Source organism: Sciurus carolinensis, chromosome 11 (assembly GCF_902686445.1).
Source record: "Sciurus carolinensis chromosome 11, mSciCar1.2, whole genome shotgun sequence".
NCBI lineage: Eukaryota > Metazoa > Chordata > Mammalia > Rodentia > Sciuridae > Sciurus > Sciurus carolinensis.
The window spans coordinates 109,449,488-109,521,576 of NC_062223.1; positions in this window are offsets into that span (position 1 = coordinate 109,449,488).

The following is a 72,089-nucleotide window of genomic DNA, read 5'->3' on the forward strand; positions in this document are numbered from 1 at the left end:
ACACATCAAGGAAAGAAAATTTCAGACCAATATCCTTAATGAACATCGATGCAAAAATTCTCAACAAAATTTTAGCAAATCGCATACAAATATATATTAAAAAGATAGTGCACCACGATCAAGTGGGTTTTATCCCAGGGATGCAAGGTTGGTTCAACATTCGGAAGTCAATAAATGTCATTCACCATATCAACAGACTTAAAGTTAAGAATCACATGATTATTTCAATAGATGCAGAAAAAGCATTTGATAAAATACAGCATCCCTTCATGCTCAAAACACTAGAAAAAATTGGGGTAATGGGAACATTCCTAAACATTATAAAGGCCATCTACGCTAAGCCCATGGCTAATATCATTCTAAATGGTGAAAAACTGAAAGCGTTCCCCCTAAAAACTGGAACAAGGCAGGGATGCCCTCTTTCACCGCTTCTATTCAACATCGTCCTTGAGACTCTAGCCAGAGCAATCAGACAAACCAAAGAAATTAAAGGGATACGAATAGGAAAAGAAGAACTCAAACTATCCCTGTTCGCTGATGACATGATTATATATTTAGAGGAACCTGGAAAGTCCACCAGAAAACTTTTAGAACTCATAAGTGAATTCAGTAAAGTAGCAGGATACAAGATCAATGCTCATAAATCCAATGCATTTTTATACATAAGTGATGAATCTTCAGAAAGAGAAATTAGGAAAACTACCCCATTCACAATAGCATCGAAAAAAATAAAATACTTGGGAATCAATCTCACAAAAGAGGTGAAAGACCTCTACAATGAGAACTACAGAACACTAAAGAAAGAAATTCAAGAAAACCTTAGAAGATGGAAAGATCTCCCATGTTCCTGGATAGGCAGAATTAATATCGTCAAAATGGCTATACTACCTAAAGTTCTATACAGATTCAATGCAATTCCAATTAAAATCCCAATGATGTACCTCGCAGAAATAGAGCAAGCAATTATGAAATTCATCTGGAAGAATAAAAAACCTAGAATAGCTAAAGCAATCCTCAGTAGCAAGAGCGAAGCAGGGGGTATTGCAATACCAGATCTTCAACTCTACTACAAAGCAATAGTAACAAAAACGGCATGGTATTGGTACCAAAATAGACAGGTAGATCAATGGTACAGAATAGAGGACATGGACACAAACCCAAATAAATACAATTTTCTCATACTAGACAAAGGTTCCAACAATATGCAATGGAGAAAAGATAGCCTCTTCAACAAATGGTGCTGGGAAAACTGGAAAACTATATGCAATAGAATGAAACTAAACCCCTATCTCTCACCCTACACAAAACTCAACTCAAAATGGATCAAGGACCTCGGAATCAGACCAGAGACCCTGCATCTTATAGAAGAAAAAGTAGGTCCAAATCTTCAACTTGTTGGCTCAGGATCAGATTTCCTTAACAGGACTCCCATAGCACAAGAAATAAAAGCAAGAATCAACAACTGGGATAGATTCAAACTAAAAAGCTTTCTCTCAGCAAAGGAAACTATCAGAAATGTGAAGAGAGAGCCTACAGAGTGGGAGAATATCTTTGCCAACCATACCTCAGATAGAGCGCTAATTTCCAGAATCTATAAAGAACTCAAAAAACTCTACACGAAGAATACAAATAACCCAATCAACAAATGGGTTAAGGATATGAACAGACGCTTCACAGAATATCTACAAGCAATCAACAAACATATGAAAAAATGTTCACCATCATTAGTAATAAGAGAAATGCAAATCAAAACTACACTAAGATTCCATCTCACCCCAATTAGAATGGCGATTATCAAGAATACAAGCAACAATAGGTGTTGGCGAGGATGTGGTGAAAAAGGAACACTCATACATTGCTGGTGGGGTTGCAAATTAGTGCAACCACTCTGGAAACCAGTGTGGAGATTCCTCAGAAAGCTTGGAATGGAAACACCATTTGACCCAGCTATCCCACTCCTTGGCCTATACCCAAAGGACTTAAAATCAGCATACTACAGAGATACAGCCACATCAATGTTCATTGCTGCTCAATTCACCATAGCCAGATTGTGGAACCAACCTAGATGCCCTTCAGTTGATGAATGGATAAAGAAACTGTGGCATATTTATACAATGGAATATTACTCCGCAATGAAGAATGATAAAATTATGGCATTTGTAGGCAAATGGTCGAAATTGGAGAATATCATGCTAAGTGAGATAAGCCAATCTCAAAAAACTAAAGGACGAATGATCTCGCTGATAAGCGGATGAGGACATATAATGGGGGGTGGGACGGGCTAGCATTAGGTTTAGGGTTAGGTTTAGAGTTAGGCTATGGAGAGCGGTAAGAATGAAGGAAAGAAGAACTGTGTAGAGGGAAAAGAGGGGTGGGAGGGGTGGGAGGGGTGGGGGGGAGGGGAAAAAATATAATAAACATCATTACCCTATGTAAACGTAAAAAAAAATAAATAAATAAAAAAAATATATATATACAAAAAAAAAAAAAAAAGTATTGTTTTGTTATTTAGGGGGTAGAGTTGGGGGGCACTGCAATATTCTTGCATATAGTCTACCAAACAACTGAATCCCTGTGTTATAGTCTAGATTTGGGGTATCCCTCAAAATTTCATGTGTGAGACTGTAGGGGGGGTTCCTGCCATGTCCAGCCGGGGTGAGGGAAAGGGTTTCTGCCGGAAGAAGGTGCTGGCTGTAGATTAATCACTAAGAAACTCATTTAATTAAATAAAAAAGGAGACAATTATCTTTTTAAAATTGAAGGGGGTGTGATGGATTGACCATGCCAAGATCTGGCCTCTAACAAGATGAAGAAGCCCACCTTCCCTTTATTTATGGTCCTACAGGGAAAGGGGGAACCGGGAGGAGCTGCTTCTATGAGGAACAGGATGGGGTGGCGTTAGGGAAGTCACTTGCTTTAGCAGGTCATCCAGTAGAATGACCATTTCCTCAGTGGTGAGCCACTCTGCACAGAGTCCCCTCCCCCAGGCTCCCTGAAACAGTCTCATTACTGCCAGGTTCCTGGGAGTCAGACTTTGTGTCCCATGCCTCAGCCAAGCCTGATTCTGCTCGTCATGGATGGCTTCCCACATGAGATAGTACAAGAAAGTTTTAGAGGTGAAATTATTGGATTATAGGAGCTTTGGCCTTATCCATGCAATGATCCCCTCTAAAATTGTTCTTGTAAGATCTTTTGGTCACAGTAATGAAAAAGCTGACTAAAACACCCTGAGACTACACTATTTTTTTTTAATTTAATTATTTCTTTACTTATTAATTTTTCACAGACTGCATTTTGATTCATTGTACACAAATGGGGTCCATCATTTCATTTCTATGGTTGTACACAATGTAGAGTCATACCATTCATGTAATCATACATGTACATAGGGTAATGATCTCTGTGTTTAGATTATTTTTAATAATTGCTTATAATAGGCAAAAATATAGTTCTCATTTAATAAGTGAGGAAACTCATTTAAGTGACTTACCTAAGAACACAAACTTGTAAGGGTGAAATGAGATTTTTAACATAGATCTGCTTGATTACAACTTTATAACCATTATATGCTGTCCTTTGATTTTTTCCCATTCAAATATCTGGGATCCAGACAATTTTGTACTTCCAGTGATATTCCAAAAAGAGTATCACAACAATCTAAGGAACAAATAATTATCAGGAGTTAGTCAAGGATACAAGGCCAGCACATTACTTTATTTGCAGTTAACTTGGTGGTTGTATTGGTTTGGGGGTAACTAATGGGGCAAACCTATCTTTCTTTCTCTCTCTCTCCCCCACCCACCCTCTCTTTCTTTCTGTGGTAACCAAGGCAGTATGTGAGTACCTGACCCACTCCTCAGGTCTAAGAGTCTGAGGTAAATTCAGATTTTGTAATTGCTTTTGCAAATGACTCAGAGAGAATGAGCTCCAGTATGTGTCAAACCATCAAAGTGTGTTTAAATCAGTGCAGATTTACTAAGCATGTACTCTTTAACCCCATGGTACATCAGACAGCATCTAGAACAACATTAATTAAGTAGAAGGTCAAGGGTAGCTTCTGTGGTCTCATGAGTCAATTGCTAAATTTTTAGAAATTTTGTGAGTTGGTTAAACATAGCACTGTTAAAAATTTAAAAATTGTAATTCAATAAGTTATATTAAATAAAAAATTATATTATATTATATTAAACAATCATTTCCTAACCCTTTTCTTATATTTTACTCTTATCCAGGCTTTTGAAATTATTTTCATCCACTGAATCTCTGTAGTGGAAATAATGGTGTGCTGCTATACATCTTTTCCTAATTTTATACTGATGATATTATGTGATAGCTTCAGTCATGGTGGGAGTATTTACATCAGGGAAATTGGTACCACTACAAATCAGGGTGTGACTTTTGATCTTATTGTTGATTGCCTAGATTTAAGAAAATGATAGAGGAAATGTTATTTATGCCTATTAAACTTGAAAAGTATGTCATGTCTATAATTGTTACACTGTAAATGGTACAAAGGTTGAGGAAATATTTTTCCAGTATTCAAGATATTAACTAAATTAGCTAAGAAGTCATTCATTTATTTTTCTTTTTCTTTAAAAAAAACTTTTTTGATTCATTGTACACAAATGGGTCACAACTTTTCATTTCTCTGGTTGTACATGATATAGAGTCACACCATTTGTGTAATCATACATGTACATAGGGTAAGGATATTTGTCTCATTCCATTATCTTTCCTTCCCCCTGCCCCTCCCCATCCCTCATTTCTCTCTGCACAATCCAGTGTTCCTCCATTCTTCCCTCAGCCCCATTATGTATCAGCATCTATTTATCAGAGAAAACGTTTGGTTTTTTTTTTGGGGGGGGATTGGCTTATTTCACTTAGCATGATATTCTCCAACTCCATTCATTTACCTGCCAATGCCATAAATTCATTCTTCTTTATGGCTAAGTAATATTCCATTGTGTATATATGCCACAATTTCTTTATCCATTCATCTATTGAAGAGCATCTAGGTTGGTTCCACAATCTAGCTATTGTGAATTAAACTGCTATAAACATTAATGTGGCTGCATCATTCATAAAAATGAAAAATAAGTGAAGTTCAACTTGTCTATCATCTTACTTATTAACATAAACAAAATATCAACCAACAATTCTGTGAGAAGTACACTTGTTCTGAACCAGAAATCTCACTACCAGGTATTGATCTAAAGGAAACAGAATCAGTATGTCAAATAGATATCTGTACTTCCTTCTTCATTGCAACATTATTCACAATAGCCAAGATATGAATCAAGTGTCTATGAGACACTTAAGTGTATGAATAGATAAAGGAAATGCAGTCTTATACACAGTGAAATAACATTCAGCTCCTACAAAGAAGGGAATTCTGTCACTTGCAACAACATGGATGAACCTTTAGGATACTGTATTAAATGAAATAATCCAGGCACAGAGAGACAAATACCACATGATCTCACTTATATGTATAATATAAAAAGGTTGAACTCATAAAAGTAGGGAACAGAATGGTGGTTACCAAGGGTTGAGGTTGGGATTGGGGAAATGTTGTCAAAGAATAAAACATTTCAGTCAGATAGAAGGCATAAGTTCAAGGATCTGTTGTACAAATGGTGGTTGTAGTTCACAACAATATACTGTTACTTGAAATTTGCCAAAAGAGATTTTAAATATGTATCTCACAAAAAGAATTGTGGGGGAAAGCAAATACATCTGTTCATCAATTGCAAGCAAAATGTGTTGTTTTGCAAAAATAAGTATTTTCTGAGATTAACTGGCAATATGGAATTCATAAGGTTACATATTTTATTGCTGTTTGTAATTACATAATATACATCCTCTATCAGTAACTTTATAATACACTTGCAAATATATTCATATGGACTTATGAACTCTATTTATAGATATGTCTATCTTTGTATTAAATTAGATACATACATACATACACATGGGACCTGTCTCCTGGAAGGAGGCCTATGTGGCATTCTGTTGGGAGACAGACACACTGAATAGGTCACTCGGGGACTAGGGTTCTGCCCTGCCCTCTCAACAGAGGCCAACATGATAATCACCTTTCAGGTCACTCGGGGACTAGGGCCCCATACCCCTTTTCCTGTGCTCTGTGAACAGGATGTTCTTCTGTGGCTTGTGAGTCTGTCACCTCCTGGGTTAGCAGATTTGCTTGTTACTTTCTGTTACTGACCGATAACCTGCCAGAGAGGCTAGTAACTGCTTATGCAAGGCGTGACCTTTAAGGTGTATGGCTAGCTTAACTGCAAGCATATAAAAGACAGTGTTATATGCAGTTAAGGCAGAAGTAGCTTCTGATGTGACAAGTTCTCCATCTCTCCCAAATAAAGCTCTTCTCCTCAGACCTCAGGGCACAGAGACTGAGTCCCCTTTTTCCATCGTTGCCTGGTGTTGCAGACTCCGATAGTGCAACACATTAGGCCTACCTCCTATGTTGCAGACTGGGATAGTGCAACACATACATGCATACTTTCCCTCTCCCCAAAGAGTCAATTGTCCATCATTTCTCACCACACTCTTGAATACAATCCAATTTTTGCCCTTAAGACAGATATAAGATGAGGACATATTATTATAAGAATCACATTAAGGAAATCAAATGTTTTGGGACTCAAATGAGAGGGAGAAGGAGAGAAGAGGGAGAAGGGAGAAAGAATCTAGTTGGAAGGATTAAGATGAATGTGAACAAATGGAAATCATAGGCTTTTGATTGATTTTTGAAGATGCGTCAGAATTCATCAGAATTTAGGCAGCAGGGAATGGTCCAGAGAACTTGAGGAAAACCACCAGGGCAGGGAGTAGTAGGACTTTTCTACCCTCAGTGTTCTTTCGTTGGAGGAACAGAAACTAACTTGATCTGATTTGTGTAAAAAGATGTGGATCAGATAGAGAGTCTCTGGGATTAAGGAAGAATCAGACTTAGAGGTAACCTGAAACAATGCCCCAAATCACACTTTACAACAGTAACAGGTGGCATGGAAAAATGTATACTGTTGAAGCAGGCACCAATGCCACTGTGGCCCTTCAAACCAGGACTTGTGTAATCACAGCTGTTAGCGTTCTCTACAATTCTCCCCTTTTTTTGAAGTCCAAAGTGGGTCTCAGACTGGAGGAGCCTCACAGAGGCTGTTCTTTGGGATAAAGTGAACTAGGAAAGCAAGGCAGTGTCAACATCGGTAAAGGAAAATGGACTTTGTTTACTGCAAAGGTGGATCATGCATTCAGCATAGGAAGTATTTTGCAATACAAGCAATTGAAAAATAAAAAGTGTTCACTTGGTAATATTTTCAACTTGATGGAGCAAAGATTTACTGAGCTCTTTCTACTTGCTAGGAACTGGGGATTCCAATGACTGAGGCAGCCCATGGTCTTCACTTTTAGAAGTATCTATACTTCTAAAAGTATATATATATATACATATATATGATATATGTTATACATATATCAGCTTTGCAGATGGAGTGATAGGCTAAGTTGGGCTTTGAAAACAAATAGACAAAGGAGGTATGTAAAATAATGAGATGGAGATTTCTAATTTGCAAAACACAAAAGGACATTCTTGGCACATTCAAACTGTAACTTAGTTTTGGGAGAATATAGGATAGCAAGAGATAGACCAGAAATGCAGTGCAATGACATGGAGGAAGAAGGAAAAAGAGGCATCAGAGTTTTGGGGGTCAGATAGCACGTTATCAGTGTATATATCATGTGCTTTGGGAAGGTAACCCAAAAGTTGTGTCAAGATAGTTTAGAGTTAAGAACAGAGAGAGCAGTGTCAGGAACAGAGTTGTTTATCACATTTCAGATCAATATTGCAAAGGAAAGATAATGGGGTTTGATCTAGGGTGGTGGAAGAAAAATGAAAACAAAAGTATGAATATAAGAAACATCATGAATTTGAAAGAATTTGGGCACTTATTAACTCATTAGTTGAGACAAATTTAGTTCTGCTGCTTTTATACTAGGAGATCAAGTGCCTGCCTTAATGCCTAAATCTCTCCAGTACCTGTGTCTCCTTGTTTGCCCATGGGTTCTCCAGACCTCAACTGTTGTTTGATTTAAACAGAGCTCAGATGTTTGCTCCTTTTGCAAACACAGTGGCCCCATGAACTCCAGGGGGCTCATGATCAATTACGTTGCATTCTTTTTTTGAAGTACAATGATTGTTTCAGCTGCCAGGCTCACAAAGAGAAGTTCCTCTGTGTTTTTTGCAAGGTCACATTGATCTGGGTATAGCTGTGGTATACACCCAAGGATATCCTATGAAGATCTGAAATGGTTCTTCCGCCAAGAGGAGGTGACAAGTCTTTTGTGATGAACTTGTTTTATACTATATTTGATATTGGCTCATCTCTCCTAAAATCTAAATGGTATATCCTCTGAAAAATGAACTGAAATGGAATCCAATTTAATTAAAATTCAATGGGCAATCACTAACAGGCAGGTTAGGGGTTTTTAACTATTTGTTTTGCAAGTAGATAATAATTCTTCAAATGGCTAAGCTACTGCCTTCATGACAGGAAATGTTCTAAAGAGACAATATTCAATAGCTTATTGACCTTTTTGTTAAGATCAAGTGAAGAGAGTTTTCATTGACTTGGGTCCAGGAGAAAACACAATGAAGAAAAAACCCTTAACAAACCATATTTGCATAAGGGGCAAACATCTGAGCTCTGTTATAAATGAAACATTGGTTGTGCTATGGAATGAATGAGAATAAACCTTCATTGTAAGTCACTGAGAAAAAAATAGCTAAGTTACAGCTGTTTTGAATAAAAGCTTAATGTAAGCTTGGAAGGATAGAGGTTTTTTTCTCCCATAGAGGAAAACCAGTTAAATTTTCTTTTTTTCTTCTCTATAGATATTGAGGTCATGAAGTTTAAACATAAATACAATCTTTTTCATGTCTCACCAAGTCTCTAAATCAGAGGTCCTACCTTTTCTTTAATCACTGATTATTTTTTTTCTTTTCTTTAAATGTCTCAAAGGGCATCCTTTTCTAAAAAAAAACTGTGTGTTATTCTGATCAGAAGCCACAAATTTCCTGCAAACTCGTTCAAATAATTCTACCTGAGCTAAGATACCAGAACCTGTGATCTGAAGAGTGCTGTGTCACACAGATTCAGCCCAACGACAGCAAGAAGACCAACCAGGAACTACAGAATCATTGCAACAGAGGGAGAATTGTCTTAAACAGCACAATGGTTATTATATTCCCATGGGAATGCTGGTGAAAGCAAGTTCAGAACAGAAGGATTCCTTATTGAATATTTATCTGGGATAAGAAGAAAGTTCCAACAATGGTAACTACAGTAAGTGGTTCTCTAGCAACAATTGAATGGTTTGAAGAATGATTTTCTCACACAACTATTGGACTTATCTCTGAGTGTCAAAAACCTGTCTCTATCACAGAAATATAACCAAAACAGGTAACATAACAATGAGAATACCTGCCCTCAGAGAAAACTGTGAAACAACATTGTGTTTTAGTTGTGAGATTATTTTGCATTCTTTGCTTCATTCTGTTACTTCATGAGTTGGGTTCCTAGTTGTCACGGTGTATTTATTGAAGAGTTCATTATTTCTCTGTTGTTTTCCACTGGACATAATGTTACATATGAAATTCATATTTATGTGTATGATGTCCCTCTTTCTTAATATTTTTCCTGAAAGGGTTGCATAGGACTCAACTTTTCTCTGTTCTGAAATAGATGGAACATTGTGTTGTGTATGCCTGCACATGAGCATGTGTGTGTGTGTGTGTAAAGTTGGCTAGGTTTGGTCTTTGCTTGTTTGACAAATTAACAACTACCCATTCAATACCTGTAATCATCATAGATTTTTTTTAACTCTCATTTTTCTGTCTCATTGCATAATTTTTTATTAATTTTTAAATTTGCTCTAATTAGTTGTACATGACAGTAGAATGCATTTTGATAGATTGTACATAAATGGAGTGTAATTTCTCATTTTTCCAATTGTACATATTATAGGATTACATCAGTCATGCAGTCATATATGTACATGAGGTAATAGTGTCTGTTTCACTCTACTATCCTTCCTACCCCATGCCTCTTCCTCTCCCTTCACTCCCCTCTACATAATATAAAGTAACTCTATTCTTCCTTAGGCTCCCTTATTGTGAATTAGCATCCACATATCAGAGAAAACATTCGGCCTTTGGTTTTTGGGGTTTGATTTATTTTGCTTAGCATGATATTATCCAACTTCATCCATTTATCAGCAAATGCCATAATTTCATTCTTCTTTGAAGCTGATTAGTATTCCATCATATATGCATACCACATTTTCTTTATCCACTCATCTGTTAAGGGGCACCTAATTTGGTTCCATAGTTTAGCTATTGTGAGTTGAGCTGCTATAAACATTGCTGTGGTTGTGTCACTGCAGTATGCAGATTTTAAGTCCTTTGGGTATAAACTGAGGAGTTGGACTCAAAAAACTTAACCCAAAAAAACAAACAACACAATCAATGAATGGGCTAAGGAACTGAACAGACAGTTCACAGAAGAAGATCTACAATTGATCAACAAACATATGAAAAAATGCTCAACACACTGAATAATTTTTGATTCACATTTCTTTTCCAGTTCTTTGCCTCTGTCTTCAATTGTTTATCTTATTAGGACTATCCACTATGTTTTGTCATTTACAAAAACATATATTAAAGTATGACATACATGTAGAAAAGTGCAGTTCATAACTGTACAACTCCATGAGTCTTACAAACATGTGCATGCCAGTGTAACCCAGTCCAATCAAAAGAAAAAGAGCCCATGCTCCTAAGAAGCTTCCTTTCTGCCTCTTTCCAATCTCTGTCCTCCTCATCCAGAAAGACAAGTTATTGTCCTTACTTCACTGTAGATTGGTGCTACCTGCTATTAAACTTTATATAAATGAAACTTTATACAAAGACTTGCTTTATATACATGTAACTTGATTTCTTGTGTCTAGCTTCACTGACAATTAAAAAACGTATTTCATCATTTGATCTTTTCAAAGAATGAACTCACGTTTTCTGTGATTTCCTTTGTTTTCCCTTTGTCTGTTTCACTGATTTTCAGCTCTGGTATTCATTTCTTCATTCATCTTACTTTGAGTTTTATTTACCCTTATTTTTCTAGCTTCTACTATTGAAAATTAAATTACTGATTTTAGTCTATTTCATTCTGATACAACCATTTAGTTTAAATTTCTTTCTCATCAGTACTTTAGCTGTATAATGAAAAAATTTATAGACTCAATTTTAGATCACAAGTATTTCTAACTTCCCTTGTGATTTTTTTTCTCCGACCTAAGGATTATTTAGAAGTATGTCATGTAATCCTCCTAATATTTAAGACTTTATCAAATTTTACTGTGATATTAATTTCTAATTTGATTCACTTTTGATCAGAGAACAAACTTTGCATGAGTTTGATCCCTTTTGATTTGTGGAGATTTGGTTTTTGTCTTAGACTATTGCATATACTGAAGAATTTTCCAAATGTGCTTGGAAAGAATGTGTACTTCACTGTAGAAAAGTGATCTAGATATTAATTAGGTCATATTAGTTTATAGTACTTAATTCTATGTCCTTGCTGATTTTCAAATATACAACTATGATTGTCAAATTGTCTAATTCTTTCATATCTAATGTTTTGTTCCATATGTTTAGAGATTTCATCTTAGTTGGGTATTATTAACAATTGTTGTATCTTCCTCCCATAGAGAAGTTTTTTCTCATTATGTAATATTGTTCTTTGTCTTTACTAATGTTTCCTGCTTAAAGTCTTTTGCCTGATCTTAGCATAGCTACTCTAATTCTCTTATGCTTACTGTTTTGTGGTTTATCCTTACATTTACCATTTTTTTGGTGGAATTTAAAGGGTATATCTTGTAGAAAACATATAGATATATCTTCCTTTTTATCCAATCTGACAATATTTGCCTTTTGATTGGTTTACCTGTTTTATTACAAACTACTTTAGGTACATATTTACTCAATTCTAGTAAATTATTGCCACTTGGTTACCTTATAGCTCCACTTCCTTTCCTCTCTGCAACTGCGGTCATGCATATCACATCTATGTGTGTTATGAACCAAATGAGAAAGTTGTGTTTTTAAAGTCATAAAAGAAATAAAAAACTGTTTCCCCTCACCCTTAGTGTTGGTCATACTTTCGTTTGTCTCAAAAATTTTTGTCATTGTTGAAAACTGAACATTTTAGATAAAACATCATAGCAACTCTGGGTTCTCATATATATTTGCACATCTAGAATTTCTGGTGATTTTTATTTCTTGTCATAAACTTATTTTCCATCTGCTGTCTTTCTTCCTAAAGGAACTCTTTTAGTTGTTGAGGGGCAGATCTGCCAGCAATGATTTTTTTCCCATTAAAAAAAAAAAAATACTTGTAAATAACTGACTTTTGTTTTTTAACATGTTCCTATTAATTTATTAATTTTTTAGTTATACATGACAGTACAATCTATTTTGACATGATGTGGAGTTACATTGGTCATATATTCATATATGAACATAGCAAAGTTATGTCCAATTAATTCTCCCTTCCCCTCTTTCCCCACCATGTCCAATCAGGTAAACCTTGATTTATCCCTCCACCCTCCTCCTATTGTAAGTCAGCATCCACATACCACAGAGAACATTCAGTCTTTGCTTTTTTGGGATTGGCTTATTTCACTTAGCATGATAGCCTGCAGTTCCATCCATTTACTGGCAAATATCATAATTTCGTTCTTCTTTGTTCCTAAGTAATATTCCATTATGTTTATGTACCACATTTTCTTTATCCATTTATTTATTGAAGAACAACTAGGTTGGTTCTATAGTTTAGCTATATGAATTGGGCTGCTATTAACGTTGATGTGGCCACATCACTATATTATGCTGATTTTAAGTCCTTTGGGTATACATGGAGGAGTGGGAAAACTGGGGTCAAATGGTGATTCCATTCCAAGTTTTCTGAGGAATCTCCATACTGCTTTCCAGAGTGATTGCACCAATTTGCAGTCCTACCAGCAATGGATGAGTGTACCTTTTTCCCACATCCTCACCAACATATATTGTTACTTGTATTCTTTTTTGGAGGACATTGAACTTAGGGGCACTTGAAAACTGAACCACATCCCCAATCTAATTCTGTATTTTATTTAGACACTGGGTCTTGCTGAGTTGCTTAGCACCTTGCTAAATTGCTGAGGCTGGCTTCGAACTCTCCATCCTCCTGCCTCAGCCTCCAGAGCCACTGGGATTACAGATGTGCACCACTGTGCCTGGCTGTTACTTGTATTCTTGATAACTGCCATTCTGACTGGAATGAGATGAAATCTCAGTGTAGTTTTAATTTGTATTTCTCTAATTGCTAGTGATGTTGAACATTTATTCATATTTTGTTGACTGATCCTATTTATTCTGTGAAGTGTCTGTTCAGTTCCTTAGCCCATTTATTGATTGGGTTATACGTTTTTCTGATGATAAGTTTTTTGAGTTCTTTATATATTTTGGAGATTAATGCTCTATCTGAGGTACAGGTGGCAAAGATTTTCTCTCATTCTGTAGGTTCTCTCTTCATATTCTTGATTGTTTCTTTTGCTATGAAAAAGTTTTTTAGTCTGAATTCATCCCATTTATTGATTCTTGATTTTACTTCTTGTACTTTAGGAGTCTTGTTGAGAAATTTGGATCCTAAGCTGTCATGAAGGAGATTTGGGCCTACTTTTTCTTCTAGTAGGTATAGGATCTCTGGTCTAATGCCCAGGTCCTTGATCCATTTTGAGTTGAGTTTTGTGCAGGTTTTATTGTATATGGATTTCCAGTTTTCCCAGCACCATCTGTTGAAGAGGCTATCTTTTCTCCAATGTAAATTTATGGTGCCTTTGTCTAATATGGGATAACTATATTATTGTGGGTTTGTCTCTGTGTCTTCTACTTTATACTGTTGGTCTTCATGTCTGTTTTGGTGCCAATACCATGCCATTTTTGTTACTATAGCTCTGTAGTATAATTTAATGTCTGGTGTTGTGATGCCTCCTGCTTCACTTTCTTGTTGAGGATTGCTTTGACTATTCTGGGCCTCTTATTTTTCCAAATGAATTTCATAACTGCTTATTCTATTTCCATGAAGAACATCATTGGAATTTTAATAGGAATTACATTAAATCTGTATAGCAATTTTGGTAGTATGGTCATTTTGGCAATATTTCTTCTGACTATCCAAAAACATGGGAGATCTTTCCATCTTAATGTATTCTTCAGTTTCTTTCTTTAGTGTTCTGTAGTTTTCATTGTAGAGGTCTTTCACCTCTTGTGTTAGATTGAGTTCCAAATATTTTATTTTCTTTGAGGCTATTGTGAATGGGATAGTTTTCCCAATTTCTCTTTCAGTTGATTCATCACTGATGTACAGGAATACAGATTTATGTGTTAATTTTATGTTCTGTTACTTTGTTAAATTCATTTATGAGTTGTAGAAGCTCTCTGGTGGAGTTTTTTGGGAGTTCTAAATATAGAATCCTGTCATCAGCAAATAGGAATAGTTTGAATTTTTCTTTTCCTATTTGTATCCCTTTAATTTCTTTCTTCTGTCTAGTTGCTCTTACTAAAGTTTCCAGGACTATGTTAAATATAAGTGGTGAAAGAGGGCATTCCAGTCTTGTTCCAGATTTTAGAGGGAATGCTTTCAGTTTTTCTCTGTTTAGAATGATGTTGACCTTGGGTTTAGCATATATTGCTTTTACAATGTTGAGGTATGTTCCTACTATTCCTAGTTTCTCTAGTGTTTTGAGCATGATTGGATGCTGAATATTGTCAAATGCTTTTTTTGCATCTATTGAGATAATTGTAGGACTCTTTTCTTTAAGTCTATTGATGTGATGAATTACGTTTATTGATTTCCGTATCTTTAACCAACCTTGCATTCCTGGGATGAATCCTACTTGCTCATGGTGCACTATTTTTTTTTTTTTTTGTATATGATTTGCAGGTATTTTGTTAATAATTATTGCATCTCTGTTAATCAGGAATATTGGTCTGAAGTTTTCTCTCCTTGATGTGTCTTTGTCTGGTTTTGGTGGGTGATCCTAGCTTCACAAAATGAGTTTTGAAATGTTTTCTCCTTCTCTATTTCATAGAATAATATGAGGAGGATTAGTTTTTCTTTGAAGTTCTAATATGAGACTCTGGTCCTGGGCCTTACTTTCTTGGTAGACTTTTGATGGCATCTTCAATTTCATTGCTTAAAATTGATCTGTTTATATTTTCTATGTCCTTCTGATTCAATTTGGGTGGGTCATGTGTTTCCAGAAATCTTTCAAGGTCTTAAAAATTTTCTATTCTATTAGAGTACAAATTTTCAAAATACTTCTGATTATCATCTGTATTTCAGTCTTGTTTGTTGTGATATTTTCTTTTTCATTGTGAAATTTTGTAATTTGTGTTTTTTCTCTCTTTCTCTTTGTTGGCTTGGATAAGGGTTTGTCAATTTTGTTGATTTTTTTAAAGAACCAACTTTTTGTTTGTCAAGTTTTTGGAATGTTTCTTTTGTTTCAATTTCATTGATTTCAACTCTGATTTTAATTATTTCCTGTTTTCTACTGCTTTTAGTGTTGATTAGTTCTTTTTTCTAGGGCTTTGAGATGTAATGTAGGTTATTTATCTGTTGACATTTTATTGTTTCAATGAATGAACTCAATGTAATGAACTTCCCTCTTAGCACTGCCTTCATAGTGTCTCAGAGTTTTAATATGTTGTATTGCTATTCTCATTTACCTCTAAGTATTTTTAAATTTTATCTCTTATTTCTTCTGCTTTCCATTCATTTTTCAATAGCATGTTATTTAGTCTTCAGGTGTTAGGGTAGCTTTTAATTTTCATTTTATTGTTGAATTCTAATTTCATTCCGTTATGATCTGACAGGATGCAAGTTATTACCTCTCTTTTTTTGTATTTGCTAAGAGTTGCTTTGTGGCATAAGATATGGTCTGTTTTAGAGAAGGATGCATGTACTCCTGAGAAAAAAGTGTATTTAGTCATTGATGGATGAAATATTCGATATATGTCTGTTATGTCTAAATTATTACTTGTATTTTTTAGTTCTGTAGCTTCTTTACTTAGCTTTTGTTTGTAGGATCTGTTCAGTGGTGAGAGAAGTGTGTTACAGTCACCCAGTATTTTTGGGTTGTGGTCTATTTGCTTCTTGAAATTGAGAAGGGTTTGTTTGATGTATATAGATGCTTCATTGTTTGGGGCATAATTATTTACAATTATTACATATTGTTGACGTACAATTCCCTTAAGCAATACAAAATGTCATTTTTTGTCCCTTTTGATTAACTTTGGCTTGAACTCCACTTTATCTGATTTGAAAAGAGAAACCCCTGCTTGCTTACAAAATCCTCATGAATGATATGGTTTTTATTCCATCTTTTAACCTTCAGTCTATGGATGTCTTTGCCTATGAGGTGAGTCTCTTGAAGACAGCATATTGTTGGGTCTTGTTTTAATCTAATCTTTCAGTCTATGTCTTTTGATTGATAAATTTAGGCCATTTCTATTCAGTGGTGTTATTAAGATATGATTTTTATTCCCTGTCATTTTGATTTATTTATGGTTTTTAATTTGAATTGGTTTATCCATTGATTCTTTTAATGTGGTTCCTCCCTTTACTGGTTTTCACTTTTATTTTCATTTCTTCTTCATGAAATATTTTATTGAGTATGTTTTGTAGTGCAGGCTTTCTAGTTATGAATTCTTTTAACTTTCGGTTTGGAAGGTTTTTATTTTATCACCAATTCTGAAGCTTAATTTTGTTGGGTATAGTATTCTTGACTGGCATCCATTTTCTTGCAGAGCTTGATATACATTATTCCAAACCTCCTAGCTTTGAGCTTCTGGGTTGAGAGATCAGCTGAGATCTGCATTGGTTTTCCTCTAAATCTGGCATTTTAATTTTCTCTGGCAGCCTTTTAAATTCTATCTTTGTTCTGTATGTTAGGCATTTTCATAATAATATGCCTTGGTGTGGGTTTGTTTTAATTTTGTATATCCAGGGTCTTGTAAGCCTCCTGTATTTGAATTTTCATTTCATTCTTTAGATTTGGGAAAATTTCTGATATTATTTCATTGAAAAGATTGTGCATTCCATTTGTTTGTATTTCCAAGCCTTCATCTATGCCAATAAATCTTAAATTTGGTCTTTTCAGGTTATCCCATATTCTTGGAAGTTCCGTTCATCGTATCTTAACATCTTTTCTCCATGGTTTACTTTGTTTTCAAAATTATATATTCTGTCTTCATTGCCTGAAACTGTCTTCCAAGTGATCCAGTCTGTTGGTGATGCTTTCCATTGAATTTTTAATTTGGTCGATTGATTCTTGTATTTCGAGTATTTCCTTTTCTGTTTTGTTTTGTTTTTCAGACTCTCTGCCTCTTTGTTGAAGTCATCTTTCACTTCTTGTATTTTGTCTCTGGTTTCACTCCTTATACTGTCCTTTATTTTGCAGATCAGTTTAAATATGTGCATTGTAAACTCTTTCTCTGACATTCTTTCACTTTTGTGTCAATGGGATTCTGTTATTGAAGTATCTTGGTTTGTTTGGGGTGATTTGTTCCCCTGTTTTTTTTCATGTTGTTTGTGTGTCTACCCATCTAGCAGTATGGATCTGAGGCAGTTGAGTTTCTCCTCTGTGGACTTATAGAGTTCCTAAAGTTTTCAAGTACCTCGCTTAATGAGAAGCTCCTGTTTGTTTTCTTGGTTTCGTACCATGGAGCAGCCAGGAAAGTGACCTCTATTGTGCCATCTTGAAAACTCCCCTTTGACTTTCATTTTTGAAGACACTTTTAATAGATATACAATTCTTGCATTACCCCCATGCATACTGCCCTACTCAGCACTCTGTCATTACACTGCCTTCTACATTTCATTATTTCTGATAAGAAGTCTACTATTTTTAACTACATGGCACTTCAGCATGAGATGTTCCATTTTTCTTTTTGCTTTCAGAAATTTTGTCTTTTGTGAATTTGATTATAATGTTTTTTATTGGTGGTTATTATCATATTTCTCCTACTTGGTGCTTAGTGAACTACTTGAATCAAATTTAGAAAGTTTCCCATCATTGTTTTTCTTTTTTTTTTCTGTGACTTTCTCTTTCCCCTTGCCTCATCTTCTGTGACTACCATCACATAGATATTGGTATGATTAACATTGTCTCATAGGCCTGTAAAATTCTTTTTATTTTTATCCCAGATTTTTTCTTTGCCCTCTTAATTTTTTTATTGAATTCATCAAGGTTATTTTTACTTCAGCTAATGTATTTATCAACTTTAGAATTTCCATCTTCATGGTTTCTATTTCTCATTTGAGATAATCTGTAAGTCTTGGTTATAATATTTTCCTTTAAGCTTTATAATATTTTCTTTGAGCTTATTTGTGATAGTATTTTTGAGTTCTTTGACTGCCAGAGCCAACAATTATATCCACTTTACATCAGTTTCTAATAACTGCCTTCCCTTTTCCTTCCTTGAGTATGGGTCATGATTTCTTATTTCTTCATATGTTTCATAGTATATATTTTAGTTTTACATATTGCTAAAATTGAAACAAGTTACAGTATATCAGCTCTAAATTATGATGTATTTTTTGATAAATTTTAAGAGATGAACTTTATATTTTAGAGCAATTTGAAGTTCACAACAAAATTGATTGGAAGGTACAGAAAATTTCCAAAAACCTCTACTTCCAAACATGTATAGCTGCCCCATCCATTATGAACAGCCCCCTCCAGAGTGGTATTTTTGTTACAATTGATGAAGTAAATTGATACATATTTATAACCAGAGTTCTTAGTTTACATTAGGATTCAGTCTTGTTTTTGTACATTCTGTGCATTTGGACAAATGTCTAATGACATGTATCCACCATTATAGCATCAGACAGATACTATACAGAAGGTTTAAAAAATTTTTTTATGAAACCAGCTTGGACTCAAACTGTAAAATATACCTACACTGCAGTGTGTGGTTGGTGTTTCTGTTCAGGTTTTAATTTCTAATTTTAGTCAATGATTCAGGCAGAATTTGTAGTCTAATACCACAAGCTCATAAGACTTGTAACCTCTGTTCATTGAATTTCATGTAGGCTAATTGGTGCATTCAAATTCACTATTTTTGAGGCTCTCTGGGTTTCTTCTGTCTCATAGACTCTTTCCACTATCTATTTACACTTGCATATATTTTCTCACTCAATAAAGGGGTGGTCTTTCCATGGCTCTTTCATTTTCAGGGTCTCCTGGTTAAATTTCTGGCTGACCTGCTCATTTCCCCAACCATGACCACAAACTAAGGATAGTAAAGATGAAAATTTCCTACTTTTGTCTGTGAAATTTACTACTTTTAGATGCTAAATCTGTCACCCACCAATTCTATCCTTAAATCAAGTAGGGCAAATCCAGCAATGTTTATGGATTTCCAAGACATCCACTTGCTGTACAATTATTGCTTCTTTTGACTGTGTTATAGAGAGTGGGAGTGTTAAGAATGGCCACACCAAGAGGGCCAGATTCTCACTGTGTTTATCTGAAGTTATAGCTGTTTTTCAAAGGAAAATGCCTCCCAACTTGTGGTTTGCTTTTTGCTGGTGTCTAGAGTCCTAAATTTGTTGTTTGCCAAAAAATTGTATACCATTATATTGCCTTTTTTAAAAATTTATTTTTATAGTAAACAAATGGGATACATGTTTTTCTGTTTGTACATGCAGTAACAGCATACCATTTGCGTAATCATGCATTTACATAGGGTAATCATTTTTGATTCATTCTGTTATTTTTTTTCCTTCCTCCCACCCCTCCAACCCCCCGCCCCCTCTTTTCCCTCTATACAGTCCTTCCTTCCTCCATTCTTGCCCCTCTCCCTAACCCTAACTCTAACCCTAACTAACCCCTCCCACCCCCCATTATGTGTCATCATCCACTTATTAGCGATATCATTCGTCCTTTGGTTTTTTGAGATTGGCTTATCTCACTTAGCATGATATTCTCCAATTTCATCCATTTGCCTGCAAATGCCATAATTTTATCATTCTTTATAGCTGAGTAATATTCCATTGTATATATATACCACAGTTTCTTTATCCATTCATCAATTGAAGGACATCTAGGTTGGTTCCACAATTTGGCTATTGTGAATTCAGCAGCTATGAACATTGATGTGCCTGTATCTCTGTAGTATGCTGAGTTTAAGTCCTTTGGGTATAGGCCAAGGAGTGGGATAGCTGGGTCAAATGGTGGGTCCATTCCAAGTTTTCTGAGGAATCTCCATATTGCTTTCCAGAGTGGCTGCACTAATTTGCAGCCCCACCAGCAATATATGAGTTCACCTTTTCCCACATCCTCTCCAACACCTATTGTTGCTTGTATTCTTGATAATCACCATTCTAATTGGGGTGAGATGGAATCTTAGTGTAGTTTTGATTTGCATTTCTCTTATTACTAATGATGGTGAACATTTTTTCATATGTTTGTTGATTGCTTGTAGATATTCTGTGAAGCGTCTGTTCATATCCTTAACCCATTTGTTGATTGGGTTATTTGTATTCTTCGTGTAGAGTTTTTTGAGTTCTTTATAGATTCTGGAAATTAGTGCTCTATCTGAAGCATGAGTGGCAAAGGTATTCTCCCACTCTGTAGGCTCTCTCTTCGCATTGCTGATAGTTTCCTTTGCTGAGAGAAAGCTTTTTAGTGTGAATCTGTCCCAGTTATTGATTCTTGCTTTTATTTCTTGTGCTATTGGAGTCCTGTTAAGGAAGTCTGATCCTAAGCCAACAAGTTGAAGATTTGGACCTACTTTTTCTTCTATAAGATGCAGGGTCTCTGGTTTGATTTCAAGATCCTTGATCCATTGTGAGTTGATTTTTGTGCAGTGTGAGAGATAGGGGTTTAGTTTCATTCTGTTGCATATGGATTTTCAGTTTTCCCAGCATGATTTGTTGAAGATGCTATCTTTTCTCCATTGCATATTTTTGGCACCTTTGTCAAGTATGAAAAAATTGTATTTATTTGGGTTTGTGTCCATGTCCTCTATTCTGTACCATTGATCTACCTGTATATTTTGGTACCAATACCATGCCGTTTTTCTTACTATTGCTTTGTAGTATAGTTGAAGTTCTGGTATTATGATACCCCCTGTTTCATTCTTCCTGCTAAGGATTGCTTTAGCTATTTTGGGTTTCTTATCTTCCAGATGAATTTCATGATTGCTTGCTTTATTTCTGTAAGGTACGTCATTGGGATTTTAATTGGAATTGCATTGAATCTGTATAGCACTTTTGGTAGTATGGCCATTTTGCCAATATTAGTTTTGCCTATCCAAGAACATGGGAGATCTTTCCATCTTCTAAGGTCTTCCTCAATTTCTTTCTTTCGTGTTTTGTAGTTTTCATTGTAGAGATCTTTTACATCTTTGGTTAGATTGATTCCGAAGTATTTCATTTTTTTTGAGGCTATCGCAAATGGAGTTGTTTTCCTTATTTCCCTTTCAGATGTTTCGTCACTTGTGTATAAAAATGCTTTAGATTTATGTGTGTTGATTTTATAACCTGCAATTTTGCTGAATTCATTGATGAGCCTAGAAGTTTTCTGGAGGAGTTTTTTGGATCCTCTAAATATATAATCATGCCATCAGCAAATACTGACAGCTTAAGTTCCTCTTTTCCTATTCATATCCCTTTAATTTCTTTAGTCTGCCTAATTGCTCTGGCTAGAGTTTTGAGGACAATGTTAAATAGAAGTGGTGAAAGAGGACATCCCTGTCTTGTTTCCGTTTTTAAAGGGAATGGTTTCAGTTTTTCTCCATTAAGAATGATGTTGGCCATGGGCTTAGGATAAATAGCCTTTACAATATTCAGGTATGTTTCTACTATCCCTATTTTTTCTAGTGTTTTGAGCATAAAGGGGTGTTGTACTTTGTCAAACACTTTTTCTGCGTCAATTGATATAACCATATGATTCTTATCCTTAAGTCTATTGACATGATGGATTATGTTTATTGATTTACGAATGTTAAACCATCCTTACATTCCAGGGATGAACCCCACTTGATCGTGGTGCACAATTTTCTTAATATTTTTTTGGATACGGTTTGCCAATATTTTGTTAAGGATTTTTGCATCTATATTCATCAAGGATATTGGTCTAAAATTTTCTTTCCTTGCAGAGAGATGTAGAATGTGGCTGTTAATGGGATAATAAAAGAATATACAGAAGTTCTAGATAATAGAAAGGGTGAGAGTGTAATCAAAAGAAATTGGATGTTAGCATGCAAAAAAGGGAGAAAGAGACTCTGAGGAAACAGGTAAACAAAAGGAAAAGAGAGCAAGAAAAGTAAAGAAATAAAAACTTAAAAATTTTCAATAAGGAGAAAAAAGAAAATCTACTGTATAACAGTCATATAGTAATGAAACCTCCAAGTGTTCAGTAGCCTGATGCATGAGAGGTACCTGACATTGAGCTTCAAGTCTCCAGCAGGCATCTCAGGATGGGATTTGCCCCCCCTAAAGATCGGAGCTAAGGCTTCCAGGATTATCCAAGACGGCTGCTCTGGCTTCCAAATGTGTTGGCAAATGGGGAGCTGCAGCTCAGGGTGTGGACGTGGTCAGCTGGAGGTCCTGGAGGCGGGGTGTGGTTGGTCAGGCAGGGGTCCTGGAATTCGGGTGTGTTTGGTGTGGTTGCGGGATCCTGGCGGCAGGGAGCAGTCAGTCGATGTGAGGGCCCCAGAGGCAGGGAGTGATCGGTTGGGCTGAGGGTTCCTGCAGATGGTGCTCAGTCAGTCTGGCCAGGGGTCCGATGGGGCCTGGCTGTTGTCTCAAAATGGTGACAGCCACATGTAATCAAACCTGCAGGTACTGTAGCAGTGAACTTCCAGGCAACAGCAGGCAACTGGTGCTCCACTGGCGGTCGGCGATCAGTTTCCTGACTGTTGTTGAACGATTGGGAGGTGAACCTCGTGGGTTGGGTGATTGATAGGTGTAAGGCAGGCGATGGACTTCTTTTTTTTTTTTTTTTAAGTGAATTCTTTTACATGTCTCTAAGTTCTGTTTCTTTAGGACAATCACAATTTCAAAGCCAACCTCAGCAATTTAGAAAGGCCCTCAGGAACTTAGCAAGAATTCTCAAAATAAAAAATAAAAAGGGCTGGGGATGTGGCTCAGTGGTGAAGCACCTCTGGATTCAATCCCCATTATCCCAAAAAGAAAAAGAAAAGAAACTGTTGCATGACAGTTTTTATGAATAGTTCCCCTTTAGATTAATTGCACATCTTCTCTGTCTTCACTTGTTTCTTCAATGCTAAGATTTTTCAGTGGTCTATGCTCAACATTTTTTCTTCTCAAAAACCTCAAATTCTCTGAGTTTTTTTTGAAAGGAGAACTGGAGTAGAGCCTTTCAGCCACAGCAGGCTGAAGCAGGTGCAGAATATACAGTGTAAGACAAAACAAATCAGAAAGATGTGTTGGCATAGGAAGGAGACCCAGACTGGTATGTACTTTGTGCTCTAAGCTATAGCATCAGTGACAAAGTGTGGCTTAGCATGATGAGCTTCAATGAGTCTGAGAAGGAAATTATAAAAATACATGGCAGAGAAATACAGTCTATGAGTTTTTCTGAAGAAAGATCTATACAATCCCATTCAATTGAGTTGAAAGCATCTATTTTTTCTTTTCCTCTGCTAGAGTATCACTAAACCTATAATTCAACCTTTTAGCTTCTCAGAATTTATGTATAGCAACCATCTAAGTAAGAGGAGAAATACTTAATTGCAACTCTGATAATTAGACTTGGGAGAAGACCTACATATGTTTAGATTTCATAGGGCTGTAGTGTTAAAAAATATCTGAAGAAACTGAGCAATAAAAAGGAAAAGGGAACTATTAACTGAGACACAAGGGAATATAAGTAGGAGTAATAAGATGATAAGTAGAAGGGAGTTGATGGGAACAGGCCATAATAGAAATGAGAAAAAAGTCACTAAAACCTAGAAGCTCCAAGTAAAATCAAGACTGTTTCCCCGAGATGAATATTTCACAAGTTTGTGGGATCTAAAGCCATACACACCAGAGAGAAAAAAATTAAGCATGACTTTATGAATGTGGTAGTATCTTGGTGAATATGTCACACTATATTTTGTATTTTTATGTGAACAAACAAAAAAAAAAACCTGCAGTGTTGACTGAAAAGTTCTAGTTTAACCTACTCAATTACTCATCCCTCCAAGATGTCAGGTCTACATATTGTACTGTGTGTTGCTACCCAGAAAATACCTAAGGTCTGTTCTCCACTACCAGTTTGGAGAGCCTTGTAAAGGGAGACAGAGACCTACTGAACTTGAATTACCTGTCTTCATGAGCTACACAGTGATTCAGGATGTGCCAAGTTGTGTTAAACGTTTTACTACATTTATTTAGTCCTTTAAACAATCTTGCAAAGTATGTTTCCTTGCGTAGTAGATTAGGTTGATTAACTGTTCTCAATTATTTTTTTGTTCTCCATGAAAGAGAATACCCATTGACATTGAGCTTGGCCATTTGACTTTCTCCATTGTTTGTTTCTATGCTATGAACATAGTATTTTCCAGTTATTGAATGGTCTTTTAGCCTGTATCTCAGAAATAAAAATTCATTTATACATAAGCACACATGAAACAGCTAATATGCAACGTGAGCAAGACATAAACTTTGCTGTCTGGAGCCGCTGTGATTTGCAGGTTATTTATTACACAATATAACTCAGTGGGAAATGACTAAAACATTTCATTATCTTCATTTTATAGATGATAAAAATGGGTCACATAAAGTTATAAAAGGCATATAATTGCCTGGAAATGTACAATTAAGGAGTGGTAGACATGAGAGTCTAATCAATAGAGTCACTATAGTCCCTGAAATCTCCTATATATTATTTGGATTTGACATATCTTGTGTAGATCTGATTCTGTCCTATTATTATTCTGTCCTATTATTACTCAGACCCAGCCCTTTGAATTCCCACATAACTAATTGCTGGGGACTTGAAAAATCAGCCCTAGATTTAACTATTTAACTATGTGGAAAGCTGCAATGAGAAAAGATAATTTGTAAAAAGAATTACCCTATATGATCATTTTCTTCATTGAAAATATAAAAGCTATGTCTACAGAAAGGTTCCCAGAAACAGACTAACTTTACCACCATCTTATATTCTTTTATCTGTATATGCAATTTCGTGGTGGGAACAAAGACATTAATGGACTCCACTTGGTCACAGTTAAGGTTCCTGAGAAAGGAAAGCCCAAGCCAAGAATTTGAGTGTAAATACTTTATTTAGGAGAGAGGAGGGAGTGAGGTAATAAGATAGGTGTGGAGAGAAACTAGTACAGATATGTTAATAATGAGATAAACACTGTAAACAGTGAGGGCTCAAGCCCTCCTGAGAACCTCTTGGAAATTGTGCAGGATGTATTTCACGGGGGCATACAAGGAATAAATTAGCTCATGCATTTGTCCTTCAACTGTCATCTTTCATTGACTACATTCTCCTTAGAGAATCAACTTACTTATAGTCTTTCCTATTTCACATGGATACACCATATCAGAAAAAATTCTTAAGACAAAATGAAGCAGTTACCTGAGATATAAGTTGGGACATCCTTAATAATTGTGAATGCCAAGGCGTTATGGGTGGGGCATTCAACCTCTTATCAGTAGTTAAAAGAAAACTAAAAATGTTTTTCTCATGAACGCTACCTCACAAATTAGCAGTAGTCTATTCAGTGACATCCTCGCTCCAGGACTGTGCTGATTGAAAATTGACAATCCTTGTGCAGAAGGAAACAGAGCTCTGTGAGATGAGACACAAATCATTAAATTCTTCTGCCTAAAAACAACACACACCATTTTTTCCCAATAACTCATTCACTGGAAATTGTCACTTGACCTTTCTTAAAAACAAGGGAGTCAGAAATTCAGATTTTCATGTTTATGGGGTGGGGGAATGAATACACATTAATGAACGACATATTTACCAGTTCTTCTGGTCACCAAATATTTGGTTAATTCTCCTTCTTATATGCAAAATATATTCTCCTTCTCCCTAAAGAAGTCCACCCAAATTTCCCTCAGGGAAATTTCCCTTAGGTTATCCACCTTCTTCCTTTTGCACCCAGAAGATAATGGTGGGACAGGGGTGGGGTGATTGCAACAAACACTCCATTGGGAAATTGGAACAATAGAACATGCAAACCAATGGTCATCTGGGCAATTCTCATTTTGTACTGGGCAGAGACTTTAAGGGCCACTTACAGGAGAAGGAAATATTCCCTTATTAGATTCCAATTCAGTTCCCAAGAAGACTCTTTTTCTGCTTCTACATGAACTAAACTCTATATTATAGGCTCTCATTCATTTTCCATTATCCTTTCTGGTCACATTTAAAGAGGACACTCAGGATATGTGCTCCACGAAGACTGAGTAGATTTCTTAGCCTACTTTTTTCTCCAACTTCTTTGGAAGACTGAGAACCTTCGAGTTCTTTTAAATCTTCAGCAAGCACAATTTCCTTTAGTCTAGACCAATCATTCTTTTGCCGAAGAACTCTCTCAGAAACTTAGAAAGTTACTTATACTTGATTCTGTGCTGTTCTGTTCTTCAATAATTATATGTGAAATTCTTTTCAAGACCTATCCTCATGTCTTTTTCTTTCTCTTACTCCACATTTTTGCCTTTCCATTTAAAGTGTTTTGAACCAATGAGGTTTTGGAGGGAGAGTTATACCATTAGTCTTCTAAAAAATTCTCTTCATTCCAGTCCTTTTGTCTGATTGAAAGGATTTGCAGGGTACTATTTCCATTCACATGTTTGCGAGCAGTTGGTCTAATAGCCACACCCTTGATTCTTGCTGCAAATCTGAGTTTTGTACTTTTTTCATTCAAAAGTTTTCTTAGTTTTATCATTTCTTTTTTGAGGCCAACGAGTAGTCATTTCCACTATACTTACAAGTTTCTGAATTTGTGGGCCCTTGGCATTATCTTTTGCTTCTTCTCAAAACTTGGCTAATTGTTTTTCTCTGATAGTTTCTTTTTTCTGACACCCTTGATGAACACAGCTACTAGAAACCAATACATACCAATACAATCTGTTTTTCTATCTCCTCTTTTGCTAAAATTACATTAAATTCATGATCTACTTTCCAAGTCATCGTGGATATCAGTTCTACCAAATTCTGCCAGTGTACAATATGAAAAGCTGCCATCTAACCTCACAGAATAGTTTCTTTGCCACCCACCACCTAATTCCTAAGCTAATGGAACATACTGTAGGTTAGTTTTTTTGTGGTGACACCTCACTTCTGGGTATACATTTCTGTGTCAGTCAAGATAGTACAAATCACACTGTGACAAGGAACAACCTCAAAAATATTAGAGGCTTAAAATAACAAAGTATTATTTATTAATCTTGCTTTTATATATTCATCATGGTTTTTTTGGGAGTTTTTCTTGGTTTCTTCTTGCTCTAATAATGTGCTGATGGAGAAGCCATCTGTATGGATTCAGCTTGACCTGACTACAGCCATCTTGAGCCATGGCCACCACAATTGCCCCCTAGTAATCCTAGTCAGTCTTCCCTGCATAGTTTCCCAGGATACTATAAATGAAAAAACCTGTTTATTCATAGTACATGACACAGATTCAATCATAGGCCTCCTCCTTAACTGCTTGGAAATGTAGGCTATAAAGACCTTTGCAGTTTCAGAGGCACAAGATGTTAGTGTTGTGGAAGCTTTTGATATCATATACTCAAATTTCTTATTTTTTAGAGATAATAAAATCATATTTATTACTATTAACCATTGGTGATTTATATCCCTAATAAAGACCACTTACAGAGTATCTCTTATGTTCCAGGAAGGATGTTAAACAGTTTGCATGTGTTTTCTCATGATCTACTTTCCAAGTCATCGTGGATATCTGTTCTACCAAATTCTGCCAGTGTACAATATGAAAAGCTGCCATCTAACCTCACAGAATAGTTTCTTTGCCACCCACCACCTAATTCCTAAGCTAATGGAACATACTGTAGGTTAGTTTTTTGTGGTGACACCACATTTTTGTAGATCTATTATCAGGACTTTGGTGCTCTGTGTTTTATAATGTCATCTTCCAAACAATGAAGAGGTATTTTCATTGCTGTGAGGCACATTTTACCTAATAAAAAAACCCAAATAAACAAACAATCAATGACAACAACAACAAAAACAAAAACAAAAAACCTGAGGCTGAAAGAAGTTCAGTGAGTTCCCTAAGATAATACAGACAGAAATGGCTAGGTCTTGGATTCCCTTGCATTCAATGTTCCTGTTGTCAAACATTGCATGACACATTCTCACATGTTTACTATTTCATTTATTGTTATTAGATTTTCATTCTCAGCACCTTCTATTTTAATACAATAATATATCATCAAAATCCATCTTTTCCTCTTGATATTAAAAGCAGTATAACTGAGTTATGTGATAAGCATAAAGAAATACTTTTGCTGAACTAATGCCAGTACAGACTGAATCTCCAAATCCCAGGGTGTTTAATTATTGTGTCCAGATGCTGAGATGACAAGTTTTATTTACATGTCCCTCATTTATTTCCATGCTTGGTCTGGTTCCTCTTTGCTCTGCAACTGTCCTTGGGGGCATTTCTGCTTAATGGAACAACAAGATCAATAAGCAGGACTGTTTTATTAGCCTCAACAAATGGCAGAATAACTGTCCTGATGGCCACATTTTTGTAGATCTATTATCAGGACTTTGGTGCTCTGTGTTTTATAATAGGCTGTTGTCAAGCCAAGCAGATTGAAAGATGAAAAGACAGTCCCAGTGAAATTATGAAGGCCCCTGGATCCAGCCAGGCTTGAAGTCAGGCAACTTTCTCTTCTTCCTGATAAAATCTTTTTTGTTTTTTCTTGGAAGGTAGTTTGAGTATAGTTATAGTGAACTGTATTACCGTTATTATTGATTCATTTCCTGGTGGTTAAGGTCTTTTAGTAATATTTTCTATTTTTCATTTAATTTCATTTGAATGAATATTTTACTTTACTCTAAATCTTTAGGAAGAAGGGATATTCCAAAACACAAATTAATTCTCATGTCTAGGGTATGTGACCTATGTTTGAATTTCTTTTTGCAATTTGTCAATATCATTTAATCTTCTCTGAAGTGATGTTCACTTCAAACTTACACACAATGTTCCCCTTTGATATTGTTTTTTTTTATGTCATTAAAATAAAGAACCTGTATTAGTTTCCTATGGCTGATGTAACAAAATCAACACAAACTTAGGGGTTTAAGTCCATAAAATGTATCCTCTTAAAGTCCTAGAGGTCTGGAATCAGTATCTCTGACTGAAGTCACAGTGTGGGCAGGGCTGTGCACCCTGCCAGTGTCCAGCATTAGGTGCTCCAGGGGAGGTTCCTTCTCCTTGTTTTTCCAGCTTCTTGAACTACATTCCCTGCATTATTGGATTATGATCACTTCCTCCATCTCCAAAGCTATCTACTCTTTCTTCTGACACATCATCTTGTCCTCTGGAGCAGTAACTCTATTTCCCCCTTAAAAGAACTCTTGTGAGTACAGTTAGGGCCTGCCAAGATAATCCAGGATAGTCTCCCCATCACAAAGTCCTTTGTGTAATGACGTATTTGGCATATAAGGTAATATTAATCTTTTTGCATAATAGGGAAACAATCATGGTTTCCAGAGATTGGGAGGTAGATATCTTTGGGGGACATTATTTATCCTACCACAGAGTATTTTAGAAACTGCTTGTGTATTTGCTATAAACACTAATTTGAGAATAATGTATCCCTATATATGAGGTTTTGAATTGCAACTTAGAAAAAAATTCTCTTATACAATTTGATACATTTTATGTAAATTTTTAGAATTCCATTTTCTTTGTCCTGAATTCCAAGAAGCTCATAATCTAATTTGCTGCCTAAGAATAGAAGTATACTAACTTTATTGATACCATATTTGCCTACCCTTCCTCTCTGGTTTTGATTTCAAATTGTAACATTTTTAAGCACAAATTACCTATATGGGTGAGTATGTAGGAATGTCTATTAGTATAAATCATTTCAGAATTTCTAAGAAAGAAGCAGGGTACCAGGTAGTATGCTAGAGATGCTTGTTTCTTATAGGCCATACAAGAAAACTTACCTATGAACAGGGTAAAATAGAACACACATTGACCAGTAATATAAGCAATGTTTTCTTAGGGTAAGGTAAGGATTCCTGGAAGAGGTAGCATTTGAATAGGGTTTTTCAGGTAAAATTCTGAATAGATGAAGGTAAGGCAGGAAAACTAATGAATTTCACATTGAAATGATCATTTACTTATTATTTAAGAAAGATTCTTTGAACTTTTAGTGTGTGACAAACACTGTTCTATGTTCTGAGGATGTTATAAGGAACAAGAATGCTAAGACCCTATCTACTATAGTGTATCTGCCTTCAGGAAAGGAGATAAAGAACAACACAAACACATACATGTGGAGTCAATGGTAAAAAATATGAGAAAGAAGACTATCACATTCTAGGAACTCAGAGATGGCCCATATAGCTGCAACAGTGATTTGAAGCAGGAGTGAGCTTCTCCCTCATGGGACATTGAGCAATATATGGAGACAGTCTTGAATGTCAAATCTGGGGAGCTGTGATTGGCATTTAGTGGTAGAAGCCTGAGAAGCCACCAGGTATCCTACAGTGCATGGGACAGACTCTCAGGATAAAGAGTTATCAACATATCAGTGTTGACGTTGAGAAACTCTGGGATGAAACTTAGAGGACAAGAGTGAAATTGGTAGAAACTGAAGTCACTGAGATTGGTAGAAACCAATTCCTAAGAACCTGCTGGCATTGGTAACCACTTGTATTTCATTCTAAGTGTAATGGAAAGCTACTGGAAAGCTTTGTCTTCAGAAGCTAAATGATCTGATTTACATTTTAAATACCTGCTTTAGCTGTTGGGTATAGAATGGATGATAGCTGATTCCACAAGAATCAGAACGTACAATAAGAAAGTGAGCTAATCATGATGATCTCAGTGTGTTTAAACTATGTTCTCAAATGCTTTGATGCTTCCTCACTCCTCCAAGAGGTGGGATGTTTTTTTCCCTTGCTATGATTGTGAGCCAGATTTAGTAACTTGAATCTAATTTAATAAAATATAATGAAAGTAAAGTGTGACTTAGGATATTAAGTCATAAAAGGACTGTGTCTGCCTGCATGTTCAATCTCATAGGACAGAAAACATGGCATAAGAGCACACAATCTTTATGTGGGGGTTCCACCTGGTGAGGAGCTGAAGTCTCTGTACAACATCATGTGAGGGACTAAGGTTTCCCTTAAAACCACGTGAAGAAGCCACGTAAAATCAGTGCTCAGCCCAAGTCAAGCCTTCATATTACTGTGATCCTGGCTGAAATCTTGACAGCAACCTCATGAGATCTTGCACTAGAACCACCCAGCTGGGTCACTTTCAGATTTATGGTTCAAAAACTTTGAGATCATGAATATTTATTGCACTTTTAAGATATTTTGTTATGCTGGAATAGATACTCAATATAGGCAAAGCAACCAGAATGAGCTGAGGTGCTTGCTGAGGGAAATAGAAAATGGGTAGTAGAGAAAGGTAGTTATAAATACCAGCTACAACAATGTAACCAAATACAGAAAGTGAGACTGTAATATTTATGACTATTTTTTCCTTAGCTTGATATGTTTATGTGCATATTAGCAAATATTTTTGTTTTCTTCCTCTCTCCCAATCTGCTACCATCTAATATATGTTAATAATAATTAACTTCATATGCAAGGTTTAAGTTACAGGAATGAACAACTAGAAGAATGAACGTCACCTAAAGACAAAAAGGGGACATTTCATCTTTAGGGGGAAAGAGGTTTCGTTTATTTTTATTGGTATTTGAGGTAGCTGTCTCATATTAGGCAGAAACATAATTTTGTTATTGTCTTTATTTGGAAATTAGTAATGTTTTTAAGAACTGTGTATAAGTGCCAAATTAACAAAATGCTTGCTGTGTTGTCTTAATAATGAATCATCTTGCCTGAACTGGGCTAAGTTTCCCAGAATTATTATCCTAATATGTTTCAGAGATATTTTATAAGTGTGAGATTTAGAAGTGGCATCACAGTTATTTTGTATTTTTACACTCAGTAGCTTGAAGCAGATTCTTTTGCAGTCCACATGTACTGATTATCTGCTGAATCATCTGGTTGGTGTGGGACAGGGGACAGGATACCTAACCATAGGAGGCAGTGGGAATAGAGATGGGTTCAGTTCATCCTCATGGGTTTCTCATGCTTCCCTACTTTACACCTACATTCCATTCCTGACCACAGCCCATAGTGTAAGCTTCAAGCTACAGGAACAGATACAAAGACAATAGCTTTGGAGAGATCCTTTAATTAGCTCCCTCTCAAATCCCTACAGTAGGTTACATGAATACACATGCTGTATCCTCCTTAAAGAAAAGGGGGATAATAAAATACCAATAAAATACAATGTCCCTGAATTCCCCATTACTGTTCATACTACCTAAAGTAAGGGAATAATGAAATAAAGGTTGAACCAACATGTTCAGATACATACTATCTTGAAGAACACTGCCTTTCTCATGCATACTAGGAACTAGGGAAGTAATTGTTTTGTATAGAAAGCTACTTTTTTTTGCATGTACATCAGGATAGTTGCTCCTTGGGATGCTGTCAGACAAGAAAACTAAAGCTTAGGCTAATGACATCACTGCTTCTGTAATCAAAAGTGTGAAACCCTGCTCGCAGTAGTGACTGCTGCAGTGACTGAGGGCACTGTGGAAGGATATGTATCACTCATTTAACTGGCCACCACCAGACAAAATGTATTGCAGGAAGGTGGTACCTCTTGGCAAAGCAGTGAGGGACAGGGTGCTCTATGTTCAGCCTGTTGCCACTGAACTCCTCTTGAAGCAGTCATTGATCTCTTGTAACTTTCCTCAATAAAGCATATGCCTCACGTGCTCTCTGGACACTTTCATTGACTTTTCAGCAAATTTTCTCATTTCCCTGGCACAGCTGGGCTGCGGACATGGCTCACACACATACACACACACGCACATATACACGCGCCGGTGCACGCTGATATCTTACTGGATCATCTCTGATTGAATAGTTTGGTGGGGTGGTGGTGAGAAGTGGTTGAATTTGATTAAAGATGAACCCAATCATACTTTCTGGTAGTTTTGATCTGTGGATTGAAAGAGAAGAATCAAGATCAACCTTTCGGTTCTTGATCTGAATGACAAGGTGAAATTAGAAACTTGGGACAGGGGAGAAAGGGTAAATAGAAAGTTTTGCTTTAAACAATTGATATTCTTAGACACTAAAGTGAAGGTATCAAATAAAGAAAAGATATCAAAATGTAGCTCAAAAATGAAGTCCACATTGGCAATAAAGAATAAGGAATCATAAGCCTGTACCTGATATTTAAGACAGTGGAACTGGACACTTCTCTGACAAGGTAGTGTAGATGGAGAACAGAAGAAGGATCTGTGTAGAACCCTAGAACGTTCAGAGGTAAATCAGAAGTGATGCTAACAAGGCAACTAGCAAAGAACAATCAGTGAGGTGGAAGTAAAACATTCAAAAGAACCAAGAGTGGAGGATATACCAACAAGGGAAGAGAAACATGCCCCAGAGCTTCTGAGGTTCTTTGAATAAAAGGGGGTCCCCATGCTCTAGGTCTTCTGGATAAAATCACAGTTCCTTTGCTTCCGGGTTTCAGTGGTCTGGAGTTCAGAGTAGATCTAAAGACCTTTATATTTCTCACCTTCCCTTCCATCCAACAACATACCTGGTTGCCACTGTGAGTTCCATTATGCTATTTATCCCATTTGCTGACTTAACGACAAATCTTGAGAGGCCCAGATCCCCGGCCACTCCTGCTTCCATCCCCTGACATCTCCCTTCCTTAATGTTCATTACCTCTCATCATCCCCATCAATTTCACACATCAACTCTTCTCCCAGAAGCTCCTGGAAGATTCCCATCATGCCCTCCAGCATTCATTGTCACTAAGTGTAAGCAAAGCTTACATCATGAGTAGCCACATTCTTCTGTTTGGTCCATTTCTTATGACTTCTTTCATTCATAGGGATGAACTCACCCATCTTTTAGTTAAAACAAACCCTTCTACTATTAACTAATATACCAGGTCTTATTCCCTCTCACTTACTCCAGGACATATTCATGGTAATTCCCTCTTGTCTCATGAATCATTGATTTTCCCTTCTCTACTTGATCATAATCTTAGATTACAAACAGGTTATTTTTCTTCTCTGAAATAAAGTTTTTGTTGACCCTTGTATCTCTTCCTCATTTACTCCTTTATTTTTCTGCTCCCTTTTATAGCAAACATTTCCAAATATTTGCCTATATTTGCTATCTCTCCTTACTCTTCTTCCATTTTCTCTTGAACTCATTTAGGTTATTATCATTGAACCTTACTCGTAAGTTTTTATCGACCTCCTCGATGCTACACCCAATGTTCAATTCCTAGTCCACATTGGACTGGATCTATCAGTCTGCCTTTTACCTAGTCATCTTTCATATTGTCCATTCTTGGCCTCTAAAACTCTAGATAAAATCTAATCTACAGTTTTTTTTTTCTTCTAGTTTGTTGCTGACTCTTTTTCATTGTTCTAACTTCACAACTTCAGAATTAGATAGAGTTTAGTTTTTTTGTGTGTGTGTATTTTGTTTTTAATCCAAGTGTCATGAGACCATTAATGTTTGGGTTCCATGAATGAACAACAAGCATGAATATTTTTCAAATAGCTCCCCAAGTACATTATGTAAAAATCTGTACTTGTTGGATAACTTGCTCATCTTAAGTTACCCAATATATTAACATCTTTTTTACCTTCTCCTATCTGCCTAAGCAATACCTTAAATTGCTTATTAGAGCAGTTATACATTCAGAATATTGATGAGGTCTCACATGCCTATCTGTTAAATTACAATGACATGTTAAAATTCTGGAATTTGGTGTTGTCTTTATTTTGGAACTTGAGTCACTAATAAAGAAGACACAGAGTCAAGGTGATTTTCAGATCATTTTAACAGGGTAACTAATGTAAAAGGATAAGAATTTCTATCCTGGACTGCTTTCCATTTCAAAGTTGATGAGGACACTGTTGAGCTGGCAATAAAGATAGAAAATTTATAAGGGTATGCAAGGCAGATTATGGTGCGACCTAGCTGTTGAATTTTTCATCTGTACCATAAACAAAGAAGGATGAGAAACATTTACTCTGCATTTCAAAGAACTATACATGAAAAGAGACTGTGGAGTGGGAAGCCAGCACAATTAAATTTCAGTCTTTAAAATGTCACTGCATTTTAGACATTTCTATATATGGTTTCTTACTCTTAATTTTAGATTTTTTATTAAACCTTATAAAACCCTTATCTCATTTTGAGAACAAGTCACTGAAGAGTAACAACCAAGAGATTATAGATCCCAATTACATTATAGGTTTTGAACTAAATGTCATCCCAGTATTTCATTGCAGCACTGATTCAAATGAGGAGATTTTCTTATCTTTATAACCTGCTTGTATTATAATACAAAGCTTGATAACAACTCTAAGCCTGTGTAAAATGAATTACCATCATGAATGTTGGCAGAAAGTTAAATTAGAAATGCAAAATTAATTGTCTGAAATTGCATATAGTATTACTATAGTGGATAGTCCACAGATTACATAAATGCATTCTACCATCATGTACAACAAATTAAGACAAATAAAAAAATTTAAAAGAAAAGATGGTGATCAAGAAGAAACCAATGTCTCTGAGGAGGACATCAAGGGATCTTTAAAATATAGGATGTTTATCTCTTCTGATGTAAAATTCTCTGACATCAACTGAGCCCAGCAGTGTCCTTACTTTAATATTGGGTCAGCAGTTGGTAATTTCATCTGATTCAGGTAAAACTGGCTAACATGTTTCATCTTTTGGTATTACCTTACTGATAATACATAGGGTCATTCCACTTTCTAGGTTTGTTTCTTATTTCTTTATTTGTATGTATGCCTCTGTGTGCGTGTGTGTGTGTGTGTGTGTGTGTGTGTGTGTGTGTGTGTATACTGATGTGTGTTATTTTTAGTGTGAGGGAAATAGCTTTATCTATGAATTACTTTGGTTTAACAAAGGGAATTTTCCTTCATTCAGTCTTAAAATGCACTTTTTAATGCACAATAACTTCTTAGCACGATAAATGTTTGTGCATGTTCAAGGATGTTTAAGAAACAATCTGTGATAAAGCTAATTATTAAGAAATTAACAAATGTGTTCGATTTAATCAGGTTTTTTTTTTTGCCATTTTGTTGCTCAATGTTTATAGCTATAAATTAGAGACCTGAAGCCATAAACAAGGATATGACACATAGGCATAAGGTAAAGGTTGCCAACAGATGGACTGTGATAATGTTTTATTTTGCCAACATGGTATTTTAGTATTTTTTGATTTGCCAGTATTTGAAAATTGAGGATTCACAAAGACATATGAATTTCTTCTTCTTTCAAAATATCAGGGTAGCTGAGAAAACTTGACCCCAATTCAGTGATATGCTAGGAGATGTTTATCATCCAGATTTAAAGAAAAACGGTCCTGATGAATAGCAGTTGCCAATTTCTGTGGTGTAACTACTACTATCATAACTGATTTCAGCTATTAATGTGACATTACTGAAGTGGAGATGGGAAGAGGTACATAGTCCGTCCTTGAAAATTGGTGTTAGCCAGCTCCAGCACATCATTGTCTATATTATTTCTCAACAAAGTCAACCAAAGTTATTAGTTCCCTCTTTTAGACAAGGCAAAATCTCTCTGGTTCCTTATATTCCCTACCTCTTCCGTGTCATATATTTAGATGACCTGGTAATTTGCATAGCAACTTTGTGTTTGTGACCTCTGGCATGAGGAAAGTTAGTTACTCTGAGAATTAAGACCTGGAATCTTGGAAATTTAAGTTCAAGGTCATTTAAGTGGGCACTACATAGTTAGGTTGAAAAGACCTAACCCTAACGTGAGACATGAGAACATGATAAACAGGGGAAAGGAAGGGCAGATACAAATGCATTATTCCAGGATTCATGCATCAGTAGGATGTAGTTCCTGTCTATTTCGGGAGAACTAGGCCTTTGCAATTATTTGTAGATGAAGTTTGGAGCAGGAATGGTGGTGATGCTAGGATTATAAGTGTTGGGTCTAAGGAAACAGCTGGTTTGCCAGGGAAGAAACTCCCTACACTATCTGTGTTGGGCTGGTATCTTAGGTCGGGCCTCTAATAACAAATTATCATAGACTGGGTGGCTTGACAATAAACACTTATTTCTTAGAGTTCTAGAGTGTGAGAAGTTCATGAAATAAGGTACTGGCCAGTCTGGTATTAGGCAAGGATCCACTTTCTGGAATGTAGATGGTCATTCTCTTTTTGTGTTTTTCACATGGTGGAGAGCAGAGAGAGAGAGAAGAAGCAGAACTTTCCGTGTCTTTTTGTAAGGGCACTCATTCTATTCAAGTGGGCTCCACATTCATGACCTAATTACCTCCCCAAAGCCCCATCTATTTCTTTCTTTTTTTTTTGGTACCAGGGATTGAACCCAGGAACACTTAACCACAGAACCACATTCCCAACCTTTTTCCTTTAAAAAAAATTATTTAGAGGCAGGATCTCTCTAAGTTGCTGAGGCTGGCTTTGAACTCACAATCCTCCTGTCTCAGTCTCCCATACTGCTGGGATTACAGGTATGCTCCATTGTGCCTGGCCCCAGTTTTTAATATCATTTCATTGAGAGTTAGGATTTCAATATATGAAGTCTGGGGAATATAAACATTCTGTACACTGCAGCTAGTAATCTGAGCAAGCATCTAGGGATTTAAAGTCATCTTGTACCTCTGTTGTACCTCTGGGAAGGTGGGGCCAGCTAGCTGCTTGGTCTATGAGAGAAGGAGTCACCTTGTGTGCTCCACTGCTTGCTTTCGTGAACCAAGGCTGATCCAGCCCAGAATTAATACTACATGTGCTTGTGCAGGCTTTACACCACTAACTCTAGGGAGCAGCTTTTCTGTAGATGATAATTTGGATGGTCCCTTAAGCCACTGAGTACAATACCTGTGCAACATTCCTGTGTAGAAATAAACAAGTACCAACCCAACAAGAACATACAGGGGCTGTTTATTCACAGCTTGCTACATCAAGGGAGACTATTGTAGCTTGTATTTTGGCAGAGACGCCAAGGCACGTAGAGGAGTGATAAAGCTTTTTAGTAGGAAAAATGGGAAGACTTCAGGTTTGCTACATTTGAAGACTGTTGGTATGGGGAAGCTGGGGGCAGGATGGCTAGAAGCAGGGCATCCTCTGGAGTAGGTTAGGGGTATGTGTTTAGCTTTCTCTGGTTGGTCTTAAGGAGGAAGCAGAGCCAACAATTAGGGAAACTGTTAATTATTAATCAAGTCTTGACCATTTGGAGGCCAATTGTTACAGAGTCATTCTATGTGTTACTAAAGATAGCAGTCTGACTTTCTAAAAGTCAGATTTATAGCATGCCTGCTTCTTGAGCTGTCTATTGTAGGTAATGGATTAGTTTCCTCAGCAGGTTACTGTAGACTGTGGGTCAGGTTTCTATTTTAATGTATGTTTTGACCATTATTGATTTACATATTGAATCTTTTCATCTTGGTGGCCTGGCTGTTCTTCTGGTAAGACCACTTTTTCTCTATTATAGATTTTTATTTCTGAGTTATCTATAAACTGAATTTTGTCAATACCAGGTCATCCAACAGTTAAAACAATGGTTGGAAAGGCATGTCTTCAGTGGTGTGGGATGATGGTGGAGCTATAGTAGAATGCTCCATCTCTCACAGCTGCAAAGGAAAAATAGGAATAAAGAGAGGAGACCAAGTTCCCAACAATTTTTCGATGTTGGCTCACTGCATTTTGGAGTTGTCCAAGTTTTAACCTATGCCTTTTGGGAGGAGTATCTACCTAAAATGATAAGTGACTTTACCTATCCATCCTGAAATATACATACAAACCAGTGAAGGGGTTAGATACATCTTACTATTGCACTTCTAGGATTGCAAAAGGAAAAGCTAAAGAGTCTATTGTAAAAGAATAAATGATCCTGATAGGAAAGTAAATAGAATAATAGAATACAACAAAGGTTCTGGTTCGTTATTCTTCCCTGCAGATGACACGTTCCTATGCATACATTTCCTTTTAGGACTTATTTATCTTTGGAGTGTAATTACTCACAGAACAGATTGGGTGCCTTCAACATGTTCCTGGCTGTTCAGCCAAGTTGTGCAGTTTTTGCAAGGAAAAGAGTTGTACAAGATACGGCCCAACCACCAAGTTGAATCATGCACATTGCCAATGACTTTAACTTTTTAGAAATAGCTACTGACCTCTGATGAGGCCTGGATTGGAATCTAGTGTCTGTGTCCTCTAATAGATTCAGTCCTTGTCCTCATCCAGGCTGGCTCACATGGTACACATATCTACTCAGTTTCCTAATATACTTAAATGGAAAGTAGAGAACTGCACTTCCAAATTCCTGTGGTTTCATATTAAAGATAAACTTTGAAAGTTTGCGTTTCCTGGATTCTGCTTTTCATTGTATTCCCAACCCTGATGCTCTCTATTCCTTCAATATATTCCTTTTTCCAACCCTCAGACATACCAACCATAATATACCTTTGCATCTAACATTCTACTTCTTAAAGATAATTTCTTTGCCAACTAGAGGCAAAGACATAATTTCTCTCTATTTTTGCTTGTCTTTCAGTGTGAAGACCTTTTCTACCTTTATCCTTTCTTTCCTTCTATCTCTCTCTTTACTTCTCCGGCTCCTTTCCTTTAGCTTGCTTGTGTGTCCTTTGCCTTACCTGTGCCTGAGTCTTTGGTTAATGTGATTAAGAGTTCCGGCCTGGGGGCTATATTTCTTGTATTTGCTTTGCACTGCATCTGACATCACATGATATCCATCTGTATTTTCTGACTTGACGGTGATGTTGTAAGAAACTATATTCTTTCCCTCAGGTGACACTTTGAACTTTTCAACTTTAAACTTTCCATGCCATATCTCCAGGAGGAAAAATGTCACTTCACATTGCATTCTTTGTGGTGGTGTCTGTTTAAATACATCAACAGGTATAGAAAACAAAGGAAATAGATTTAGAATCACAAAGTCTTTACTACTTTGTTCTAAGACTTTAAGGACACTGGGAAGTGACTGACATTTTTTCCCTTCAAGTGTATAATATAAATTAAGCTTTTCATAAATGAACAATGCTTTGGGTTAAGGTTGTAATGGTTATGTGTTCTTATGCTAATTGTATTTAGGCAGACAAATTAAAAGAAAATGAAAAGCCCTTCTCTTCCCCCCTGTAGGATGTATACTCCCTTTGAGCAAAAAGTATGTATACTCCCTTTATTTTCAAAGCAAATAAATATTAATATGTGTAATTTTATAAAATATATTTGCATAATATATACATTTATATATTATGTATTAGATTTGTAAGTTTATGTACACACTGAGTTGACATTGCCTGTGTGCTGGAAACCATGCTTTATGATCACTAATTTTTTTTTTTATTTGCTTCCTTTAGGGAACATAGGAAGATAGCATTATATTAAGTTGGACCATATACCTAGATTTGACCAGAGCCTAGAGGCAGATTTGATATGTGCCATTTAAGGGCCAAAGCACAGAATGGCAAGAACAGTGATGCCTACATCTTCTCTCTCTCTTCCTATGGCTACCTGGAAGATGTAGATGGTCCAAATGCTGTGGATGCTCTAGGTGGTGCAGTTGCAGGATGCTGGAACCACACAGATCCCTGTGAGCCTGCTTAATAGGGGACTGCTGTGGAAGCCTCTGAACCTGCAGGGAATTTTTATGAGCAGGAATTAAACCTTTGCATTCTATGCCCCTGAGATTTGGAGGTTCATTTGTTACTAACCTGAAATACATACATCTTTTTTCCTCTCTAGTAAAAGGTAAGAGTGCAGCTACAAAGGTTTAATTTTTCTTCCCATCCCCTACCCTGTTTTTAAAGGTACAATTGCTGACCATCTCCTATATGCAGACACTGACAGTAATTGTCTGAACCCACCATGCATTTTATACTTGTCTGCTAATTCTTACCGTGTTTTCTCAGTCTAGAAAGTCTTAAGTTGAACTTACAAGCATGCAGTTTTAGGTCATGTCCCAGTTCTTTTATGTGAACTAGATTGCTTGGGTTCTTCATCAATAAAACAGTGATAATGATACCTAGTCAACGTGTGTGTGTGTGTGTGTGTGTGTGTGTGTATTTAGGATTAAATAAAATAAGATACATAAAAGCCTTTGGTGCTAGCCCTGATTCGGAAGTTAAAATGCCTAGCAGGAATTCAATAATGGTTTTGTTGCCTTTTTCTTTCATTTCCCCTTATTAAAATCCTAGACATCCTTCAAGGCTTAGCTCAAACATGATCTCTTCGTGGTTAAATATTTTTCTTTCTTCCTTTGCAGTCACTTAGTATAATGTATGTTCCTTTGTTTAGCCTTTTTTTTTTTTCACTTTGCCTTGCATTGGAGTTATTTGTTCACAAGTCTTATGGCTTCCTAGAAGATTTTTAACTTTTCAGGGAGAGAGAGACCTGTCTCATTTACCTTTGTATTTTTTCTTCCTCTTCAGAGCACTCTGTGAGTACCTGGCAAATAAGAGTTACTTAACAATGTTTATTAAAATAGAATTAAATGAAACCTAACAGATGTTGCAAATTAAATGGGCTTGCCTATTCCCAGAACCATAAAAGAATTTTTGAAGAGGAGGGCAAAATAAGAAGAATGTACCCAGTGTACATTTTCTAAGTCATTAGCAAGGTTAAAACTCAAGGTGTGTGTTGTCTTGAAGTTGTTTACAAGGAATGCTTGCAGTTAACCACGTATCAGGAGGAAGTCCCCCTGTGTGGATTTTGCATAGCTCTGTGGATAACAAAGATGTGCCACAGAGAGGTTTGACATTTTTCTTTTCAGAGCTCAGTCCACACATGGCTCTAGACTTGAAACTTAACTTAGCTTGCATAATGCCTGTCAGAGGAAGGAAGAAGGCTACAACTTCAAAGTCAAAGAAAACACTGAAGGAGAGAATAAGACACACTAAGGCAATCTGGTTTCTATTGTCTTTTCAAAGCTTTGACCACAAGGCTGAAAAATAATTGCCATGGCAAAGATTTCACTATGTAGGGGAAAACAGAAGTAGTCTCCGTGTGTGTGTGTGTGTGTGTGTGTGTGTGTGTGTGTGTGTGTGTTTTATGATTGCTGTTCTTTTCAAATATGTCACAATTTATGATCAGGATAGTTCATTGGATTACAGTTAGGATAACTTTCAAAATTAGATCATAATAGAAGAATGGTGATATATATTATAATCAATTAATATGAAATAATATAATGCGATATTTTTAAAAATCATATTTTTGCAGGATATTTTCTGAGAAAGAGTAACAAAAAAGCAGGTTATCAAAAAGAAACAACTTGGGCTGGGGTTGTAGCTCAAAGATAGAGTGCTTGCCTAGCATGGGTGAGGCACTGGGTTCGATTGTCAGCACCACATAAAAATAAATAAGTCCAAATAAAAATTCATCCACAACTAAAAAAAAAAAATTACATATTTTAAAAAAGAAGCAACTCATATATATCTCAAAAGTATGCATATGCAAATACATAGAGAAAGCCTGGAAAGAAATACATCAAAACATATGTATTCTTTTAAGTTTTTGGTTAATGATATTATGGATAATTTTGATTTTTATGCGTAACATTTTTATATCTCACTCTAAATCCTATAGGATTTCATCTCTCCTTTATTTCTACTGTAACAACAGAAGAAATCAGAAAACAAATGACAGCTTAACTTTACTTAATGTAATAGCTAACAGGTAGTAGGTAGGTGCTTATGGTGTTTGAGATATGCTCCTAAGCATTTTTCATAAGTGAACTCATCTTTTTCTTTGTCACAATCCTGCTACAATTTATATTCATTCATCAGATGAGAGAATCAAAGAATGAAAAGTTAAGGAAAATGTTTGCAAAATCCAGTAGTAAGTGCCAGAGCAAGCTTTGGATTTACATCTGCTAAGTTGCTGCAGAGATTGTGCTCATAACATGAAACTCTCAGCAACACCTAGGACACAGGGAGAGAAGGTCTGAAGTGACACATGCTTTTATTATTTTCTGGAAACCATATTCCCAGGCTTAGACCAGGAGAGCAGTTATAGGGAGTAGGGGCTGATTCTGTAATGAAGGAAAAAAGATCTTTGAAGTAAGAGGGCAATCAAGTTGCCTAGAAAAACCAGTCAAAACTTCAAATTTTAGTTTCATGTAGAACAACCTCCCAGTTTTTGAAGGCCTGACCGTCTCCGAGGGGTTTTGATGAAACAGTGACAGTCATCTGTTCTATTCAGTAGTTATTACTTGAGAATACATTATAGGATGAGACTTGATGAAGGTCGAACTGGAGTGCTGGGAGGCATAAGGCTGTCCTGACATACTGAGATAAGGTGCTGGAGCTCAGGAGTGTGGTTAGGTCAGGTTAGCATACAGAGTAGAACGGTGGCTTCTATTTGCATGCTGCTTGCCAGTTTCCAAAACGATTTCTTAAAGCTTTTTTGTTTTCCCCCACTTTGTCCACCTAAGAACCTTATAAAATAGGAATACAAGCAGCATTTACAAGTACTTACTACATTATAAGCTCTGTGATAGAACTTTTGCTCAGGCTGGCTCATCTTACTCCTTAAAAAGCTCCTTACATATTAGGCAACTAAAGCTTAGAAGAGTAAACTAATTTCTACATGGTCACATGTGAGCTGTGGAGCCTCCAGTCCTGATTCCACGTGTAGACCTCCGTCCACTGCACCGTGAGGCACAGGCTCTGGATCACAGAGGTTTGAAGATATTGGGATAGATACATTTCTGTAAGAGATGTTCTTAACCAACTTGAGACCTCTTTAGACTCCTTTCCACCTCTAAAAAGAGTTCAACACTCCTGTTTGTCAGATTCTCAGAAAATCTCTCCAATTCTACCCACCTTTCATCACCTGGGTCAATATCCACTTCAGGCACTTGTGGCTTCTGCCTGCAGGTCTTATACTTCAGATTTAATTTTTCTCCTCATTTAGCCTCTATTTGGATTCAGAGGTCAGCAAGTTCAGTGCACCGTCTTTTACTTGTTTTATGAATAAGGTTTTATTAGAGTAACCATTCCAGTTTGCTTATTTATTGATGGCTGCTTTTATGCTACAGTAGCATAGTTGAATGATTGCAACAGAGATTAGTCTGCAAGGCATAAAATACTTACGTATGGCCTTTGGAGAGAAAAACACCAAGTTAATCCTTATGTGCTTTGTCAGATTGTCTACTTGGATCCTGTGTTGCTTTTCCTCCTCAGTATGGTCAGTATAAAGCCAACCCTCTGCTCCTTACTCCTATCTCACACTTGCTTTGATATGAATTTGAGGAAGCAGAGGGTTAGCCTTGGCCTTGGTAAATATCTACAATTACAAGAAAAGAGGAAAAACAAAATTGCCAGAAAAGGAAATATAATAGCCTAATTAGAAACCAGTGGACAGAGTTCAAAAAAGAGCAGGTACTTGGGTGTGTTTAGAGTTGCAAAAAAGTTGAGGAAGATGAGGAATGGGAAAAGCTACTAAATTTGACTAATAGAATGTCACTGGTGACCTTTGGAATGGTAGCATCAGTTGAGTGACAAGGGTGGAAACAAAATTTCAGGCAGTGAAGGAGATAATGATTTGGAGTTCCAGAATGGACAACATTACTGGCTAAGGAGTTTAGCATTTCCTGCCTGACTAATTTCTCATGGGCAATTTTTGGATTCAGTTTCCTTATTTAACCTCTCTAAACATTGAGAAGAGTTAGTTACGCTCATCATTTGTAATCAAGCAGCTGTTGCATCTGGAGGCTCTCTTGATAGCCACAACCCACATGCTTCACAGTATCTCTAATTGAGTATTTGGTTTTACTTCTTTTTTTTTCTTCTTCTTCTTCTTCTTTTTTTTTTTTTTTTTGGATATAGAGATAAAACTTTTGCTCTGGTCTGTGCTCCTTGAATCCTTGAGAGCAGAGGCTATAGAATATTAATGAGGCCATGTCTTTGCTGCTAGACTGAGAAATCAATGGTTCTCAGGTGTTAATGAGATGGCCTCAAAATTTATGTCCATTGTTAGAAAGCTGATGGCTCCCTGCTGGACTGTCAGACTTTGCTTAAATGGACAACCAAAGGCATTTTCCAGCCCTGCATAAATTTCAGTCGTCAGGCCTGGATATTCTGTAAATGTGGCAAAAAATCAAGTCATCTCAATCATCAACTTTTTCCCCTCCACCTTCAAACTTTCATGTCTCCAACCACAAAGAGAATTCTTCCTTTTCCTTCTCAAGTTTGATCCTTGTGCTTCTGGTCACAATTCTTATCATCTCCTCCAGACATTCATCCATCATTTACTTTGCAGATATTTTAAACTTTTTGCCCAGCTTCTTCTCTTCAATTTTCAAATATATTTAAGCCTCTTCACTCCTAAGAAAAATTTCCCACTTGACCTTGCTTTTCTCTCAAGTTCTTGCACTACTCCAACACTTCCCAATACTTTATTATAGAACTTTTGAAAGAGAATGCTACACGTGGTATAGTATTTCCTTGCCATTTTCTCTTTCATTGTAGTTTAACTTAAACCATACTTTGCTGTTGAAAACACCCTGGAAAGGTCACTGGTGACCCCTGCTGTCAGATCCACTGACCTCTTCTTAGTCCTCTCCTACATGACTCTCAAACCTCTGGTTGCTTTCCTGACACTCACATATTCTGTCTGGGAGGGTCAGGTTTTCTAACTCTTCTTACTTTCTGACCACTTGCTTCTGACTCATCTCTTGTGGGTTCCTGTTTCTCTATCCATTCCTTATTACTGGGGTTTTTCATTCTCCTATTTAGACTTTCTTTTCCCTTCCTCTTTTACAAATTCTTTCTAGATTGCTTCATCCTCATGAATGAATTCACCATCTTCCCAAAGTTCAAATAACCCTTTTAATCTGTATTTGTGGTATTTTCCTTTCTCCTGGGCTCTAGATTGCTGCTAATAGAATTTTCTGCAATGATGGAAATATTTTTTTTTCTCCATGCAATACAGAAGCCATTAGTCACATGTAACTACTGAGTACTTGCAATGTGTTAGTGTGAGGAATTAAATTTTTAGTTTTAAGTTTAATCTCAATTTCAAGAGCCACACCTTAAAAATAAAATTGATTGACGGTCTTAACTATTTGCTTAAACATATGCCAAATGAAATTCATTGCCTAATCCCCCAAATAGCTCCTCTTCCTTTAGCCTCAGTTTCATCAAATAGCATCATCATCTAAACATGTACTGAAATGGCAAGTACAAAAGAAAATGACTGTTTTCTTTTCCTCACACTGAAAGCCAATTGATTATGTCTGTTTCCAAAATGTCTCCTAAATATGATCTCTCCTTTACTACTAATGGCTCTCTTTTCCTTCCAACATTCACAGTTAATGACTTGCAGTACAGTATTCAATCGCTTTAAAGGCACGCACACATACATATACACAAATATGCTTGGTATTTTCTATTTTAAATGCTATGACATGTCATTTGCGTTATAAGGCATTTTCTGTAAACAGGGAGATAACCCTGGCTCTTAGTTTGAAAAGAATGGGATCTTAAACTATGAGGAAGAGTTGAGTTCCTTAAGCTGTTCTGTCCTCTGGGCAATGTCTGTACTATCAACTCCCTGTTATTTCATACACCAGGCATACCTGGCATCCAAATAAAGTAAAAGTGGTAACTGCTAATACTTCATTTTTTCTGCCCCTTGAAGACCACAATAGCTTACCACTAGTTCTCCTTCTCCAGTGTTTTGAGGAATAAGTGCCACTTGGGCCATGAATAAGTGGACAGAAGCCATTCTGAGGGGCTGCTTTCCAGTTCTACAGAGACTATAAAACAACCCTAAAAAAGAATCATCTTAGTTCACCAGGAACAGAGCCGAGAGCTTCCCACATCATCTCACTAGTAGGGCATCAGCCTCTGATGTTCTCCTCAAACTTGGTGTCCTTTGCAGGGTTTGAAAAGTCCACACATCACAGAAACAGGTGTGTTCAGAGAAACCTCAAGAATCCACCAAGTTGATACTCATATCTCATTTCAGTGCACACTGCCATTTTGATTGCTTGTTCTTTTAGGATAAAGTCAAACATATTCCTTAGGTGCTCAGGAGTGGGATTGTTATGTTTGCTTTCAGCCAACTTGTGAAGAGAAGTCAAACTTCAGGATACAGAGGAAAAACGTTATGTGTAACTTACTGCCACTTTTTAGAAAGTGTCTTAAATTAAATCCTCTCTATGGGCCTCAAAGTGATATTCTTCTCCCTTGCTTGAATTATTTTAATAATGTAATTAGCCTTCTTATCTCTTGCCTTCTCTTCTACAATCCATCCACATACCATTTCAGTTGTTCTAATAAAGTACAATCCTTCTCTAGTTTGCACTGCCTAAACCATAAAGTCCTAAATTTCCAAATTGCATATAAGATTCTTTATAACTGATCCTCATCTAAATGATGGTCCCAACTGATAACATTCTTTGCCAATCAGCCAATGTCATGATTTCAGACATTTGCCAAAAATCAAAGTTGACGCCCTTCTTGGGGTCAGTCCTAATAACCAGTAAGGAGAATGTTCCAGGCAGACTGAAACATGTAGAGATAGTCAAAATGTTCCATTTCACTTTTGTTGCTATCTTAAATAGTATTGCACAATATATATTCAGACAATGTTAGGTTTCCACTCTTTGTGAGACTTATCTTTTTTATTTTTAATTTTTTAAATGTGTGAGCCTACTGGGCTTTCCCCACTTCACTTCACTCTACAAGAGGTTTTGCCCCAAACAGAATATGTACTTCAGCAAGGGGGAGTGTAATGACCCTTTACTTACCACCTTCTGAGAAAGACATGATTGACTGTGGCGAGGCCCAATCATAACACAATTGCAAGACAGGAAGTGTTTTGGTGGGCACATCAACTCTATTCTTTCACAGTAACAGGAAAAAACAGGGTGAGGGCAACCTTTGTACCCTTTCTCTGTGTAATGGAAGGGAATCTAACCAAAAGTTTCCTATCATGTTTGAATATAGCATGAAATCATTATCTTCTAAATAGAGTGCTATGTGCCTTTGTACTTTCCATTTCCTATCTTAATTCTCTTCTCTCCTTTCTCCCCTCATTAATGCCTTTCATCCTCAATGATGCTGTTTATTCATCTCACTGATTCCTTTTTCGGAATTTCCATAGACTGTTGTATTGGCCTCTGCTAGTGTACTCACCATTTTGGATTCCAGATATGGTTCATGTTTCTGATCCCTGTGAGATTGTGAGTTCTGGATACTGAAATAAAGCAAAAACAGTGCAAAAGAAAGAGAAAGAAAATTACAGGCCAATATATCTTATGAATATAGAGGCAAAAATCCTTAACAAAATATCAGCAGAGTTCAGCAATTTATAAAAATAATTATACACTGTGACCAAGTAGAATTTATTTCAGAAATACAAGGTTGGTTTAATATTAAAAAAAATCAATGTATAGAATCACCACATTAAGAGGCTGAAGAATAAAAATCATGATCACACTAAACATGCAGATAAAACATTTGGCAAAAGTACATATTCATTCATGTTTTTAAAGAAATATTGTCAGAAAACAATAAATAGAGAGGAACTTCCTCAACTTAAAGAGCATCTGTCAAAAACCTATTGCTATTTTGTATTTATGTGTGAAAAGCTAAATGCTTTTCCCCTAAGATCAGGAACAAGACAAGGATATCTCTTCTCACCACTTCTATTCAACATAATGTTGGAAATTCTGGTCAGTGAGATAAGAAAAGTAAATAAAAGGTATGTCAATCAGGACCAAAAAACCTGTTCCTGCTCCTGTTTTCAAGAGACATGATTGTTTATGAAGAAAGTCCCACATAATCTGCAAAATAACCCTTAGCCAAAAAATAACTTCAGCATGGTCTTAAAATATAAGATAAATATACAAAGCTTAATTGTATTTCTACACCATAGCATTAAGTATGTGGACATCAAAATAAAAAATGTAATTCTACTTGCAATCACACACACTCACACATACACACACGGGAAAGAAAAAATACTCCAAATTTTATATGTAAAGCTAACAAAATATGTATAAGACTTATACACTTATGAAAGAAATTGAATAAAATCTAAGCAAATGGGAGACATACTGTATTCATGGATTTAAAAATCAACATCATAAAGATAAATAAATCTCCCTAGACTGATTTGCATATTTGGTGTTAGTCCTTTCAGAATTCCAGCAAGATTTTTATAGATATAGAAAAGATTGTTCTAAAATTTACATGCAGAAGCAAAGGGTCTACCCAATTTCAAGATCTATTATGTAACTACAATCATCAAGTAGGTATGACATTGGCAAGGAGATTGACATATGGATCAATAGAAGGGAATAATGAACCAAGAAATAGACCCATATAAATATGCCCAACTGATTTTTTTACAAAGGCATAAAAGCACTTCAAGGGAGAAATATAACCTTTTTAAGAAATGGTGCTGGTGCAGTTGATCATCATCCATAGGTAAAGAAAGCTTGAACTAAGTCTAACACCTTATAAAAATTAACTCAAAATGGATCATAGATTTAAACATAAAATATAAAACTATAAAATTTTTGGAAAAATGACTCATAGGGCAGGGAAGAGGGAATAAACAAAGAACTCAAGATTGAAAGCTACTCCACTTTGGAAAAGAGTTAGTTCCTCAAAAAGTTAACCATATGGTCACCATACAACTTGGCAATTCCATTCCTAAGAATCTCTGCAAGAGAAGTAAAACAAATGTTCTTAAAACTTGTACATGAATATTCATAACAGCACTATTCATTATTACCAATATGTAGAAAGAAATTGAATATACATCAATTGGTAAGTGAATAAACAAAACTTGGTGTGGTCATAAAATGCAATATAATTCAGTTATAAAAAGGAATGAAGTACCAAAACTTGCTACGACATGGATGAAATGTGAAAACATTATGCAAATTTGAAAAGTCAGACACAGGGTCACATATTATATGATTCCACATATGTGAAATATCCAGGTTAAGTAAATTTACAGACACAGAAAATAGATTAGTGGGTTTTGGGGATATAGGGAAGGAAAAATGGAAAATAGTATTAATGTGTATGGGGTTTCTTTCAGAAGGGCTTAAAATGTTTTGGAATTTAGTGGTAAATTCCACAATAATGATAGTTGTACAACCTTGGAAATATACTAAAAACACTAAATTTTACACTGTGAATACACTAAAACAGTAAATTTTACATAGTAGTGATGGCTTTATACCTTGAAAATATGCTAAAATGGTGAATTGTACACAATGTATTTCATGTAAATAGAATCATAAAACCTGTGACTCTTGTGTCTGGCTTTGAACTATTTAAACTGAAAGTCCAATAGCACACTTGATACTTCTCTCCCTGAAAATTGGCAAGTTCCTTTGAGTTGTTGGTGTTCTTTAGTCACAAATAAATAATGTATTCCCTGCTTAAATGCTAGGAAATTTTCATAAATGTTAAGAAATTTTACTAAAGTACTAAAAATTTTACTAGAAATTTTACTGAAGTAAAATTTACTGAAATAAAAAAAATTACTAAAGTAAAATTTCTGGAATGATTCCCCATTTATATCTTTAAATTTTTATTTTTTCTTTTTAGATATACATGACAGTAGAGTGTTATCTGTCCTTTTTTAATGCACAGGCAGAACATAAAATGGTTATCATAGTTTCCTATCATGTAATGCTTAGTTAGATAGCAAAGGAGTAGATCCCATGATACTCAACCTGCTTGGATTTTGACTATCTCTATTTTAACTGTGAAAGTTCTGTTGTTTAAAAAATGTTATCATCTTCATTTTGTGATTTTAAACTATCAGAAGGATTAACTTTGTTAGATATGTCCATGTCAAAGACATTAGTATACCTCCTATTAGGAATTATGGCTTTACTTGTTTGGAGTCTTTTCAGAATAATAAACTATTATGTGTAAGAGGACAAATTTGGGGTTCATTTGAATCCGTAGTTCCTCATCTGTGAAATGGGAATAATAAATAATAGGTCTGTGGGAATAAAATGGACTTTTGTAAAGTGCTTAGAAATATACCTACCATGTAATGAGCTCTGTAAATCTTAGGGATGATTTATTATCCCAGCAGCACAGTAGAAGTTCCCATCGTGGTTATATCATGTAAGTCACATAACACTTACAAGTAAATGGAGTTTATAGGAAGACAGACAGTTCATAATTGCCAGTAACTAAACCCTCTATAGGTATATTGCACTTATAATTTTAAAAGTATTTATATGTACACAATCTGCCTTATTTATCATACTCAGTATCTGTGACATATGTCTGGGCTGCACTTTTCAGACAACAAAATTACTTAAAGAAACTAAGGAATGTTCTCCAGATCAAAATTTCAAAAGTGGAAGAACTTGAACTGGAACTCTGTTTCTACATCTTTCCATCGCAGTTCATTTATATGGTCTAATTTGAGAATTCATGTCCTTTCAATATGAGGAATCTGAGTCTAACAAAAATATGCCCACTTTTCAATGACTTTCTTATATGAGTCACTAACAAATGGAAATAGTCTGTTTCTCTTGGGATTTGCTGTTTGAAACTGCCTGAGATGTAGTCCTTCTCTCGTAAAACCAACGCAGTTATCTTGTCTTCTAAAACATAATTCTATGCTCATGTCTTTCAGAAAGGCATCCTTGGCCATGCTACTCTGAATCTCTATTTTTCTTTTGTCTATCTAACTCTCTGGGCACTTATCCTATACTCCTTGCCTCCTTTTATTAAAAGAATTTTTTTCACAATACCTTTATTTATTTTTTTTTTATGTGGTGTTGAGGATTGAACCCAGTGCCTCACACGTGCTAGGCAAGCACTCTACCACTGAGCTACAGTCTCACCCACTACACTCCCTTTTATTGTAGTTTACCTTTTTATGGCCATGCCTATGTCTCCAATTTGACTGTTTAGGTCTTTATACAGAGGGACTACTGCCTAGTTCAATACCTGGTTTAAACATTACTTGATGATGATGATGATGATGATGATGATAGTAAATGCTACTTTAACCTCTCCAGTTAGCCTCATTGGTGTTCTCTGTATGACTGTGACCATAGCAAGCAATGATTATTCGCGGATTATTTATCTAATTCATGTGACCAGTGTTTTCTGAGACCTTACCAAATGTCAGGCCCTATAGTAGCATCAGGGTAATGAAGCAAAAGAAGGCCTTCACTCAAGGACTTGTGTTCTAATAGAAGAAATAGTCTTCAAAACAAGGAAGTACCGTAACACACTTCAGGTGCTGTGATAGGAGTTCTAGTGGGGTGGCAAAAATCAAGGAAAGATCTCCACGTTGTTTATGGAGGGAGAGGTTCAGTCAAGAAAAGCTTCAGAGGAGAGGTAGAATTTGAGCCAAGTCTTAAAGGTGAGTAAGTGGAACAAACCTACTTATGTCTGCCTTTTTCTGCTATTGAAAGCAAATATGCCCCAAGGCCTGACAAGACCACTAGTTTAAAGTGCCCAGAGTTAAAACAGATCTGGAGATTTTGACCTTCAATGATCAGAGTAGGAGGTAATGACATGATCTAATTTAAAGAAATAAATTATCTGTTATTTGGAGAAGTTACTGAGCAATGATCTGGAATTGTGTTGAGATCATCTTGGCCTGCTCCTTCATAAGGGGAGCTGCGTCTCTGCTGCTCTGTGGTAGTCTAAAGTGTTCATACCAAAAATAGACTTGCATTGCATTTTGAGACTTTCAGAAATACTATGCATAATTATGTGTCCTTGTACATTAATAGGTAAAAAGTACATAATAAAATAACATTTTTAATGTTTTTGCTATTCATGGAGGTGGGAAAGACAATGGGAAAAACAAATTTGGAAGTAAGATCAAACTTTAGATGTGCTATATTTGCAATATTTATTGAATATTCAGGTAAAAGTGCTGAATAGCAATTGAATACATGAAATTAGAAGTTAGGGGAGAAATTCATGTGGCAGACATAACTTTTTGAAGCATTGGCATGCAGATGGTATCTAAACTCATAAGACTGGAAGAGATCACCAATAAAGCCAGTGTGAGTAGAGAAGAGTCCTAGAGTGCTCCATCATTTAGAAGTTGTGTATATAAGAAGGAATCAACAAGGTAGTCTGAACAAAAGTCATAAGGGAGGTAGGAGGAAACCCCAAAATGTGTGATGTGCTAGAACCCAAGCATAGGAAGTCACAGAAGGAGTGATCAGCTACAACTAGTACTGCAGTAGATCAAGTACTAGTTGAAATTAATAATTATCATCAACAAAATGATAATTATTCCTTTTTTGACAGAAACAGTTTGCAGTGTGAAGGGAAAGAAAGCTTTAATAGACTGGATTGCAGACAGAGTAAGAGGAGAAGAATTGAAGAGGACACAGAAAGTATAGATGATTCTTATAACCAGTTTTATTGAAAGCAATAAGAGAAATGGAGTTGAGTTATAGTATTGGTTCTTTTATCTATTTGCTTATTTTTCGGGTTGTAAAAATATATCTCTACAATTGTTATAACTCCATTTTCTTTTTTAGAAGAACAAACTATATTCCCAGAGTACAGAGAGACCAAAATATGGGTCCCTATATTGTTGTGTTCATCTGTAAGAGATTAAGTGTTGTAGGAAATTGGATTTTTCAAAATATTTTTTTCTTTTTTTTTTTAACCAAGATAATAATCAGAATAGTATGGCTTGAAATGTATGAAATTGTAAAAGTCTTGATTCCAAATTCTACAACCAAAGCCAATATTTGACAGTGATATTTCCAGTTGATTTTACTCTTAGAAAATATTGTCACCTGAATGATAACAGAATCTTTTGGTGGTCAAACAATGAAATTTTGATCATTCAAGACTTCACATTTAACTTATGAAAAAACACAAAGTATAGGGCTGAAAGCAGATTTGAAGAGGGTTTGCTTTAATGTGTATATTTGATCAATTAGTAACTTGAACCTCAAAAATTAAAATGACATACCAGAAGTCACAAAGTTGATAAAACAGGGTCATTGCTAGAATCCAGTTGTTATGGTCCCTGGATTATTCCAACCCAGGAGGATACCATGCCAATGTCTAAGTGCAAAGGTACATGTGTCAATATATTCGGCATTTTCCCATGAAGAATAAACATTATAAGGAAAATACTGCTAACTTAGCTGGTAAATACTAAAATTAACACTATTGCTTTCCCCTTCCATCTGTAGTTGAAGTAAACATCTCAGTGTGATTTGGTATATTCTTATAGAAGACCTGCTCAGTGCCAAGCACCACAGACATTAAGGGACAGATGATGGACTGACTCTGTCCCAGGGTTTATGTAACTTGTAGAGAAGAGAAGGAGGAAGGGAATTCGCAATCACTGAACCAGGCATCTTCATGTGTAGTCCCCTTCCTAAACCTCAGCACAGTGGAGCAGGGATGGTCATTCCGTTTTTACACAGAAGGAAACTGGGATTAAGCAAGGCAAATGGAGTTACTCAAAAAGTCAGAGATATACAGTACAGACCTTGCTGAATGTAGGACTCATTCTTTCTATGCTTATCTAGTGGAAGACTAGAGCCTGTCACTATTTATAAGGTCAGAGTATTCTCATCTGAAAAACTGGTTTTGAGGAATGAAAAGGAAAGAGTGGAGAAATAATTCTCATAGAACATAAGAGAACTATTCAGGATCTTGATCATGTCTTCACTGGTAGCACAAAGGAGGGGTGATATACCACCCTCTGCATGACTGGGCAGCATGCAGAAGGAATGTTTTCCAATCAGTGGAAAACTGAACAGATCTCCAGGATGGCACAGGAATGTGGGGACATTGCTTAAGGAGTTGATGATGAGTGTCTAGCAATGTAACCAATGATGTTGCTCTACCTCTGGAAAAGTTAGATTTTAATAATGTGAGGAGCAATAGACTCAATAAATGATTTTAGACAAAGTGGTTGAAAATCCACAAGGTTCAGAATCAAGTATATCTAGATTTTGGTCCTAACTCTGTCACTTATTAGTCCTTGGATTAGAGGAACGTCACTTCAGTGGGACTCTCTGAGTCCCAGCTTCCTTATCTCTAAAATGGGCATAATGATAAGTTCTACTTCATGTAGTCCTCGAGAGGAACAAATGAGATAATGAATATGAGAGTGCTTTAAGAATTCTTGAGAGCCATGAAAATCCTTAGTTACCATCATTCTTGTATATATTCTTAAATTTCCTAGTTTGATATGAAGTAATTTCAATTTACCAGGTTTATTGAAGAGTTTTAGTTACTTTCCTTAGTTTCGAGGACCTAGGATTGGTAGAGGGAGATCTAGAAGCTTAAGGTTAAGTTATACATCTCTTGGGTTACTTGAAAACAAAAATTCCTAGCTCTTAGGAGATCTAGAGCCCTTGGAGTAAGTTATGAATTTCAGGGTGTTCCAGACTAAAACCTAGTTCCCAAATACCACACAGTGACAGATGTATCAATGAGTACTGGATTATTTAATATTTGTAACATGACATTTTTGGAGTGCTGTGCATTGGTCATCAAGTTGGCATTGAAAATGGAATATGTGAACCAATCTTAATGAAAATATGCTTATGCACACTATCAATGTGGTGAACTTGGGAACATGGGGTTACTATACTTGATTATGTACTGCTGGCCCCTTAGCCAACCGGCTAAGCAACAGATGCTCCTTGGAACTAATATGAAGGAACTAATGATCAGAATAATTATCCTCAACATACTGAGATCTTGTATGGAGCTTATTTTGCACAGAAATCTCACTTAAGATATACACTACAAAAGTGTTGGCATGGATGTGGGGAAAAAGGCACACTTTTACATTGCTGATGGAGTTGCAAATTGGTGCAGCCACTCTGGAAAGCAGTGTGGAGAATCCTCAGAAAACTTGGAATGAACCCACCTTTTGACCTAGTTATCCCACTCCTCAGTTTATACCTAAAGGACTTAAAATTAGCATACTACAGTAACACAGCCACATCAATGTTTCTAGCAGCTCAATTCACAATAACTAGTTTGTGGAACCAACCTAGAAGCCCTTCAACAGATGAATGGATAAAGAAACTGTAATAATGGAATATTATTCAGCCATAAAGAAGAATAATATTATGGCATTTGCAGATAAATGGATGGAGTTGGAGAATATCATGCTAAGTGAAATAAGCCAATCCCAAAAAACCAAAGGCCAAATGTTTTTTTCTCTGTTAAGTGGACGATGAAATATAATGGGGTGGGGAGGTGGGGCTGAGAGAAGAATGAAGAAACTTTAGATTATGTACAGGGAAATGAGAGGGAAGACAGTATGAAAAATGATGGAATGAGACAGACATCATTGCCCTATGTTCATGCATGATTACAAGAATGGTGTGAATCTACATCATGTACAACCATGGAAATGAATGATGTACCCCATTTGTGTATAATGAATGCAAATGTGGTCTGTAAAAAAAAAGATAGACACTATACAAGTTCAAAAGTAAATTATTGTATTAGGGATATGAGAAGAGTTAATTGGAATTCTAGCATACTTTTTTCTTTTAAATTAAATTATTAGTTGTCATTATTTCCTTCATCATTGTTACATTCAGACTGCAATGAAAGACAGATAAATTGTTCTGATATTAATGGGTTGAAGTAACTGCAGAGGGATTTGGTAGCTGGAGTTTTCCTTACAATGTCTTCTTACAAATTCTCATTGTAATTGAAATAGTTTTGTACCAAATATATAGCTAACAATTAAAATAAAATGCCTTTTATTAGCTGAGAGCAATTTTTACAGGACAGAAATGAGCCTGCACCTTTCTGTCTTGATGGGCAAAGGAATTGATTAAAATTGACCAGCTAAGTAGGGCTGCCCTTTAGAACAATGGAGTCAAATGAAAACCCAATTTGCAGTGAACTTTCTCCCAATGAGCAGTAACTGACTGGAATCAACTGTGTGGTTTTGACTGAGGAGATAACTTTCTCTGTGGGAAAAGCAAAACAGGAGAACAGAAATGGAGAACATGGGCTAAAGCTGGTCACATGAGACTGTGGTTACCTTCATCAGGAATTGCTTGGTCACAAGCAGCAGAAACTCACTTAAAGTCACTTAAATATAAGTGAGGTACTAATTGCTAATAAACAGGATGCCTCTCAAAGGAGGGAGTACGGCCAGCCAGCCTCCAGAGGAGCTGGAACCAGAAGACAGACAGCAAATGGGAGCTGAGGCAGCCTATTTGCTTGTCCTCTTGCCTTTGTATCAATCCCTGGATTCACACAAGCTCTTGCATTTCTCTGCCTATCTTCATTTTTCTTTCTCTGAAGACCAGCTTTCTCTGGCCACATCCATGTGGGCCCAATGCCATTACCCCAGACTGGAGGTGATGAAATGAGCTCCTGGAATCTTTTGTGTTGTGATTATAAATTTCCAGGAGTCTGAGGCCCACTTTGGATTGTTATGGCCTTCAGGATGCCTAGCATTCTGAGTGAGTTCTGCAATTCTAGAAGCCTGAGATACTCTGAGGGTTGGGTCCCAACATGACTTGGTTAGGAAAAATCTTGGGGAAATGAGGAGGTCTGAAGTTATTCTTGGCTTTCTCCCTTGTCTCCCTCTGGATGCTATTTTTCCATGTGGGAGCATCTGCTGACTTCTGGCTGGCCAGATCGTCCTCCTTGGATCCCCATCTTTCCTTCTGGTAAGCAGTGACTTTTCTTCAGACTCAGATTTCAACTACCTCCATTGCTATTTGTACCTCCCTAGCTATGGTTCCTCTCATTTATTCAGCAAGGTTCTAATTGGTGCGCTCTAATAAACATTCACAGTCAACGAAGAGTACTTGTTTTGAAAGACTTAAGTAGTGATTCAAATGGGGGATATACCAGAGGCTAGGAGGAGGCCTTTAGAGTCAGAGGTTCTTTCTGAAATCACCTGGTATAAAGGGCAAATCAGAGAGATTTGAATATGAATCCAGCTTTATTACTTTTAAAAAAGTGAGAACTTAAAAAGTTGACATTGCTACTTCTGCATTTCAAACGATTCCAACTATATTTACTCCATAGAATTGCTGTGTGGAATAAATGAGGTAATGTATGAAATGCATAAAATATACAAAAGCAGTGGAATCTCAGTAAGTAATCTGTGTCCCACCCATTTACTCATCTCAACTCTCATTACAAGGATGGTTGCCCTAGAGAAAGATTCACACTTTGAGGACACCTCTAGAAGAACTATTGGCTCCCTTCTCCAGGGCAGGTATTGGTATTTTCCATTCTCTTATGCACAGATTGGAGTATTAGAGACAGGATATCACAATCTTCTAATTAAATGGTATAGTTCTAAGACAACAAAAGGATTCCAAGGCAAAGAGGAGTTTGAGTCTAAATGGCATCTGCTGACATCATGGACAAAGAAAACTGGGGTACATTTCTAGTGGTGTTATCTTCTAACACTTGAACTTCAACTAGAAACATATATATAAAAGGTGTATGGGGCTAGGGTTGTGGCTCAGTGGTAGAGCACTTGCCTAGCATGTGCGAGGGACTGGGTTCGATCCTCAGCACCACATAAATATAAATAAATAAAATAAAGGTCCATCCAGAACAAAGAAAAAATTTAAAAAAAAAAAACAACGATATGGACTGGGGTTGTGGCTCAGTGTTAAAGCACTTACCTGGCATGTGTGAAGCACTGGGTTCGATTCTCAGCACCACATACAAATAAATAAAGTTTCATCAACAATTAATGAAAATATTTAAGAAAAAGATGTGTGTGTGGGGTGTATGTGTATATATATATGTGTAACTGAAACATTACCACTGTTTCAGTATTTACTATGTTAACTATTTATATATTATCTCACACAAAAACTCTTAGAGTCAAGATTCTGATTTGCAGAAAAGGTAGTCAGTAACCTGCCTAAAGTATAAGATTGTATTGAAAGCTATAGGGGTTCCAACTCTGAAAATGATGCTTTAAAATAAATTAATCTTTTACTAACATATAATCATTGTGCATGTTAACAGTATACAGGGTGGTATTTTAGCACACACATATAGCATGCACTGATCAATCGGGGTCATTAGCATTTCCCTCTCCTTATCATTTATGTCTGTAGCCTTTGAGCTCCTCTCTTTGAGATCCTCAAAATTTAACTACTGGCAATATCTTGTGCTGTGCTAGACCACATCCTGTGCTGCTTTCATTGTCCCTGTCTCCTGTCATGACTCTCAGTTAAGCCACCTAGAGCTTCCAACTCCCCATGAACCGGAGCCCTACTGGGTTCCATGGAGACACTCCAGCCCTGCAGCTAGGATCCAAGCCTCATTAATCTCCTAGGTCTAATACCTTGCTATTCAAAGTGTGGTGCTTGGAATAGCAACCTCACCTGGGAGCTTGTTAAAAACACAGAATCTACTGACCTACCTCAGACCTACTGAATAAGAACTGGCATTTTCAAAATCTCCCAAGGTGCTTTCTACTCGCATTAAAATTTGAGAAACACTGATCTGGGATGTGAACCACATTGGATGCAGATTATCTTAATTGCTCGGGTATTTTTCAGCATGTTAATCTCCTTTCTACATAGCCACAACATTTGATTCCTGTGAGAAAGTTTTACCTAGGTGCTTTTCACTTTTCTCTCTTTTTGCAGCTTTATTCAATAGCTGTTTATTAAATTCTCTGTAAGTCAGAAAGAATTTAGCTTTGAGGGAGTTGCTTACCTCACCACAAATAGAAGGTACTATTCAGGTCTTTCCCTACAAAAGTCGGGCTCTCTGATGGGCAAAACCTTTGCAACTCAAAGCATTGGGATGTTTTTCTTCATTTTTTGGAATTTGGCTTCTCTTTTCCATGCTAGACTTGAGCAGAGCAGAGCAGAGCTGTATGGGTGAAAACACACCAAAGGTGTCCACAGCTCTGTACTCAGAGAAGCCCCTTCCAACTGCTACTTGCAAAACCATATATTTTTTCTTAAAAGCAAGGAGAGTCAGAGAAGGGCGAATCCATTCCTTTAACATGTGACAAAAGAGTACTGGGTCTTTAACTTCGGCAAAACAGAGATTTCAAGTAATTCTTTACTGCGATGCTTTCACATTGTATTGAGTTGGTGGAAATAGGAGTCAAGCATTCCCAGGAGCTGGTCAATTAATTATGATGGGTGATTCTTGAATCTTTAAAACACTCTTTGACATAGAGATACTGCCAATGGTCAGCGGAGCATGGGACAGGGAAAGGGCTGGGGGGCAGGAGGCTCCACCTCTCTTCCTTCCTTCACAGTCCTGATTAGAAGGCTACAGAGGGGAGGCCGCACTAGATCTGTGACTGCTGGCTTGCGATGGCCTGGGAGAACAAAGGATGGCTGCTGAAAACAGTGCTCATGTGTCTTGGATAGAGAAGACCAGATTTCTTGAAAAAGGAATCCTGAGAGACTTGACCATTGCCTCTTAGGGCTTCACAGGGACCTGTAGCAGTGAAGGAGCAGTTCTTTAAACAGGGATATCCTCTGGGAATGATAGAAAAAGAAGTGGGGGTGTGAAAGGATATAGTCACAACATGTACTAAGAATCATTGTTTTTCTTGGTCATAAAACTAATACATGCTCATTATAGAGAATTTGGAAAACAGAACTCTCCATAGAGGGAAATAAAAACTGCCTTTAATTCCACTAGCCAGAATAATTATTTTATATTGGGTTATATTTCCTTTCAGATATATACTTTTTTCATTCTTAATTATTAGTAAATATTTTTAAAGGAATGATGTTAAAGACTGCTCCATATGAATGTGGCTAATCCTGCTTATGTAAAATTGATCTTTAGGGTTATTTCTAATTTGTAGCTATTAAAAGTAGCTCTGTTATGAATATTCTTACACAAATCTTTAACTATCTGTGATCCTCTCCTTACAATAAACTCCTAAAAGTGGAATTATAGAGTGAAAGGTATATTTTTAATGTTTCTGATATGTATTGTTAATTGTCCTCTGGAGAGGGTTCTTCTAATTGGTATCTCCAAGAGCTGAGTTTGTTAGTATAAATAGTTACTACAGCTTTATTAGATGAAGTAGTCAGTATTTTTTCAATCATAATAATGATTTTTAAAACCTGATTCAACCTGAGTAAAGGAGAACAGAGTTTTATTGGCCCATGTAGTTTGAAGAGTCATGGCTTCCACTGCTCTTCCTATATTAGTTTCATCCTCAGTCTGATTTCTTCATGGTTATAAGATGGCTGCTAGTGATGCACTTCTTTTACAAAAGAGAAAACGGATTCAGTCCTGAACCACTGCAAGAAGCCATTCTGATTCGTCAAATTGAACTATGATCACCAGAAGTTGGTGTTAAGATGACTTATAACCCTGGTGGGAATTAATAGTCCTAGCATCCCAGTAACAGAGGGAGGATCAAACCCATACTCACTAAACTGTTGCTTTCATCAATAAAGGTATGTTGTTGGTGTTAGCCATTTACTATGTCATTTGGAGTCTATTAAATGTTTTAAAATTTTACAAATGGAATAGGCAAAAAATGGTATTCCATGGCTATTTGAATATGTGTTTCATTGGTCCTCTTTGAGGTTTAACATATAAAACCTTATCTTCTTTAGTGAAGCGTTTCTGTAGGTCCTTTTCCACTTTTTTTCTTACAGATTGTGAATCATATTTAGTAGCTTAAACATGTAGAATGGTAACTCTCTGGTTGTATATTAAACTCATCTAGGGGGTTTCAAAAAGACATGTTATGACCCACCTCCAAAGTGTCTAGTTTAATTCATGCAGCGTATGTTGTCAAAACTTCCTTGGAGATTCTAAGTTGTTTCTAAGGTTGAGAACTGTAAACCTTTTGAAGCACCCTCTCTATCTATATATCTTCCATGTCACTCCTAAGTTTCATTTCTTTTACAGATTGCTCTGAAATCCTATGTCATAAGTACCTCTAGTAAATGAAGCATTTATTCAGGCCTTGGAAGAGACAGAATGAGATGAATATTCATGACCACTCCTATGAATTAAGTCAAGCAATCAGCTGCTTCTCTGGCACGGTCAATGTGGCAGTACTCATACTCACAGAAACCCTTTTTGGCCCCTTCCTTCCTGATTCAGGGGAAAGGAAAAGATGTCCCTAAGAAACCCAACCCACGGATAGTATATTTGTAAACAGGGAACTAAACAGGAACGCATTCTTGTTGAAAGCAGAAGCATATTTACTTCTACCCTGGTTGTTTATGGCATCATAGCTGTGCTTACAGAAACAAATGGTGCTATGCTTGGCTTATTCCCCCTCCTAAAGAGCCCAAGGAAATGTTAGCAGACATTTCTTTTAACAAATGACAGTTCTGCTATTAAGCAACTATTCTGAATGCATCTACCTTCTCCATGTTTGGGGACTAGTGGGTACTTGTTATTCCCAGGATGTGTTAAGTCAATGAAATCAAATGAGAAACTTTGTTCCTTCCAAGACTGTGCTGACAAATTAGTTGGATTTTGTTTTTTTAAATCAGAAATACTGCACTGCTTTGAATCATCAATCAAGAGAAATTGCTTCATAAATGTTCCTTTTCTTGGCCATAACTAAGATGTGCTTCCTCTTTTGGTGTTCAGGAGGGCTATTAAGGCCTCCGAGTACCAAAAGGAATGCTAGCATTCCAACCCAATGGTTCCTGCTGTTACCTCTCAGTGCTTCTCTGATAAATCATCATGCTCACTTGAAAGCTTACTTTATACACATGCCATTGATTGATCACCTATAATTATCTTCTTGCAGATATATCCACAAAGGGTTTGTGAACATTTTATTAAATTATAAAAATATTTAGCATCTTAAATAACACCATGTATGTAAAATAATTGGAACTCTTACTAGGCAGAAATAATCAGCATTGAGGAACGGTGACTTGATGACATTTGACAAGTAATTTTTTTGTCCTTGGAAAATGACAAGGCAAATGTATGTTGGGGGCAGATAAGATGAGTTCAGGGAATTGCACCATCCTACCCCCCAGCGGGAGACAGAATCATGTACTTTATACATTTTAACTTGTATCCCTTCTTGTCTGAAAAGTGCAATGGAAATTCCTAAAGAACTTTATTATTCTAGTAGCTTAATTTGACCTACCAATTCCAAAGCAGTATTGAGTTACAGAAAGAAAATCTTTTTTTTCCTCCTTGAGAGCTAATGATAAAAAATGCAGATTTTTTGAAAAATACAATCAGTCCCCAAGGAAGTTGCCCCTATCTTCACAATTTACAAATCCAGCAAAGTGCAGCAAACTGTAATTTAGCAATGAGGAAAATATCCCAACCCTCAAAGTTGCAGCATAGTTCATTACTCTCTGAGAATTCAAATGTCAAAACACTGGGAAAGATATGGTTGAGATTTTTTTTCTTGTCTGGCAGACCAGAAGGAAAAGTAGAGAGTAGCCCTGGTGAGAGTCAATGGAATATTTTTTTAAAGTGGGAGCAAAAGTGAACAGCCTTCTAAAGAAGACTAATGCAATTATGATCCAAAGGTGCTGAGTGATACCTCAGGCTATTAATGAGGCAATTCAGCTCCTACCCTGTCTTCCCAGGTAGATTTCTCCCCTTCTTCTTTATGCTCCCTATCCTCTTCCAGGTAAAGGAATATAGCAGAAAGAGCAAGGGCTTATGAACTAAAGAAAACTTGGTATAAATCTCAATCACATGTATAACATGAGAACTGTGATTAATAATATTGTACTTAGGATTTTTCTAAAAGGTTAGATTTTAGGTGCTCTTGTCACAAAATTGGAAAGCGTTGTTATGTTAGACAATGACTGCATTAATTTAACTACAGTAACCATTTTACTATGTATATGTATATCAAAACATGCCCTAGATATTAAATATGTACATAATGATAGTAAAAACCTCCATCACAAACACACCCTGTGATCCTAAGCAAGTTGTTGATCTAAATTCAGTTTCCTCAATAGCAACATGAGCATAAATAAAAGTAGAGGCTCAAATAATATAAGGAAGGGAAAGACAAAGAGAGGTGAGAGAGTGGGAATGGGCTAAGGAGGAAGAGAAATAAAGGGGGAAGGGGGAAGGGAAGGGATAGATGTCATCAGAACCAAATGAAACAATTTCTCATCAACTTTAGCTCTTCACCTGTTCCTGTTTCTGTAGCCTTTCTCAATGCCCCATCCTTACCTGTCCCCAGAGCATTGAAAACACACAAAGCCCTCCACACAATAATGACCTATTAGCTCCAGGACTACTGATAGGTAACCATGTAGCACATTCAAAGCACAGCATGAAGACCACTAATGGCACTGGTCTGCTTGAATCTGGTTAACTTCATCAGTGGCTGTCTTCTTTGTGGGCAGGGTTGAACATCAATATATGGTTGGGAAAGCCTATGAGTAATTCATCTGATTTATTAGACTTTTATTTAATTCCACTCCCCCAATTAAAGTTTCTTTCAAAACTACCATTATTATGATCTGGAGGAAGAAAAATACAGCTTAAAATGAAAAAGGCATGAGTATCCTCCCCTCCTGGGAAGTGGCCGGCAACAAAGAAGATGAGGACAGGAAAAGAAAACAATAAGTAGCATTTATTGACCATTCACTAAGTGTGATACAGGTTTCCAATTGACTTTTATTTAATCATAACTTGCAAGGAAGGTATGATTATAGATCATCTCCTTTGTACAGAGACAATGGAGTCACAGAGAGATTAAGAAATGTTCTCAACTAGACCTTGAACTAGAAAATATGGATTAGGAATTGAAAGCCAAGTACTCTAACTCTAGAATTCTTGAGTTTATTATTTAATCTGAGAGTGGACATGGACTTCAGTTGTATGGACTTGGGTTCAGGCATTGGGCCTTCCATATAAAAGCTGAGTGACCTTGAGCATGTGAACCTACTTAAACCATGTGAACCTTCACTTTGTGCCTAAGATGGGAATGCCAACAGAACTTTGCATCAGCGATCTGACTGAGTATTTAATGAGATAATGTATGTAAAACCCTTTAGCATGGGGCTTGCCATAGAGTAACCTTTCAGTAAATGTTAGCTATGAGAAGTTTCATTTTATTATAGAGGTAACAGAAATGGCACCATGACTTCAACTTACTAATTGCTAATTTTTGTACATTTGCCACAACAAAGGCACAGTTGACCTTGGTGCAGCTCTTTCTCTTTCTTTTTAAACCTTAATTTTTACTTGGGAGAGAAGAATTATATTCTGAAAACTTCATACATTTGGATAAAATGGTTTCTGCTGTTAGGTAAACTCCTGAATAGGATTTAAAAATCATCCTGGGGAGAAGTGGACTGTGTACAATCATAAACTGCTGCTCTGTTATCCTGCTTTCTTTATACTACCTAATCCTTGTTGTTTTGTCTAGGTTATTACAAAACTGTATCTGAGGGCTCAAAGGAAAGAAATGTAAAAAACAAAATAGAGTACAAAATTCAGATACTAAAATTCTTAGTGCTCACAGATTTGAGGCAAACAAATATATGCTCTGGTTCCTGTTGGCTATACTTGATTATACACAGGCAACCCTTGTGTTTTCTTCAAAAAGGGATATGTTACAATAAAATAGCTCCTCAAGGAAGCAACCTTAAAATGGTGCCAACTTTATCAAATCCAGTTTCATAAATGTGTACTATTTATTGAGCTAGCAGGTTGAGTAAAATGAAAGAAACAATTTAAGTGCCTTTTCTTCCTTTTAATGATATGTTGAAAAGCATTCTCAATTCTCCTAAATACCCCCAGTCATTTTGACTGAATAGCATTTTTACTCTGCAATTTAAACTATTTTCTGAGATATTTCTGATCAATGTATATTGTTTTCATACTGACTAATTCTAAAGAGCTCTTAGTAATTTTCATGTGGATCAAAAAGCCCTGCGGGTAGGAATAACTATGACTTCCAGCAGGGAAACACAGGTAAAAAGAGCAGAGCACAGGAAAGGAAATAGAAAGGAGGTAAGAGAGGCTGTGGGAACAGAGGCTGGGGAAGGGCCTCTGGAGGAAGAACACCTGGGTGGTTCCTCTAATTGCTAGCTCCACAGCAGCCTTCTCCAAGTTTCCACAGCCCCAAGGAAGAAAGCAAATGGCCTCTCTTCTCCAAGACCATGTGAAAGCTATAGTCATTCTCTTTCTTTGTAAAGAATATCATGGTTTCAAACTTCACTGTTTCATTTTATAGTATTTAAAACAAGGAGGAGGAAGGCAGGTGAATGGGAAGGAAAGGGATGCTACTGGCTCGATTTCCCACTTGTGGACAAAGTAAACACTTCCTAGTTTGTTTTGGTATTCATCAAAGATAGAAGGTAGTGATAGAAGAAAAGAGGATAAGAATGCAAATGAGAGAGAAGAAGGGAGGAAGAGGTAGGGGAAAGAGAGATACAGAGAGAAGGGGAGAGGAAAAGACTGGCCAGTAGGATAATTTCAGCTGAAATCCTTATCCTGCCTGATGGATGTTTTCAGAGGCTGTTTTATCTCACACATTAAATAAGTCTCCAAAAGTCTACCAGACAGTGGTAACAGTCATGATACTATTCTGGGCCAGCCCAGAAACCAACAACTTGTCTTTAGTGGGCTGCCAAGAAAATCAGATACATGAATGACACACACAGTGTGGGTCATATCTAAACAAATTTATCTTTAAAAGAAAATTTGAGTTGATTATTTTATTTGCAAACAATTCATGTGCATTATAGAAATGTGTGCAGAAACAGAATTGGTGGGACTGAGAAGGAAGATCATTTCTTAAATTTATCAGAAAGGATTCATGATGACCAGACATACTTAGGGGAAAGACATTTAGATCCTGAGAAGAGAAAGAGAGAGAGAGAGAGAGAGAGAGAGAGAGAGAGAGAGAGAGAGAGAGAGAGAGAGAGGCAGACAGACAGACATACACACTGACTGACTCTGAGAATGCATGATTTGTTCACAGGCTCTGTAATCATCAAATCATAAGTGGCACACACCATTTCCATTTAGATTTTATTAGTCAAGAAGATTTACATGGCTATGCCTAATCTAAGGGGACAAAGAAATACACTCCTACCTACCTTGATGAAGAAAGAACCACAGTGTTGGTAAACAACACTTACAAGGGAAAGAACTATTAGAAAAATGTTGCAGAGAAAGAAAACAGCATGTACAAAATCTCAGAGAGAGGCCAGCAGGGTGTTCTAGACTCTAATATAAAGTTCAGAGTAACTAGAGCATGGATTTCAAAGGGAGAAATTGTGAAAGATAAAGCTTGAGAGCTGAGTCATAAGATCACTGAGTCCTGTAAACTATACTAAATCACTGGGAATTGTATCCTGAAACCAATAGGAATCACTGAAACATTTTAAGGTTTGCAGCAATATAATCAGATTAATTTTTGAGAGCATCATCCTAATGAATAATCCAAGGGAAATAAGTAAATTCATTTATTCACTTTCTAAATACAGGGCTATGTCAGGCAGTGTGCTAGGTTGATGAAGAAATGGGAACAGATCAAATCCCTGACTTTGGAACTTGGGAGCAATGGAAGGCTCTTCTAGTATCCTGGAAGTAATGTGAGTGCACTGGACTAAGGCAACAGAGAGAAGTGGAAATAAATTTGAGGGGAAAAAAATCAAGGCATGGATAAGGAAGGAGGGAGAGAATTTCATAAAAATATTATTTCTGATCTGGAGTTCATGGTGGGTGGTGACTGAAATTTCATTTACTGAGATGAGGAACATTGTTGAAAGAGCAGATGTGGGCAGGCAGGAAGTTGGATGAGCTCCATTTTGGCCCAGTTTTGGAGCTTATAACTGGGTTATTGTTTTCTGTTTGTTCTTCTCAGTTGGATTTTATATTTGTTTTATTTAGCTTTTGGGAGCATTGCTTCTTATTAACCTTTTGGTTTAGTGACTGGACACTTGAAATGTTCTCTGGCTTACACCCTGGCACTGTCTAAACTCTGCCTTTGATAGTCCCATCCTTGCTGCCTCCTCTTAAGCTTCTGACCGTCAAGAGGGAAGATGGAGAAACTCCGAAGGCATTGGCCTCATCTCACCAAGGGTAGGGAGAAGCTCATTCAGATGTCATCCAGTGCTTATTCAGTTCAGAGACCTACAAGCCATTATATTATTCATGGGTGTTTATAGCCCATTGCATAGCACTGAAAGGCAGAAGCCACATATGCATTTTAATGACTCTGGATATCAACATAATGGTGTAGATGTGCTTTTCTTCAGTGCTCTTGTGACTATGAATCATATACAGATCCTCTGACATGATTAAATTCATTCCTAGGTATGTATCCTAGAGAAATTATTCACATTAGTAACAGGACCAGTCAACAGGAAGACATGTTGCTAAATTCTTCATCATATTTAAAAAATTTTAAACTCTAAACATACAGAAAATGTAGAATGTTTAAATAAATTTTGTTTATTAAAAAATAGTATATCTACAGTAAGGAACATGACCAAATCACAGCTATGGTCAACACTGTAGACAAAGCTCATATACATAATGATGAGGGAAAGAAGCAAGACAAGGAAAAGCATTAAATATCAAATATCATTCCATTTAGGGTTAAAAATAGGCAAAGTTGACATATTGTTTAGTGATGTACATATGTAATAAATCATAAAAGTAAGAATATGATTATCATAAAGGGTTTGAACCAGATTATATGCCTATAATTCCAGCTAGTCAGGAGGCTAAGGCAAGAGGATTGCAAGTTCAAGGCCAGCTTCAGCAACTTACTGAAAGCCTAACCGACTTAGACCATGTCTAAGAAAAAAAGAAAGAATTTCTGGGGATGTGCCTTAGTGGTAAAACATTCCTGGGTTCAATTCCCATTACTGGAAAAAAAAAAAAAAAGATTTGAGTTGGGACAAGGGAGCAGAACCCAGCATTTGGAGGTTCTGATGAGTTGTCAATACTGTTTATTACAGATGAAGTTGATTGTTATACTTTAGTCAAGAGAACTTAATCTAAGTTCTGTTTTTAAACTCTGATTCTGAATTCAAGGTTAAATATTGCCTTAATTGAGTCTTAGAATCTCTCTTCTCATCAGAAAAGGAAATTTGCAGTGGCAGGTTTAGATGGGGGGCAAAGGAAGGACCTGGTGTGGATGACAGCAACTAGAGAGAGGAAATTAATGCAGGAGGGTTCTCTGACTAGCTTCATCAGGGACTGATGCCTGCTGTCCCTGGAATCCAAGGATCACATCTTATACTTCCCTACATTCTGCATAAATGGGGTATCCAATTATTTCCTTCTTTTCTTTCAATTTTGTTCTCAGCCACAGTGGATTTCAAGGTACTCTGCCTTTCATCAGAGGGTGGAACAAACCCCAGAATCACCTTTTGCTCTGTTTATGTAAAGTAAGGGTTTCCCAAAGGTCTTTGTCTGGATTGTGATCACAAACGTTTCTCCTCTGTACCTTCATATATATGTTTCTTTCATTTTTGATTATTAATGTAGTACAGGAGATGTATGTGAATTAACTTTAAAAGGACACCAACTTTAAATAAAGAAAAGCAACTTGTACATATGTGATATGATTTATTTTTAATGATATAGTTTTTTTTTTTAGCATATTTTTGTGCCAAAGCAGGGGAAAAGGCCAGGACATCAGTGGTTCTCAACTGAGGGGGTAATTTTGCCCTTCAACCATCAAAGGACGTTTAGCAATGTCCAGAAACATTTTTGGTCATCATAAGTAAGAGGTGGGTGCTATTTTTATTTAGTAAATAGAGACCAACTCTTCTGCAAAACACTCCACATTGCGCAAACCCCCTCAAACCATTGTCTGCCCCAAATGTTCATAGTGCTACTAATAAGAAAGGTGGCTACACATCCAGTTCAGTAACCATGCTAATCTCTGGGGAGAGAACTGAAATACTAAAATATTTAAGTAGTATTTCAGCTTTACCTGTAGAGCTTCTGCTTTAAGCAACACATTTTTCTTATATTCTACAAAATATTAATAAACACAATAAAATATGAAAATAAAATGTACCTACTGCAAGAAAAGGTCAATACAGAAAAAAATTAAACATTAAATAAAGTGTGTGTCCTTCTAATCATTTTTCTTATGTGTACATCTGTGCACATGTAAGTTGGTATTTCTAAAGTAAGTGTCCTACTCTACGTTGAACATTTCTCCATCCACATTATAAAACCTTTTTCCATGTCCAATATTTTTAAAACACAATTTTAAGTGATTGTGAAATATTCATTCTACATTTCTAAATAAATTTAAAGATATTTCCAATATGTCAATGTTTATATTTTTAGAATATATTCAAGTGCAAATTTTAGAAGCAAAGAGGTTTATGGAGAGAATAAGCTATATTATCAAACACTGACTTCAGACTTGAGTCCATCACAGTCTTTTGCTGTTTTTAATACTGAGCAGAATTAACAGAAATTAATAGATAGCATACACATTTGAAAATAGAAATTTGAGAACTGAATGCCAGCTTAGGAAAGATATTACTAAATAATGTTGCTACAACAAGAAGCCCGCTAAAATATAAGTAATTGCCACTTGTGGTTTAATTATTCCATTTTCCCAAGAACATAGTTTGGAGCTTAAGTATGCATAGTGGATAGTGATTAACCTTCAATAGTTATGTAGAGGACACCAAATAGCTTGTTTAAACATCTCCCTGTTCGAAATGCCACTAAAATGAATTAAATTCCAATTTCTATTCATGGATTAGAGCAAATTGCTCATTATGGTCAGGAGAATAGAGACCTTGTGACAAGTGGGAGGACACTTAGAAATAACTGCCTGCAAGGAGGTTTGTGACAGTGGAAGGATGAAGAAGGTGAAAGATTAAAGGACTTCCATCCTGGGCAGGCTCCCTGCCTTCCTTGTCTCTGACTTCCCCACACTTCCATTAAATTCAGCTCTGTCTAGTCTGAAAATGCTTTGAGGTCACCACTCAATCCTCATCTGCCCTGCCTCTGCCCCATGCACTTGACTTTACATGTCTTCAGGATAACGAAAGGTTTCAGTGGAATGATAGGAATTTGTTTTCTAAAGTACCCTCTATTCAGAAGGGCATTTTTGTTCCCCTCTGGCAACAAAGTGATGAGGTAATGATTCCACTGAGGTACAATAAAACTGTGAAGAGAACCAAGTTAGCCTCATGCTAAAGGAGAGGACTGTAGAATTAGAATTCACACTAATGAGCAGAGTAGCTTTGAACAAACCACCTAACCACTCTATTCCTGGGTTTCCTCTGTCTGCCCAAGAGTAACAACACTAAGTCCTATTTCTTGTGATTGTCTGGGGACTAATAAGGTTGTCTTATCCTGATTATGATGCTTTAACAGAATACCACAGAATATAAATATATATAAATGGCAGAAATTTATTTCTCACAGTTTGGGATCTGGAAGTCCAAGATTGAGGTGCTGCAGGTTCAGTGTCTGGTCAGGACCCAGTCTCTGCTTCTAAGACGGTGCCTTGAAAACTGCGTCCTCCAGAGAGGAGAATAGCTGAGCTGCACTCCCACGTGGCAAAAGGTGGAAGAGAAAAAAAAAATAATAGTACAAATTCTCTCTGCCCTTTTCTATGGTCATTAATCCATTCATGGAGGAGAAGTATTAACAGAATCACTTCTTAAAGGCTCCACCTCTTCATACCATCACATTGGCAAGGCCTGCATTTTGGAGGGGACATT